The 65310-nt window shown below is 31.5% G+C and overlaps 5 protein-coding genes and 1 long non-coding RNA gene across 8 annotated transcripts; 3 read left to right on the forward strand and 3 right to left on the reverse strand.

The window, feature by feature from the left end:
• Positions 1-17812: 17812 nt before the first annotated feature.
• On the reverse strand, positions 17813-20568 carry LOC108463032 ((+)-delta-cadinene synthase isozyme A). Its single transcript, XM_053023978.1, is given in 8 exon segments — positions 17813-18236; positions 18238-18305; positions 18447-18695; positions 18799-18937; positions 19120-19338; positions 19431-19803; positions 19984-20254; positions 20334-20568. Coding segments are annotated over 8 exon segments (1665 nt in total). The 5' UTR covers positions 20457-20568; the 3' UTR covers positions 17813-18013.
• A 12967-nt stretch (positions 20569-33535) lies between these two features.
• LOC108462676 (organic cation/carnitine transporter 4) lies at positions 33536-36094 on the forward strand. Its single transcript, XM_017762594.2, has 2 exons — positions 33536-34052; positions 34536-36094. Exons 1-2 carry the CDS (start codon positions 33605-33607, stop codon positions 35696-35698), a joined length of 1611 nt encoding a protein of 536 aa, XP_017618083.2. The 5' UTR covers positions 33536-33604; the 3' UTR covers positions 35699-36094.
• A 6968-nt stretch (positions 36095-43062) lies between these two features.
• On the forward strand, positions 43063-46769 carry LOC108461737 (putative beta-glucosidase 41). Of its 3 annotated transcripts, XM_017761661.2 has the most exons (13): positions 43063-43455; positions 43543-43609; positions 43680-43738; positions 44315-44390; positions 44485-44556; positions 44723-44810; positions 44893-45148; positions 45212-45327; positions 45439-45662; positions 45868-45899; positions 45993-46095; positions 46181-46289; positions 46484-46769. In XM_017761661.2, the coding sequence occupies exons 1-13, from the start codon at positions 43309-43311 to the stop codon at positions 46674-46676; spliced, it is 1542 nt and encodes a 513-aa protein (XP_017617150.1). In that variant the 5' UTR covers positions 43063-43308; the 3' UTR covers positions 46677-46769. The 3 variants fall into 3 exon arrangements, 1 of the variants encoding a protein (XP_017617150.1); XR_001867838.2 differs by lacking the exon at positions 46484-46769 and having other exon boundaries at positions 45868-45925; XR_001867839.2 differs by lacking the exon at positions 46484-46769 and having other exon boundaries at positions 45997-46095.
• Positions 46770-48564: 1795 nt separating this feature from the next.
• On the reverse strand, positions 48565-51469 carry LOC108461974 (uncharacterized). Its single transcript, XR_001867901.2, has 3 exons — positions 51105-51469; positions 50696-50805; positions 48565-48988 (listed from the first exon to the last, which is right to left on the reverse strand). It is a non-coding gene; the product is annotated as an uncharacterized LOC108461974 (long non-coding RNA).
• A 444-nt stretch (positions 51470-51913) lies between these two features.
• LOC108464301 (mRNA cap guanine-N7 methyltransferase 1) lies at positions 51914-56289 on the forward strand. The gene is made up of 13 exons (XM_017764526.2): positions 51914-52281; positions 52835-52974; positions 53065-53133; positions 53230-53301; positions 53813-53914; positions 54107-54163; positions 54442-54580; positions 54875-54939; positions 55022-55072; positions 55203-55265; positions 55449-55572; positions 55661-55722; positions 55842-56289. The coding sequence occupies exons 1-13, from the start codon at positions 52206-52208 to the stop codon at positions 55938-55940; spliced, it is 1119 nt and encodes a 372-aa protein (XP_017620015.1). The 5' UTR covers positions 51914-52205; the 3' UTR covers positions 55941-56289.
• A 161-nt stretch (positions 56290-56450) lies between these two features.
• LOC108464302 (uncharacterized) lies at positions 56451-58648 on the reverse strand. The gene is made up of 4 exons (XM_017764528.2): positions 58090-58648; positions 57485-57650; positions 57112-57205; positions 56451-57026 (listed from the first exon to the last, which is right to left on the reverse strand). Exons 1-4 carry the CDS (start codon positions 58467-58469, stop codon positions 56716-56718), a joined length of 951 nt encoding a protein of 316 aa, XP_017620017.1. The 5' UTR covers positions 58470-58648; the 3' UTR covers positions 56451-56715.
• Between the last annotated feature and the right edge of the window lie 6662 nt (positions 58649-65310).

Genomic DNA, 65310 nt, shown 5'->3' on the forward strand with positions numbered 1-65310 from the left:
ATTTTAAGCAATTTAATGTTGTTTATATGATATGATGCTGATTATTATCATGAAATATTATGCTTTGTGGTTATTGTTGAATAATATGTAATTATGTGAATTACTTGATGAGTATGAACTATCACCGAAGTATCGATTTCGATATTCCGTGGAAGACGGCAAAGATGTGTGATCGAGGAAAACGCCCGTTTGAACCTTGGGAATAGATTAGAATACAAGTGACATGTCACTAGGATGGTTGAGTTCCGAACTCGTTGAGTTGAGTCCGAGTTCGTGAGATGTAACTAGGCATCCGAGCTTGTTGAGTTGAGTCCGAGTTCACTTATGGGCGGGTTACATGGTAGCTTGGCTACATAAGTTTCGCAGGCTATTGAGTTTGTCTAGCTGCGGGTATGGCTCTTATGTTCATGAGATCTGCGTATTCGAATTATATTCCGATGTGTTCAACGGGTAAATCTTATGTGAATAAGAAGAAGGCCTAAAACGAAGGTGACATGTTGGTAAGTGTGGTAAATGAGAAAATTTGACAGGTATGTGCTTAAACCCTCGGGTTGAAAACTTGGTATGATGAAATCATAGAAAGATATTAAATGTAAATGAAACATGAATGTCTTGGTGTTGTTTATGCAAATGATGTTTTATGTGAGATTGTGTGATTATGTTACTTGCTATTTGCATGTGAACTTACTAAGCATTTGTGCTTACTCCCTCCTTTTCTTTCATTGTAGTTTTGACAAGCCGGCTTGAGAATCGGGATAGGTCAAGACTCGCTCACACTATCCGAAGGCTTAAATTGGTAAAATGGCTTGTGTATTTTGAATGTGGCATGTATGGCAAAACACTCACTTTGTGTAATTGATCTTATGATATGGCTATGGTTTGGTAAGAAAAGGGTTTGTAAATGATTAGCCATTGGAATGGCCAATCTAAGTCATATTTGATGTTATGTATGTTTAAAATGCTATTTAGTCCATGAAAATCTTTAGTAAAGTGAAATTTGCCATAAAATGAATCGACAAAGAAGTGATGTAAATTTGAAAAATCACTAAAAATATTAGAAATTTAATTAAATGATGAGTAAGTTATGAAATTGAAGCTTAATTAGTCTATTTTCATATGGATTGAACAAAACAGGTATATGAATTATATTTTATGAGATATTTGAATTTTTGTGAAACAGGGCCAGAGTGATTTCTGGATCCCCTATTCTGACTTTAAAAATTCATCATAAATTGTAAAAAATAATTAGAAGTCATGCTTTATATGTAAAGATTCCTTATTGAGTATAGTTTTAATAGAAACAAACTTCATAGTCATTGAAATTCTTTACAGAGAGATATCTGATTCGTAATATACAGAGGTCAGAGCAGTCAAACCCTGAAACAGGGGAGATTTTAACTAATAAACTGTACTAATTGTCTTGACCAAAAATTCTAGAAAACAATTAGTAAATATATATATGAGTCTAGTTTCATGGAAATTTTACTGAATTGGATTTTGAGTTTCGGAACTCGAGATATGAATTTTTAAGCGACTGTGACGCAGATTGCTAGCTTGACTAGAAATTTTAAAAATAAATTGTTTTAGTTGTTTAAGTAATGAATTAAGTCTGTTAACACCTCGTGTTCGACTCCGGCGACGGTCTAGGGTACGGGGCATTACATGGTGTGTTGGTTGGATCTATGTATCTGCCAAGGTCCAAGTTTGTTAATAGGGTGAATAACTGAAGTGAGAAAATTAAATAAATTTGATTGATCGTACTATTAAAAGCATGAGAAAGAAATTGTGAGTTGAATTGTGAATTGAATTGAGACATGAGATTTGAAGCATGAACTTAAGGTTCATGAAATTGTTAAATATCGAATTATCGATATTGAAATCAGTTGAATAAATGATATGAGAAAAACGAATGAATTTGATCGATTGAACTATTGAAAGTATGAGAAAGTGAAATTATGAATTGAAATATGAATTGAAATTGAGATATCGAAATAAGAAGTGAAAATAGAATGAATAGGAAATAATGAAATTGTGTATGAGTTAACTGAATATAATCATATGAATTAATTATAATTATTTTTATTGAAAAATGTTGGTTTAAATAATTATTGAAAGACTAATGTTACTAAATAACTAATGATTATTGAATGATTATATTAAAATACTAAACAATTGATTGTTATTGATTGATTATGAATATAAATGAATATTTTCTTGAGAATAAGTTATTGAATTGAGATATAGAAATGAAATTTATGAAATAATGATTTATGAAATGGTTATTGATGAAACGCATGAAATAGATATTGATTTAGTAAGAAGATATATAAATTAAGATGAAGAAAAACTATTTAAAATACATATTATTAAATTAAAAATTAAAGTTTAAATGCATGAAAGATTTATTAAAGGTAAAATAGTGGTAATATTTAATGTATATATATATATATATATATATTGTTGTACATTAAGTATTTGAATTATAGTAATACCACTGGTTGTATACATAGCGTACGGTTTGTTTCCGTGCGCAGATTAGGTATAAGAATTTTTGAAGAGTTGAATTTTGAGATTGCAAGCTTTCATCTCATCACATCTTCAAGCAACAACAGGGTATGTTTTAAAATTTTGAATAGAATGGCATGTACTTAGGAAAAATATTAAGTATGTTTCAAGTGTTCGTTTTTATGTTCTAATATATTAGTGATTAGCCAAGAATTACTTTGGGACCAAATGTAATATTCATATATCAAGCTCCTTGAGTCGAACATGGTATAGGGGTGTTACAACCTCGTAATCCTGGAAATATGAGCGGTAACCGTGGTGTGATGAAAGATTCTACTGTAAGGTCTGAGGCACAAACACCAGCCAGGGCTTATGCTATTTGTGCTTGCAAAGATGCTTTTGCGCTAGATGTTATTACTGGTACTTTCTCTCTTATTGATACTGATGTAACTATTTTAATTGATCCTGGATTGACTCATTCATATGTTTGTATGAAATTAGTGTCTAGTAAAAATTTACCTATTGAGTCCACTGAATTCATGGTTAAAGTATCAAATCCTTTAAGCCAATACGTGTTAGTTGATAAGATTTGCAAGCACTGTCCATTAATGATTCAAGGTTATTGTTTTCCAACTGATTTGATGCTATTACCCATATTGAAATGTTAGAATGGTGAGATGCTTTGAATCAGATAAATTAAATGGGTTTCCTATTGTAATATCAGCTATGTCGGCATAGAAATATGTGAGAAAAGGTTGTAATGCTTACCTTGCTTATATATTGAATTCTAAAGTGTCTGAGTCGAAGTTGAATCAGTGCCAGCGGTTTACGAATATCCTGATGTGTTTCCAGAGGAATTACTTGGATTACCGCCAATTAGAGAAGTTGAATTTACTATAGAAATTGTACCAGGAACAACACCAACATCTATAGCACTATACAGAATAGCTCCTACTGAGGTAAAAGGGTTGAAAGCACAGGTACAAGATTTGACTGATAGGAGTTTTGTTCGACCTAGTTTTTCACCTTGGGGTGCACCGGTTCTGTTTGTTAAGAAAAAGGACGAATCGATGAGATTATGCATTGACTACCGTCAGCTCAACAAAGTTACAATCAAGAATAAATATCCATTGCCTCGCATTAATGATTTGTTTGATCAGTTGAAAGGTGCCATAGTGTTCTCGAAGATTGATCTTCGTTCTGGCTATTATCAGTTACGAGTGAAAGATTCTGATGTGCCAAAAACAGCATTCAGAATCAGGTACAAACATTATGAATTTCTTGTGATGCCGTTTGGTTTAACTAATGCACCCACAGTATTTATGGATTTGATGAATAGAATTTTCAAACCGTATTTGGATAGATTTTTTATAGCATTTATTGATGATATTTTGATATATTCTCGAAATGAGACTAAACATGCCGAGCATCTAAGAATTGTTTTGCAAACCTTGCGAGATAAAAAAATGTTTGCTAAATTTAGCAAATGTGAATTTTAGCTCCGGGAAGTTGGTTTTCTGGGACACATAGTATCGGCTAAAGGCATCAAAGTTGATTCGAATAAAATTTCAACGATTGTTAACTAGAAACCATCCAGAAAAGTATCTGAAGTCAAAAATTTTCTAGGATTAGCTGGTTATTACTGGAGATTTGTAAAAAGGTTTTCGATGATAGCTACACCGATGACACCAATGTGAAATTTGAATGGTCTGATAAATGTCAGCAAAGTTTTAATCAGTTGAAAGCCTTATTAACTGAAGCACCAATTCTAGTTCAGCCTAAATCAGGTAAAGAATTTGTTATTGTAACACCCCTAACCCGTATCCGTCGCTAGATTAAGGTTATGAGGCGATACCGATCATCACAGTTCAAACCAATATGCATTAAATTTTACAATTCAATATTATAACCACATCAATACTCATATCATTTTCAAATATCAAATCTTAAACTTCATATCATTCATTTGATAACATGATTAAAACATAATTCAATATATATATACCAAACAAACTAAAATTAAAATATATATATATAGAACATATAACAGATCAGCAATTTCATTAATTGAGTATCGAACCCATTTTTAATTATTATTATTATTTTCCTTATCTATTCGGCCAACTTAGTTCCTTTCCACCTATTAGTAAACTCACAAGTAACTAACACTTTTGTATAATCATACACATGTACATATCAACCACAATATAAGCAAACATAATTATATGTAATAACCAATAAGTACTCAACTAATATATCATGAACAAATACCAAGGTATACATCAAAAACACACCATGCATAAGTCTTGAATTTTTACCTAACAAACACATGATCTACTTTAGCTCAATTAACAACCATTAAATACCATATGGTCGAATCATATGACAAGCTTCATAAACATCATACAAATTGGATACACTTTCGATATAAACTCAGACCAAGATCAAACATATATAACATAACCAATTCATCCATACCACCTCTGAATACAAGCATATAACACAACTTATAATCAACCATGGCACACAACATGATAATCGAAATAAACTAACTCTACAATTTAACCAACACCGAAACTCAAGCATAGAAATTAAGCCATTTTCGCATGGCTCCCATTAAAACACAAACCAAAATACAATATTCCAAAACATAATCTAGTCTATACATGCCATAGGTTCGAAAGTTCGCTTATTAAAATACCGAAGTCAGTCGATAGTGTGATAGGCTTGACTGATGATCCCCGAGCTCGTAACTCGAAATCAAAATCTATAAAACAGAAACACACATATACACAGAGTAAGCTTTTATAGCGTAGTAAGTCGTAAGCAAATATCAACTCAATAATTTATTCAACTCCTTAAAATTTAAACTAAACTAATTTACTATATTAATCTCTCATTTAAATTCAACTTATTCAATCCATAACCACACATGTTCAACATAACTATCACTTTGGTCGAATACTTATAAGGTTAACATTTTACAAATTGTCATTCAACTTTCAAAGCCAAATATCATTATACGTTCAAATATACTTCCACACATTTACACAGGCTCACAAAACAAAATTTAACATCATATATCAACATTACTCATTTAGCCGAATACATAAAATCAAATATATAACATCACATATGTACATATCTATATGGCCGAATATACAAGATAAAATATAACATCACATATGTACATACCTATGTGGCCGAATATACATGGTCATTTAGCTTAGTTTACTTACTAAATTACCACCTCAATATGAAGTCTTATAGGCATAGGCTTAAAATAAATCACCGGCATAAACCTGATAAGCATAAGCCTGAATCGTACACCGGCACAAGGCCTGCTAGACTCAAAGTCTGATTTTATTCACCGGCATTAAGCCTGCTAGGCATAAAGCCCGATCAAATTCACCAGCACAAGGCTTGCTAGGCTCAAAGCCTGAATATCACTATTATAAAACTGTCTCATACACAATTCATATAAGAAAAACTCCAGATATTTCATATAGATCATACGGCCTTCAAATGATACAACTCAGTTGAATTAAACTCAATACAATATTTCTTTATTTAAACACATTCGGCTAGCTCTTTTATGAATCTATAGAATCCAAAACATCATAACATCATATTAAACTAACTTACATTCAAGATAAACAATGTTTAATTGCTTAAAGACTTACCTCGGATATCGACAAACGTTGTAAATCGGCTATTCGACTATTTTTATTTTTCCACGATCCAAGTCCGATTTCTTTTGTTCTTGATCTATATAATTTCAAATTAATCTCATTCAAACACAATTTTATTCAATTTAATCCAACTACACATAAATGGGAAATTTACCATTTTACCCCTAATATTTCATACTTTTACAAATTAGTCCTAATTGCACAAAACACAAAATACACAAAATCTCACCACATCATAGTTAGGCCGAATATTCCTTATACCCATACTAATCAATATATTTCATTTATTTCACATTTTAGTCCGTCAATTTATTATTTTTGCAATTTAGTTCTAATTACTCAAAATCATCAAAAACTCCAATACAAAACATATTAATCCAAAACATATCTTTCATAATTTATCATCAAACATCACAAAACACAAATATTCATCAATGGCATAACTCAAAATATTCACCAAAATTAGAAATTCGAGCATGGGTCGGATAGTATTCGAAGCAACGATATCAAAAACGTAAAAATTATCAAAAATCAAAACAAAAACATACCTTCATTTAGCTTCCAAATTTCCGAATATTCAAAGCTTTCTAAGCCTTATTTTTCTTTAAGTTTTGGTCATGCAAAATAAAAGTATGAACACTTTCTTTTATTTTATGTTTTATTAATCTATTAACATTTTAATAAGTTTACATTTTTAACCTTTAAAATAAAATTATGAAACCATTATACAAAAGGCCACTACCGTCCATAACATTTAAATATGGTCAAATTGCCACTTAAATGCTTCAACTTACAAAGCCATTAACAATGTGGCTCTTATGCTATTAACTATCAAGTTTTCAATTTACGCGATTAAGCCCTTTTTATTAAATTAAGCACACAAACAATCAAATTTTCGTGCAAAAATTTCACACATGCAAATTCACATATAATAAATAAAAATAATAATATTTAAGTATTTTTCTGACTCGAATTCGTGGTCCCGAAACCACCATTTCGATTAGGGTCAAAATCGGGTTTCAGTTATTTTTAATGATGCGTCATTAAATAGTTTAGGCTATGTTTTGATGCAAGAAGGTAAAGTAATAGCTTATGCTCCAGACAGTTAAAGCCACATGAAAAGAATTATCCAACACATTATTTAGAATTGGCAGCTATTGTGTTTGCGTTGAATATTTGGCGGAACCATTTGTTCGGTGAAAAATGTCACATATTTACCGATCATAAGAGTTTAAAGTATCTGATGTCGCAGAAAGATTTGAATTTGAGATAGCGTAGATGGCTTAATTGTTGAAAGATTATGAATTAGTTATTGATTATCATCTGGAAAAACAAACATAGTTGCTGATGCTTTAAGTAAAAAATCCTTGTTTGTTTTGAGAGCGATGAATATCCAATTGTCGATATCTGATGATGGCTTGATCTTAGTTGAGTTAAAAGAAAGACTGATCTTTTTACAATAGATCTGTGAAGCTCAGAAATGTGATAGTGAGATTTTAGCTAAACGGGTACAATGTGAGTCGAATTCTGATTCAGAATTTCAAATAGGACCCGATGATTGTATATTATTCAGAGGTAGAGTTTGTGTACCAAATAATCCAGAGCTTATACAGAAAATTTTGCACGAAGCTCATAGTGGTAGCTTGTCTGTTCATCTGGGGAGTAATAAAATGTACAAAGATTTGAGACAAATGTACTGGTGGCCAAGAATGAAACTGATATTTCTGATTTTTTATCAAAATGTTTGGAATGTTAGTAAGTTAAAGCTGAATATCAGGTACCTTCAAGACTGTTACAGCCAGTGATGATATCGGAATGGAAATGGGATAGAGTTACTATGGATTTTGTATCAGGGTACCCTATCCTCGAAAAAGAAAGATGTTATTTGGGTTATCTTCGATCGTTTGACGAAGTCTGCACATTTTATTCCGATACGCTCAAATTTCTCACTTGACAGATTAGCTGAGCTATATGTTTTGGAGATTGTCAGGTTACACGGAGTGCTAGTCTCCATTATTTCGAATAGAAATCCGCGATTTACATCGCAATTCTGGAAAAATTTACAGGAAGCACTAGGTACGCGATTGCATTTTAGCACCGCATTTCACCCTCAGACTGATGGTCAGTCCGAGCGTGTGATTTAGATTAACAGCTCGTTTTCAGTGAAATCGAAACAATGGTTTCGAGACCACAAATTCAAAATTGAAAAAAATTATTTTTATTATTATATGGTCTACGATATGATAGAAATACCGTATAAAAATTTCGTAAAGAAATTTTACCGTTTACATACCTAATTTGATGAAAATGACTAAATTGCATTAAGTGCAAGAGTTGAGTTCTAATAGCTAAATGTATTAAATAGCTATATAATTTTAAATTGGAGGTCCTTATATAGTAAATAGACTTAGTGGTTAAGCATGAATAGTCATCATTGGAAATTTCATGAAACATTAAGGTTAATTTTGGAAATTATCAATTAAAGTGATATTAAATAAAATAAAAATATCTATTATCATCATCTACTGCCAAATAAAAAAAGAGAGAAGAAAACCTAGCCATGGAAGCTTGAGATATTAGAAAGCCTATTTTGCTCAATTAGGTATGTATCTTTGTCCCGTTTTTAATGATTTCTATGTTTCTGATATCGTAGTAGCTTAATCTAGCTAGCTTGGGGATTAATTTGCAAACCGTTAAAGTATTAGGGTTTTTCCATTGATGAGCATGCTTAAATTTTGAAGTTTTATGATAGAAAATGAAATGTTAATGTTAGATAAACAACTTTTACAATGAGAATTTTGATGAAATTATCAATTAGGGATTAAATTGAAATGATGATAAATTTATGGTAAAAGTTGTAAAATTGTGAATTATGTGGGCTGCTATTAATATGTATAAAAATTGACTAGGCTTGAGTAAGGATTAAATTGTATGAATTTTATTTTTCGAGCCTAGGGACTAAATTATAATGAATTAAAAGTATAGGGGCAAAATAGTAATTTTTCCAACAATACGTGTTGGACTAAATTGAATATGAATTATATTGAATTGAGTTAAATTCATTCATATAGATCCTGTTCGACCTAGTATGGAGTTAGATCGAGGCAAAGGAAAAATATCGGATTAGTCACTTTCATAACTACGTAAACTCATTGAGGTAAGTTCGTGTAATTAAATTATACATTAATATGTGTTAAATTGAATTATTGTTTGTGAATTGTATAATTGCCATAAATAAATACCGATTGTATATTAGACAATTATATAGCCCTATGTGAACCTTATGAAATTCGTGGGAGACAAATGACATGTCATTAGGGTTATCGAATTGGTTAGGGTTCTGCATGTGTTGCAGACACACCATAGCTCGCATGAGCTTCTTGATACTCAACTCGCATGAGCTTCCCATTATTCAGCTCGGAGGAGCTTCCCATTTATAGCTCGTATGAGCATACATGTACATGAATTGACAAATTACAGCTCATTACACTTCGTAAGTACTACCTGTGTATCCAACGATATTCTAAATGGTTGAACGGGCACAATTCTGTTATGAAATCATATGAGTTTGATATGAATTATTACCAGTATATACATGAAATATGATTATTTAATGAATTCAACCATATGTATTGGATTTTATATGTGATTTTCATAGCTAATATGTTGGTGATCATGTATTTAGGCATTTGGCCAAGTTGATTGAGATATGTTATGTTTACTTACCTATTTTATGGAAATATGGTAAGTTAAATTCTGTATTATACGAACTTACTAAGCTTAAATACTTACTCTTTGTTATTTTTCACGTTTTATAGTAATTCAGAAGCTCATTTGGGTTGGAAGTTAGTCGAAGCTATTTCACACTATCCATCAGCTCTTTTGGTACTTTCAGTAAATTAATTTCGGTTATAATGGCACATATAAGATATTTTGGCCAATGTTGGTATATAACTTTTTTGTTGAGACAAGCTATTTGAATGGCTTGTGTTTGATATATTTTGATGTGTTTATATATATGGCCTTAACATATTTTTTATGTATTTGATATAGTAGAATGAAAGAAAGTAAAATATGGTTTGAATATGCATATATGAATTTGGTCATTTAGGTAAATTGAGATACTTGTTGACATGTCTTTAAATTGTCAATTGAGGTATTTAAGGGCATATTGGTTGTATGTGGTGATATTTTATGTTTAAGACTTGATTTTGGCTTGTTTTAAATGCCTTGTTATGGCTTGTTGACGTGCAACTTGTTATGTTTAGGTTGGTACCAAATTGGGTGAGAAACGTGGCTTGGAAAATGGCCTATTTTCGTCCATATTGTCAGAGACACGGGCGTGTGACTCAGCCGTGTGTGACACATGGCCAAGTGACACGGTCGTGTGTCCCCTATATCTTTTAAATTGCGCAAGTCAGTATGCTCGCATGGCCTAGCACACGAGCGTCTAGCCCAAGTCAGAGAGTTACACAGACATGGGAGGGGCTAGGACACAACTGTATGTCCCTATTTCGAATACCCACATGACCTTAGACACGGCCGTGTCTTTTGGCTGTGTGACCCCTGCAGTTTGAAAATTTTTAGTATTTTTCGAAAAATTCTTTGAAATCCGATTTAGTTCCAACTTGTTTCTAATATGTATTTTGAGCCTCGAGGGCTCATATAAAGGAAAATATGTTTGATTTTGATTATTTTATGATATGAATATTATATGATGTGGAGTGTTGAAATTTCTGTTTATTTGTTCTGTAAACTCCGGTAATGCTCCGTAATCCTATTCTGGCAATGGATACGAGTTAGGGGTGTTACAACTCTTCAACTGTTTAAGCCTGCATGGGATTTCTTCTAGCGTAATTAAACTTGGACATTTTTAAACATCGAACAATCTGATCAATGGTTTTAGGAAAATCTAGCCAGTCGTGATACCTGCAAACTAGAATCAAAATGGAACTTTGTTTCAAGGGATCCCAACATCGATAGATCTCAATCAACAGTTGCAAAATAGGCCCACCAACGGCTGTGGATAATTTAATCACGTTAATGATCCGAATTTTCAAGATGCCAGAGCGGCAGTTGGTGGCTCATGTAATACTCTACCTGTTTCCTCAGGCAACCCTTTGTTGTTAAAATCGAACACACAAAAAACGAAACAAAGTGGTGCATTTAGAAATCAATCATCCTTTAGTACCAACCTTTTTTATCTTTATTCTTTCAAGGCAAAGTCAAAAAATTTAGAGGACTTTAAAGGAGACATCTCCAATGTTGGTCTAAATAATTATACCATTGTGAATATGGGTTGCGTAACAAAGCAACAATGGGGAGATAGTAGACATGATTACAATGGAAAAAAAAAAGATTCATTTAGCCGAGTGGATGCCTCATGACTCGATCAATTAAGAAGTCCCTAATATGAATTATTAGTTATTTTCCAAGTGTCATCACACTGTTTCTAGAGTGGCATAACACAAATTGATGACTGTGATGTGTGCTTGTAATGTAATTGTTGGATGTAGAATATAATTATTTTACAAAAATAAAACATAATTATTAAATTATATATTTTATTAAATTATATTTAATAATAATTATATTAAAATATGATTAAATTATTTATTTTTATTTTTATTAAATTATATGTAATAATAATCCAATTAAAATTTAATAACAATAACAATAAACATCTCGCTTAAAAATTTTTGTTAAGGGTACTTTGGTCATTTCAACTTTCTTCATATACTATTACAATCTTTACTCCATTCAATCAAACACAAGAATACTATTATAGTTCTATTCCATTTCATTCAATCAAACAATTGAATTATTGATTACAACTCTATTCCATTACATCTCTATTACATTACAACCCTATTCCATTTCAGTGAACCAAACGTGGTGTTAGTATATGAAATGGCAATCAAGTTTATGGCATTTGGAAATGGTATGTTTTGGTCCATAACTTGAATAGCATGAATAATAGAAGTTTAATTGAACGATTTGTTGTGAATTAAGATCCTTGAATTGCGGTGGTGCCATTGAGACATATTGGTTAGATGAATAGGGCTTATTATATGCTATGTTTTGGTATGCTTTGTATAGGTTATAAAAGTTTATAGATGTTTTTGGTTTCCCTATTTAAAAGATTGATTTTGATAACTTGCACAAAAAGGTACATTTTTGCACCACATGAGTTGGCACACGACTATGTGTCACACACCGCTGGTGACACGACCGTGTGCTTGTTGAAAAATAGGAATATTTAGAAGCACACAATTTCAAAATGTCATACAGGCTGGACACACGCTTATGTGAGTACTGTAGATTTGGTCACTTAGTTTTTCCCATGGTATCTATTGGTTACACGACTGACTACCGCCAGACATGCGAACGTCTGGACTTGAAATACTACAGCAAATAAATATATAATTAAACAATGATGTCCGCAAGTATACTGGTCAAACTGTAATATAGTAAATAAAGTTACAACGAAATACTCAGAGTAGTATTTCAAGGATCGTACCCAAGGGAGGTTGAATTAAACTTAAATTAACTTTCTATACTAATAGGGCTAAATAGTACTTATTTAAAATTGTATTATGAAAACCAAATAACAGTAATTAATTAAATTAACCTAAAATTATCTAAAATAAAAATAAACCAATTAACAATCAATTTAAATCCAATAAAATAGTCGAGATCAATTCACTTTAGTGTCCCAAATTTACTTCAGAACTCAGGTTTTATCGAGTTAGCTATTAATTAACCAGCTATTACCTCTCGACCTCTAACTAATTAACTAATTGACCAATACATGCTTACCTCTCGGCCTCACTTTCTTGATCGGGATAAATTATGATTTACTCCGTAAATTTATCTCTTGATCTCGTTTATCCTAAATTACTTCCTAGAGGCATCATTTCCTCAGGTTTAATCGCACATAATTTAAACCAACTAACTCAGATTCAAACCCTAATTCATTCATTAATTAGTCACACATTCATTCGTTAATCTCCCTAAGGAAATTAGCTACTCATGGATATAGATGCAATAAACCCTAAACTCATATTTAACATACAAAACAATATATTAGATAAAAGAAATGAATAAGAAAATAAATCCATTTTGACGTCGATTTGTACTCGGAAGAGAAATTTCCTTTAACAGTCGCGAAGATCACTCCGATTGCAATTGGAATGCAAAAAGAAATAACTAAAAACTTATTAAATTAAAGGCTTGGATTGAAATCAAATTTAATATAAACAATAACAGAATTTATTTAAAGGAATAAATTTAAATAAAATAAAAAGTAAAATAAACCCTAAAACTAATTAAGTGGCTCACTTGGCCAAGCCTCCTAAAATGAGGTTAAACATGCCCAAAAATATGATACAAGTCATTGTGTGGACAAAAATACCCATGCTTAATTTTCGTAATTGTCGCCCGACGTCATGACACTGCCTTCAATTTTTGGATAGTTTGGCTTCAAAGTCCAGTGTTGCGACATCGCTTCTGAATGTCGCAATGTTGCAATCATCCCTCATCTTTTTAGACTGAAAATTGTGTCTTATACACTAGATAGAGCCGTTAGATCATCCTTAGGCCCATAGTGTTCCATTAGGTCATAACATAACTCAAAATTTCGTACAAACGCTTATTTTGTATAAATTAAACATAAAGTAATAAAAATTGAAAATGCATTAAAAATATATAAAAATCCTATAAAACAAGCTCGTTAATTAACGAAAAAACCTTAAATTGCCGCATCGAATTGTGGCAGATCAGCGACCCAGCTAGACCTGATCATGGGCTGGGCCACCTGCCCAGCCCGAAGGTTCGCCTAAAATGTGGGAGGGTTTAGGCAAAAATATAGTCCCGAAAAATGGGCTTGGACAAAAAAAAGGCCTGTTTAAAAAATGGGTCAGGCCTCGGGTAAGGCATTTTTGGTCCGAGCCCGGCCGACCCAAACCCACTAAAGGACAAAAAACTGCTTATTTTAATATTATTTTCTTGTTGTTTTCTCCCTACTTTGCTACTATTTTACTATTATGTTGCTACTATTTTGTTGTTATTGTTTGGATATTGTATAAAATTTATTTTATTGTTAATTTTGTTATTATTTTAAAGACATTTGTTAATTTTGTTATTATTTTAGAGACATTTGCTTGTTAAATTGCATCTACCTTAGCGTTATTTAAGTATAAATATTTTTTTAAAATTTATTTTCAATTTGTTGAGAAATATTTATTTTGATGTTTTTAGTATTTTTGATGTATTATATATTTTTAAAAATTATATAAAAATTAAGATAAAAATTAATATGGGCGGGCCGGGTTAGGCTAGGGTGTTAGCATTTTTATCCGGGTTGGGCTTGGATAAAATTTTAGGCCTATTTTTCGAGCTGGGTCAGGCCCGAGCCTAACAAACGGGCCTAAATTTTTAGTTAAGCCCGGCCCGACCCATGCTCACCTTTAGACCCAGCCACACGACAGTGTGACTTTTGGTGGAAATTTTATGTTTTTAACCCACATGACCTCAGTAAGTTGCACGGCCTGGATACACGATCGTGTGACTTTAGTTCCACACAGTCACCATTTGTAACACGACCGTGCGCCCCTAACTTTAAGGAATTATCTTACTTTTTGAAAAGTTTTCAATATGGTCCTTGTTTGTACTCGGGGCAACTTATGAGCTTTCGTAAGCTCAATTGTGACTAGAATTAGTTTGTAAATCCTGATTTGAGTGAATGTATTGGATATTTAAATATTTATATGAGTTTTTTATTTAAGAAATCATATGAATTGTTATGTTATTTGTTGTTGCATCCTATAGCTCGGGTATGGCAACCAAACCAGGTGAGGGGTGTTACATTTAGTAGTATTACAGGTACGGTTTAGTCTATTCTAGGACTAGACATAGTGTGTACTGAGTTTAGAAATTACATGCTGCATTAACTTGTGATACTGTGACGTTATTTAATCCAATCTAATATTTGTTTCTTATAGATATAATTATGTCGGTCGAATCAAACTGTGTCGTCATTGATGAAATTAATAGTAACGATCTGGCTTCTGATCAAAGAGCAAGTCGTAGCATTCTGCTTCCGCAAATGTCTCAAAATGAGGTGAAAATGCCTTCTTTGGTATGATAGGTCAATGGTTTGCTGAGCTTATGCGAGCCAATGCGGCTCCATAACATCTGCCCCCTAATGTGCCCCTAATGGCACCCTTTTTTCCTCAAAATACTTAAAGCTTACGTCATCCCTCAATTGATAAAATTAGAAAATGTGGGGCTGAAAAATTTCATGGAAAGATAAAAGATGATCCTACTAGGGCTAAGGATTGGTTAGAGAATACACAACAAGTCTTTGATGAGATGGCTTGTACACCTGACGACTACTTTAGATATGATGTATCTCAAATGAAAGATGAGTCTTATCAGTGGAGGTTTACGTTGTTAACCATTATACCGAAAGATAGAATTAAATGAGACTTTTTCCAAACTGAATTTTAGAAAAAGTATATCAACAAATTATATCTAGAGAAGAAAAAGAAAGACTTCCTTGAACTAAAACAGTGAAATAAATCCATAGCCAAGTATGAATGAAAGTTTGCATGGCTTAGCAAATATGTCCGTGAAATTGTACCGACTGAGTTTGAGATGTGTATTCATTTCGAAAGTGGTATGAATGACGAGATCCATATGTTAGCCGGAGCATTGGAATTGTGGGAATTTACAGTTATATCTGAACGAGCATAAAAAATGAATGATATCTACAATGAGAAGAAACATAATAAAATGAAACTTCGGGAATCTGAAAAGTAAAGTATGCCGAGATCGTTTCAGTCTCCTTCACCCAAGAAGTCGAAAGAATTCCATAGTCGTATCACCTCACAGCCAGGGTATTTTGAAAGATATAAGCCAAAATCGAGTAGCCTGAAGTCCCAGAGTATGCCAGCAACCAAGTTGGCAGTGTTCGTAATGTAGATCTACCTATTTCTGATCATTGCAGAAAACTTGACAAGGGTGTATATCGAGTTGAAGTTCAGGTTTGTTTCAGATTCAGATCCACTGAGCACTTCCTAAAAGATAGTCCAAAGAAACCGAATAATATTGATGATTAGGTTGATAGACTGATGTCTGCTTCTCAGAGGGGTAGACGATCGGGACAGAGTAATACCACTAGGGATACCCGAGGTGGGACCAAGAATACGACAGTTAGGTTTGAGGTCTGGATGCTTGCCAGAGCTTATGCTATTCAAGCACAGGAGGAAGCTTCTGCTCCTGATGTCATTACTAGTACTTTTTCTCTCTTTGATACTAATGTATATGCACTGATTAACCCTGAGTCAACGTTTTCTTACATTTAGACTACTTTAGTATCTAAAAAGATCATACCGATAGAATAGACTAAATTTGAGATTAGAGTTTCATATCCGTTGGGTCAAAGTGTCTTAGTCAATTTGATTTGTACAAAGTGTCCATTGAGAATTTAGGGTTATGGCTTTCCTGCTGGCTTGATGTTGCTACTGTTCCACAAGTTTGACATTATACTAGGTATGGACTGGTAAACTCTATATGTTGTTGTGGTAAACTGTAGAATGAAGCGGATTGATCTAAGATGTCAAAATGGTGAGTTATTTACTGTTGAGTCTAACAAGACCGAATGTGTTACTAGTTAATATGTGAATATCATAATAAAAAATTGATCAGCTACCGACAGTAAGTGAATTTATTGAAGCGTTTCCAGAAGAATTACCTGGATTAGCACCAGAACAAGAAGTTGAATTTGCTATTGAACTAATGCCTGGAACTACTCCAATTTCAATTGCCCCGTACTGAATGGCTCTTACAAAATTAAAAGAATTGAAAGCATAGTTACAATAGTTGATTGACAGAGGTTTTATACAATAGAGCGTGTCACCTTGAAGTGTACCAGTCTTATTTGTGAAAAGGAAAGATGGGTTGATGAGACTGTGTATCGACTACAGGCAACTAAACAAGGTCACACTATAAAGAAGAAGTATCCACTACCCCATATTTACGATCTGTTTGACCAATTGAAGGGAGCCACCGATCTGGTTACTATCACTTGCAAGTTAAAAAAAGTTGATGTATCGAAAACTGCATTCAAAACAAGTTCTAATGTCATTAAAATATTTAGAAAAATAATTTTATTTTATTAAAAATTTTATCACACATATAAATAAGAATTAAGGCTTGTTAAAATAGTTTCATTAAATAGATTTATAAAATAATAAACAAAATTGTTAAATTATATATTGAATTACATTAAAGTATTTTTTCCATTAACAAAAAAAAATTATATCACTATATTTTAAATATCAAAATTTAATTATTTATATAGTAACTCTATATTCCATATATGAAATTTTATAAATAATAATTTATATAATCCAATATAATTTATTATAATTACATTAATTATGTCAAATTATTAACTATTATGAAAAACTGAAAATGAAAAATTAAGAGCATGGAATATCAAATTTTGATATTGTATATGTATAAATGCTTTAAAAATCATTAGAAAATTTTCATTACTATAATATTTCAATTATCAAAATCATTTAGTACATTTTAATAAATCACATAACTTAAACATATAAAATCACGTATGATATATTTGATATTAGAAATTAATTGGATTAAAAGATACAAAGTACAAAGATTATCCGTTTGTTCATTCTTTTATATAGAGGAAACAAATCAAATAATGTAATGAAATTATACATTTCCTTCATTGTACAAACTTTATTAATTTTATCTCATAGTAAATCTTAAGCCAATGTTGAATTTCAAATTTGGATTGGATCAATCAATAATGAAGTGATCCCACCTTTAGCAGCTTTCCCAACATGTGTATAACCGTCACCTTCTCTGTAAAGTACATCCATAACCCTAGCAAGGTTGAGGCTACGACAAAGAACGGGTGTCGGCATTTCTGTCGGTTTCAAGAACTCTTCATTTACATCTTTCCATGAACTCTCAATGTGTTTGTTGAATTCATTGTATGCTTCTTATTGTCACCCCATATTGTTCCATGTAACATTCGATCGCTGAGCAATCGTCTTCTCTCCTATGGTTGAACTGCACCCATATGAACCATGTATATTAATTAACTTAGCAAATGCAAACCCTAGAAGCCTTACAATTCTATGATATAGATTTAAGTGCATATATATACCATAATCGATTTTTAGAATTCTTGAATATGAATATATAGTATACCTTATGTTCCGCAATATCATCCATGAACCTGCAAATAATGGTGGAAGCCTTAATGATCTTGGGGTCATTGGCGGCCCATTTGAAGGTCTCAGGGGTTATAACTTCGCCCATGCCGACAAACGCCGTTATAGCAAGCATGGCATAGCCAGAGGTTGGTAATGCATTATCTCTAAATTCCTCGAAGGTTGGTTTATAGTTTTGATGAGTCCATTTGGCCTCCAAAAGGTAAGCTTGAGCAAGGCGTATCATCTGATGATTAAAGGCATAAAAAAAATAAGCAAATTGTTAATGTAATTTTCAAATTTTATACATTTATGATTAAAGCATATCATACTATTCTATCATTACATACCGCCTTTTTCGCATACTCAACTCGATACTGTCTCCCTTGATTTGCCAACAGCTGTTCCATTTCTTCATAAACATCTAATAGTGCCTTGTAACTTATTTTCATGTAATCTGGAAGTTGGTTCATGCATTTAATATCCCACCTAAAACACAATTTGAGGGTTAATTTGAATCTGAAACTTAGCCTGGTTAATTCATACTATCACCATTAAAATATGATTAACTGCAAGTCTGGAGTGAATATCCTAACGTTTAAAATCATATATTCCCTTATTCTTTGTGATCTCAAAACTTTTTTTTGTAGAAAAGAGAAAAAAAATCTCACCTTTCAATTGCATTTGTATAAGGAATGAGTTCATCATATGTTGCATATGAATCATAAGTATCATCAACAATGGAAGCCATCGCTATGACTTTTGTCAACATCTTTCTACCAAGGGAGTATTGGGGTTCAAAGTAAACTCCCATTATCCAAAAATAGCCTTCAACCACTCTATCTCTTGCAAATGGTAGTTTTCTTGTGAAGTCTAAATCTTTCCACCACCTAAAAAAAGCATCATAAAATGTCAGCAACAGTCGTGTGATCAACTGATATAGTATTAGACTTCATAGCTTTAAAGATCTCCAAACACTTACCTGCAGATCTCACTTAGCTCTTTCCTATGCAAAAGCTGCAACAAGTTGAAATCAATCTTTGCAAATTGAAGCAACGATTTGTTGTGGGATTCTAAATCTTGGTATATCGAAATGAAATTCCGGGCCTCAACCCTTGGCAAGCCCCTTCGGATAGACTGCTTTAAGGCATGGCCGACCTGTTCCGATAAAGGATGATCTAAAGTTGGTAGAGCAAGTGTAAGTTGAGCAGTGGTGAAAGAAATGGCTTCATCAAGTATATCTTCCCCATGGACCCTCATATAGGAAGCTTCATAAAGTTCCAACAACCCTTGCACATCACTCGTCAATGATGGCTTGAAGTTCCCTGCCTCATCTTTGAACTTGTTGAATGCATCTGCTCAATCACCCAAAATCATCATCAAACATTAGTTTCATCAATAAATATATATATATATATATATATATATATATATATATATACTGAAGTATTGTACAGATGATTATTAATGTAAAGTTTGATAATATTAATTGATAAATGGATAAGAAGAGTTATGAGAGTTTAAGACTTAATTACCACATGAAATATCGAAGCCATGCTCTCTAAGTAACCGGAATCGAAGAGCTGTAGTGTAGAGATCGTTCTCAGCATCATTGTTGTTGGTGTCACGGTAAATATTCTCTAGTTCATCTTCAATCTCTTTCTCAAAATGATAACTCACACCTAATCTTTGAACAGCATCAATGAAGGGCAACTTTTGGTTTGAATCATCAACAGGTTCCATAATCATCTTCCTCACTTGAGCTTTAAATTCTTCATATTGTAATTCAGTTGCAGCATCGATATCCTGCTCAAGTACGTATAATGCTTTTCCATGAAATCTCCAAAAAACTTAAAAATATGTAAGAAAAAAAATTATAGATTACCGTATCAGGACAGTTGAGGAACATATCACCCCAAATACCGGGATGAAAATCAGCCTTGGGTCGATTTTCGGATGAAATGGCAGGATGGGGTGAAGCAAGAACTGGAGAAGCTTGTGAAGTCATTTTCAAGGATGTGTTGAAGGAAAAGTGTAGGGTTTTGGAAGCAAATAATTCAAAGATTAATTTGCTGCCTTTGCTTACTGTTGAGTGTTTAAAACACAGGGTTTGGATGAGACTATGTGTGCAATTGTTGCATGTATTTATAGGTATAAGATAGGAGTCAACAAAGTACAACGTAAATTGCACGTATTTTAACTATACTGGAAGGAGAAAATATGCAAATAGAGTGAGAAATTTCCTTGGTTTTTGAATATTCTTTTGTTTGTTTCCACTTTCTGTCCTTCAAAATTGGTGCCTCAAAACACATTCTATGTATTTGTTTGACTCGAATTGAGTGTTCCATTGTTTACTTGGCAGTCTTTCTGACTATTGCCGATGTAGTAAATGTGAGTGTTGAGCAATATATCTATTCCTGCAGAATATGACCAAATTAAGTGGAATTAATTTTCATTATTATTTGTTTAATTAGCTGAGACGGTCAATTTTGACTCCAACTTCAAATAATTTTATCTAAAATTAATAATAAAAAATATTTACAAACCAATCTCAATTAATTGTAATCCAAAATCAAAATATTATTCCAACTTTGATTAATATTTATTTATATAGTAAAAGAATAACTATTGCATAAAATATTATACTCCACCGCCAAGTAAAATGAATTTAGAAGAATATAACTCTCGTTCATAAATTTATTAATAGGAAATGGTTTAATATATAATATGTTAGCAGCCATGGACTCTGTTTTTAAGTGAATTTTCACACATAAATTAAAACTTAAAAAATTAAGCCGTTTGCATTTTGTTTTCTTTTTTAATTAAACTCAAATAATTGATATACTCACGAGGGTTCGATCGAATCCATTATTAGCGAGCGTTCAATCGAAACTATTATTATCTTTTATATTTTAAATCATATAAAAGAAATTAATGATATTTAAGTTCTGAACAAAAATTTTAATTATTTGTTGGATGTAAAAATAATAATCATTGTTATCAAATTACATAACAATAATCAAATGGGTTCAAAATTTATGAGCATAACTAATATAACTATATACTGCTACATTCAACATGAATATTTTTAAAAATCATGAAAAATTGTTAAAACAATTATTATATAAAATTAAATTGTTAAAATATTATCTCTGACGACCAAAGTTTCTTTGATAGTAAAGAATCATATTATTGTGTCACTTTCATTGTAAGCTTGCAGCGATCATTTATATAAAATTTCATCTTTCACTTTTGTTTTTTTTTTTGTTTTTTATAATAAGCCTATTATATTTACTTTTTAAAATAAAGTACTACATACAGGGTAAATTAGGGCTATACGGTCCCTTAAAATGAAAAATTTTATTTATATCCTTTAAAATTTTTTAAATTTTAAATTAATAAAAGTAAAATTACAATTTGTTTCCTTAAGAATGATAAAGATTTAATTTAATCTTTTAAAATTATAAAGATAAAGACTATTAAAATAATAAATTTTATTTTTACTACCATAAAAATTATAATTTAATTTTCATCCCTACTTTGAAAAAAGTATTGCATCATAGAGAAACCAATTTTACTTAATAAATTGACCCAAATCAATTATAATCACATGTAAAAAAAGAATGTGTGCTGTAAAATAATAATAATAAATTAATTAACTAATTGGATCACGTTTTTTTAAAACATCATCTTAATAAAGTGAAATAAAAATTAAAAAAGAGTAGAGGAGATGTTGACGCATAACATCATATTGGGTTAAGTTATCCTTCACACGAGCTCAAGACACTGAAAATACCAAAAAGTCTAATTAGAATTATTTTATAGATTTAAATATGACATATTTAAGACATGTATTATATTTTATACATTTAATTATATTTTATAACATATATTACAGTTGACAAATATTGGTAGCAGTGTTGATGTGCCTATTCATTTGACGTTTTGCGGAGATAAGAAAAGAGGAAGAAAAATAGATACATTTGTCGTTTACTGCTGCGTAAGTGATATAACGTTTTTGGAAGCCGAATGTGGGGCATTTTTGTTGGAATATTCGGTTTTGTTTCCCTAAAATCGTTACTGATTAAACGTGTCCAGGCCGTGTAACAATCGAAATCGAAAAAATTAAGCTTCAGGACACGCCCATATGTCCAAGTCGTGTGACTTATACGGCCATGTCTTCAAACCATGTAACTCTCTGTCATTTGCTCCACTATACACACGGCCTGGGACACGTTCGGCGTGTGGTTCAATATATATTTTTATTTTTATTATTTTTTTCCTCTTTTTTATTTGTTTATTTATTTATCATTAAAATTATCATGTAATAAAATTAAAAGAATTAATAAAATTTAAACACTTGGGTTGCCTCCCGAGAAGCACTTATTTAGAGTCTAAGCTCGACTTTACCTTGTACGTGCATGGTTACGGTGGTTCTCGGAGTATTGTTTTATCAATTTTCACAATTTTAACACCAAAATAAGGTTTGACTCGAGTATTGTTTACCTTAAATGTACCGAACTCAAAATGTATTACCTCAACTGTACCGTATAAAAAAACATTTAGTACTGTAAATGGGTTCGATCCGCTTGACTCAGGCTCTGAAGGGAAAATTCGTGGATCCAATTTGTCTAACAGCACTCTGTCCCCAACCTTTAATTGGTTCATTCTCATCATATGCACATCATGTCATTACTTTGTCTCTTCATCGTGTTTTTTCGGTCTCTCATCAACATTCATTTGCGATTCATCTAGTTCGTCAAGTTGCACCATTCATTCTTCACTTGCCGCTCAATTTCTGTCACCTTGACTGAAACATGGCTCCAACATGTTTTCATGAGAGATTTCCTACAAAGAACGTTGAGCCACATGGTTACTAACATAAACAGAACATTCAATACCATCTCACTTACTAGAGACTCTCACAGATCTACGTGTTTGAAGGGTAATCTTTTCGTCACCTATACGAAGCACAAGTTCACCCGTACCAACATCGATAATAGCTCTAGAAGTGGCTAAAAAGGGTCAACCTAAGATCATATGTACCTCACTATCCTCACCCATGTCTAATACAACAAAGTCTACAGGGAATATGATTTTATCAATTTTCACAAGCATATCCTCAATAATACCCCTAGGATACCTAATTGATCTATCCGCTAATAGAATACTCATCCTAGTGTGTTTGGATTTCCCAAGACCAAGTTGTTTAAACATTTTATAAGGCATGACATTAATACTAGCCCCTAAATCATCTAAAGCATTTTCAACATTTAAACTACCAATGAGATAACGAATAGTAAAACTCCCTGGATCTTTAAGTTTGTTTTGTAGAATGATCGAGCAAACTGCATTGAGCTCCACAGTTGACGAGTCGTCCAAATTCCTTTTGTTTATTAACAGATCCTTTAAGAATTGACATAATTTGGCATCTGCGAAAGGGCTTCAACAAATGGTAAGTTAATATGCAATTTTTTTAAGAGCTTAAGAAATTTACCAAATTGTTCTTTCGTGTGGTCTTTCTTCATCGCGTTTAGAGATAGAACCTGAGTTTTGTATTCTCTAACCATTGGTTTTTGCTTTTTCTTATCTTCCTCAACCTCATCATTTTTCACCACAACTTCTTGCATCGATTTCTGCTCAGGTTCAACTAACCCTTCCACGTCTCGAATAGTAATTACATGAAGTTGGTCTCTTGGGTTAGTTTCAGTATTGCTAGGCAAGCTACCTTGTGGTCTTTCTGAAACTAATTTAGCAAGTTGTCCTATTTAATTTTCAAGTCTTTAAATCGATGCTTACTGATTTTTCAATGCAACCTCGGTGTTTTGAAAATGAGCTTCTGACACTGAAATGAATTTTGCCAACATCTCTTCAAGGTTCGGCTTCTTCTCTTGGTGATAAAGTTGTTAAAAACCTGGAAAGGGTTGTGTTCTTTAATTTCCTTGACCACCCTAAGAAAAGTTGGGATAGTTCCTTCAACCTGTATTATAGCTATTACTATAAGAGTTATTTTGAGGTCTATAATTGTTACCAATATAATTAACTTGCTCATTCTCTGTGCTAGGACCAAAGGGTAAACATTTTGAATTATTCTCCACTTTATTTGCATCGCATTGCATCACTAGATTCATCTGCGTAGAAAAATATAAACTGTAAATTTTCTTATTTAATGCAAAATTATTTCAAAAATAAGGAAATATCCTAGTGGTTAATTGATAAATGGAAAAGCATGAAAAGTAGATTAAGGTCCCAAGTTCAAATCCTTTCCATTGCAAAATAATTAAATTTTACATAATCCCTTCTTTTTTTTTAGTATATGTCGCCAATGCCTAATTAAACCTAGGTATAAATAATTTTTTAACAACTTTGATCAGACTTTAATCTCATTTTCTTCACCCTAGTCGCCCTTCCCTTCTCCTCTTCAATTTTTCTTTTCTTTTCCCCTTGTTGCTGCCAACATTAGCAATCATCGGCTTCTGTCTAACGTAATCGGCAATCATTGCCTTTTGTAAGAAGCAATCGACACTCATCGACTTCTGTAGCACCTTGTATGCCACCAACAAGAGATTCCGAGGAGATTTCGCAATTTAATCGAATTTATTTAGTATTTGGCAGATTTTCTACAATTATATTCATTCGGTGGTTTTACCACATCGAGCTTTGCTCGCATTTGTTGGAGTTTGGCATATGGGATCTTGGAAACTCGTGGTGTGTAGTAGATGATTTAGGTAGAAACTTCTACATCGCATCATTTGTATCACCCCATACTCATACACCGTTTGACATTGAGTTGATAATGGCTATGTAATGATATGAAATTCCAATGATGGTTCTATGTTCCTCTGTTAATGCTAATATGTTTCACTATATTTGATATATATGTCCGTTTAAATAATTGTTCAACTCACACTGAGCTTTCATAAGCTTACCCCCGTTGTGTGTAACTTTTCATATAAACCACAAAACTAAAATCAGACTCGGCATATGAAGAATCACCTTGGACCTTAGACTATTTTTAATAAGTATTATTAAGTCTTTATTGGTTTTGATTTGTAGTTTTTAATTATTTTTGGTATGTGGCTTGGTAATTTTTTATTTGGAGAGTTTTGTATGCATGGATTACTCAAGCATAATATCTGGAAAATGCATGATATCTGGCTTAAGAAAAATTTGACATTGATCCCTAATTTCTGTTGCATTACAAAAAACCGTTTTTTGAAGAAAATAAATCGATAAGCTGACTAGATTTCCAAAGTGACATGAATAATGGTTTTTCTGCTACATTAGTTAACATCAATTTTTTACAAAGTAAAAAGACAAACAAACATTTTTTTTCCTAAAACAACACCATCGATAATAAAGTGAATTCTAAGTACACATGCCCTAATAAATGAATGTTTTTAAAATAACTCAAAGTGCAATTATAGTTTTTCTCTAAAATGAGTTTATTTAATGTCTTCAAAAGTATCGTAAGTTGGCTTAGCCATTTTGGTAACTAAAGTAGCATTCTCAATCTAACCCTAACGTCTAGGCCGAGTTTTGGGAGGTTTCAAAGTCTCTAGCTAACCGACTAGTGTTGAAATAGCGGCTTGATCGCCTCCGACCATACTAACGTCTAGAGTAAGAATACTGCACAAAAGATATAAAATAAACGATGTCCACAAGTATACAGGTCAAGTTGTAATATAGTTACAACGAAGTAGGTAAGTACTCCGAGGATCGTACCTAAGCGAGGCTAGTACTAAATTAATTTTAACCTAAAAACAAATAGATCTAATTAGTGCTTTAAATAAATCATATTACGATAAAATTTAAATAGAAGTTTTAGGGGTTTTATAAATAAAGGAACAAAATAACATAAATAAATAGAAAACTAAATTATAAACTTCACCAAATCTAGCTACAGGTGATTTGCTTGCTTTGGTGGTTATAACTAATTCTAATTTTGGGTTTTTATTCAACCAACTAGTCATTAACCTAGTAGAATCTCTCGATCTTCCACTAAACTAATGAGTTTGTAAGAACTACTTATGTAATATCCCTAAACCGGGTTTAGTAGTTTCGGGTTTTTGGGTTCTGAGCGTGAATTGAGGAATTTATTGAGTTAATAGCAATTTTAATTTAATTTAAGCGGTCAATTTCATCTAAAATCAATTAATCAATAATCTGGAAAAATAAAAATATTTTTTCAAAAAATTTAATTTTAAAGTAATTAAATAATTATTAGTGAAAATAATTAATTTTGGTTGAAAAATAATTTTAAAATAATTTTTATTGGGGTTAATTTGAGTTAAATTTAAATATTAATTAAATTAGATTTAATTGTAAAATAAGCAAATTTTTGGAGTATTTATTTGTCAAATAAACCTTTAAATTTAGAATTTTTAAAGGAAATGATCAATTGGTAAAGTAAGAGAAAGGTGGGAGTGACCATTTGGGCAAAATTCCCAATTTTTAAATTTCTGGTGGGTGGTTTCAATTTTAAACACGATGCATCTAGCCTACTTTTCACAATATTTACATCAGATTAGAGAGCTATAAAATTCATTTTCTTTGTATGGTTTTAAAGATCTATCATCAAAGAATCGGTTCTACAAATTTCCTTCTCAAAATACTCTCTTTTCACCCGAAATTATTCACAAAAGCAGCCAAAAATATTCTGAAATTTCTTAAGATTTTCAATCAAAGGATTTAGAACGAATGAAACGTAATTATTATTTCTAAACTTATTTTTATGATGATTAGAAGCATATTTACATGATTTGAGTGATAATTACATGATTTTTTTATCAATGTCATCTTCTTTAAAAGTTTAAGGTGCTTTAATGGTGGATCTTGAATTTTGATAGGAAATCCACAAATCAATGGATGTTCCAACTCAAAATGGATCTATTAAAAGGTTTTTGATCTTATTTATAAAGATTAAACATGTTTTATAAGGTAATTTAAAGAAATTCTTGTCTTCATGAATTGATTTTCTGGATTTTTGTGAAATTGATTTAAATGTGAAATTGATGCTTAGTATATGTTTATTTGGTCTAGTATTGATGTTTGGAAGTGATTAAGAGGGATGGAGTGATCGATTTTGTGAGGAATCAATTTTTCAACTTGATGATACAAATTCAGTAAGGTAACTTTGAGTGAGAATTCCGTGTAGCCTAGTTGATGAAAATTTGGGTTTATTATATCTTTTAAAAGGCGGTAATATGGTAATATTTATTTTATCTCTGCTAAAGCTCCGAATCTTTAAAATGATCAAGCTAATCGAAATTGAAGCTTAGATTTGCTTGGTTGATCACTTGGCTGTGGTTGAGTTAGTTGTATGTTGAGTGTTATTAAAGGGGGATTTGGTAAATTGACCATCACTTATGCTTAATTGGATGATTAATTAATGATTGCAAAATTTTAATTGAGTTTTGGTTGGTTAATTTTGCAAGATTATTTATATATGTTTAAGTGATGAATTTTTTTGTTAAATGTTGGTAAGTGAGCATCTAGTGATTTTATGTGCTTGATTTGATTGACTATAATGGTGAACTAAACAAGTTTGTTAGGGCTTTTGGTTTATGTTATGTTGACATTTCAATTGATAAATGAACATTAATAATAGGTAATTGGTATGCTAGATTTAATCTGATGTTAAAATGGTATGTTACATTATTCACATATGCATTTTGGCACTTTAAATTGAGCACATTATTGACTGAAATTATGTTATGAATGATTGATTATATTGGCATTATAGCATGGTGGATCCCTTGGATATACTTAGCATGCCATAGGATTTATGAGTATTCACCATATTATTATGTTATTTGTGAGCAATGAGGCTCTAGGTAGACTGATTTGGAGTAGATAAGGGAGTGTTGAGCTTGTGTCTCCACTCAACGAGACTGATTTGAGGCAATATAAGGAGTGTGTAGCCTCAGCCCGCTCAATCCGGGACTGATTCTAACCCTGATTGGGAGTAAGGAGATCCGTTTATCTGATGTATGATCAATGAAGCCATGATTGTATATGCCAATATAAATGTATGAAATGTTATATGATAAATTAATGATTATATCCATGGTTAATTATGATTTTTTTGATACATGGTTAAGCATATGACATTGAACTATTATGGATTGATATTTTGACTGAAAATTTGTATTTGATTGATTCCGATTTAAGCATGATTTGGGTGCTAATTTACTCGTCATTTTATTAACATTCACTGGGCTTTTTAATCTCACACACTTACATTCATGCAGTTAATCGATGGGATTGAGGAGCTGAGGAGCCGAGCAAGAGAGTTCCAAGAGATTAAGGCTCGGTAGAAATTTAGTTACACATTTTAGATATGTTAATTGGGCATTGTGGAACTTTCAAAACTTATTTTAATTTTGGTTGTAATTGGACTTGGACATTGGACATTTTTAATTTTGGATGGTTTTATAATATCAAATATGCATGTTTGAGTTTGATTATTGAATAATTTGCGATGTATTGTTGCTTGATAATACGGTGATTGATAACACGGTGTGTGAGGCATTATGTTTACACTAACCATTGTTTAAATGAAGCTTCCATGTAGTGGTTTACTAGCAACTAAGGTACGCCACTTGTTTGAATTAACCGGTGGGTGATACGCATGAAATTGAATGTTTGAATTAACCATTGTTAATAAATTTAATTGAAGGTGTATGAATAAGTATTATATTTAATTGAGCTAAATCGGGTTTAATTGGCAATTAAAATACTCAAAATGGGGTTTAAAATCGAATTTTTAGCACAAAAAAAACTGCAGTGGACTGTTAGGGGTTTGAATTCTGGTCTTTTTAAATTGGTTCTCTAGTCCGTTTAAATTACAAATTAGTCCTGTAACTTGATAAATCTAATTACAACATTAAATGATAAGGAAACTTGATAAAATTTTAGGATTAGACTTGTAATTGATAAAATTTGTTAGAAATGCACTAAATTTAATATTCGGGTATAGTACTGATAGTTTGAAATTGTTACGATTTAGTCCTTAATAATAAAACTTGAATTAGACATAGAAAATAAAATCGAATTAAGCTGAAAATTTTAGGGCTTACATAAATTGACTAAAAGAGGGTTGGTAAATGTATAGATCTAAATTTGGGTTAGTTTAACCATAGGTGGTAAAATGATAAGAATGCCCTTAGGTTAAATTACTTATAAAAAGTTTAAAATTGGTTCACAAATTACTTCCACATTAATAAATAACTAATAAATGGATAAGATTGAGGTGTTATAAGGCCAGGGTGTATATTGGGAAGTTGTTAGCCGGAGAGTCACTTAGGTGGCTAATATGACGCTTCGACTTAGGGCTGGTCCATCCCGGTCAGGTTTGGGTGTCACAACTTATCTTTTAACCTCATAGTCCAGACCGGTTTGGGGCTAAGGTGTTCATGGATAGGTCATACCAATTTTGGGTTAATTCCTACCTAAATGACTTCTTAGGGTCGTTAGGCCTAGGGTTTTTAAGTTCTTCCTCTCCCAAACAATTGATTCGTTAAGAAAACCCACAGAGTAATAAGTTAATCACACCTCCACTCGCTAATCCCCTATAAGAGGATTAGTTCCTCATAGATCTCATAAACATAATAAACTTGACAAAGAAGATATGCATAAAGAATAAATCAATAGTAAGGTTTAGAGAATCCTAAATTTTATTGATTGATGTAAGCGCAAAATCCACAAGATTTGGTTCGAATTTATAAATCAACTTCTCTGAATAACACAAAATAGAAAAGAACTTAAATAAACCTAAAGCCTAAATAAAAGAAGAATTAAAGATTAAATTTACAAAGAAAAACTTAGAATATCAAAATTTGTCCTTTAACAAGTGCTTAAAAGCCTATTTATAGAGTTAGGGTTGTCGTCGTCCTCAACCCTAGGTTAGTTGACGCTATCATGTTTAACTTCTGATTGTGAGGACTAAAACGTCCTTGGCTTGTAAATATTTCTGTATAAGGTTGATATTGTGACACCCTAGTGTCTATGTCGCGACAATGAAGGCAGTATGCTCAGGCCGATATTGCGACACCCTAGTGTCTGCGTCACTACATTGAAGACAGTATGCTTAGCTTCATGGTAGCTTCAAGGGTGTGTCGCGACATCCTATGGTTATGTCGCGACACCAAAGGCAATATTGCAATTCTTACATTCTACTACCTATGTTGCGACCCCGAATTCCCCATGCATGTTGCAACACAGCGACCAGTATTGAGTTCTTACGCCCTTGTATGGTCTCCTGCACACTAACTAAATATGTTAGCTCACCTTTAAGCCTTATTTGGCCCCTAGGGTCAATAAAAGACTCAAAATACACTTTTTCTTGAATGTAAACTAAACTATAAAAAATTCGACTAAAACATAATAAAAGTGCTTATATTCAAGGTCCTCAAGTGCAAAAACTAGTTTAATCTGCTACATCGTAATATGACAGATCATGGCTATACACGATTCGCATGGATGAAAGTGAGCACATTAGATGTCACATAAGTCAATTTATTACTTTTTTAAATTATTTAAAGAATGTTGAGGTTTATATTGACGATGAAGATCAAACTATGCTATTATTGTGCTATTTACCCCCTTCATACAAGTCTTTTAAGGAGACCCTAATTTATGACAGAGATAAACTCTCTTTCAAGGATGTGAAGGGTCATTTTTTGAGCAAAGAAAAACTCAACAATGAGTTTGGTTCGGATAGCAAGTAAATAGGCAAGCCTCGATTTTGGTAGCAATAAAGAATCGAGACAAGAGATGTTGCTAATATAAGAAGTTAGTTTACGTCAAGGCATATTGTTGCAAACTACGAAATAAGAGGGTTGTTGAGAGCAATGAGAAAGAATTAGCTTATGCTAATTTGGTGGACTATAAGGTGATGATTTCTTGTTGGTGTCGACAAGCGAAAGCTCCAAACTTACGTCCAAGTGGATCCTTGATTCGGGGTGTTCTTTCCATATGTGTCCCAACAAAGACTAGTTCTCTACATACTTGTGCTAGTACCGTTTAGATTAGGATGCACGACAAGAAAATCGGGACACTATGAGATGTCAGGCATGTACCTGATTTAAAGAGAAATCTCATCTCCTTGGGAAATTTGGACTTGATGGGTTGTAGAATTAACATTGAGCCAAGCAGCATTAAGGTATTACCTAGGACTCTCATTTTGATGAAAGATAGAAAGATTGGCAGTCTTTATGTTCTTCAAGAATCGAAGGTAATTGGTGAAATAAAATGTCCCTCGTTTGTTAAGGAGTCATAGTTAACTTGTTTGATGCAAAGGCAACTTGCTCATAGGAGGAAAAAAGGTATGACTGTTTTGCAAAATTCTTTTTTAGGTGCAGTTTTAAAAAAACAAAGCACTGCATTCATGGAAAGAAAACCCGAGTCAGGTTTGATTTGGCAAAGACTAGAAGTCTTTTTAGTTTCAAATTCCAAACATGACTTGGACTCAGTTAATATCCTGCAAATTTCAAGATAGGCCTATGGTGAGCTTTGGAAAAGAAGGCATTGTGGAAATACGCGTCAAGGTGAATATTTGTGGAATATGCCTCGCATTTCAGCATAAACAGTATGTGATGTCGCAACGAGGAGGAGCTCTTCATCCCGACGAGCGACCATTGTCACAACAAGAAAATAAGCTTCGTCCCGACGACACAACCATACTTTGTCACGAGAGAAGAAAGCCACGTAGCAACGAGGCAACGTGTTCCTCAATTTTCTCGGCTTTACTGCTTTCAGTTAAACATTATTTTAGTTTTCCACTTAAACTCTAATTAGTGTAGATTATTTTAATATTATTTGACCTACAAATTGAGGCTATAAATAGGCCTTCTACAACCCTAGAAAGATTAACCTATAACACATTTAGGTATTAACTTTTGCAAGCTTTTAGGGAATTTTGTGTTTAAGTTTTGAGGGTTCTTTTTCGGGTTTTCAAGGTTTAGTTTTTATCCCCATCTTTGTACTATTCGTTTTTTCCAAATTAGTGAAACTATCTTTGCCCGTGGTTTTTATCCTCTTCGGAAGGAGTTTTTCACGTAAATTTTTTATGTTCGATCTCTTCAATTTTTTCGTTATTTCTCTTATTCATTGTTTACATAAATTTATCCCCAACATATCCAATCCTACCAACATATCTCGAATACCACTAGTGTTCATTCTTAATTAGAAGCTTTTAAGGGATGGCCTCTAATTAGCCATAAGGAAAAATTGGAAGTCAAAATTTATTCCACCATGGTTATCACTCTTGATTGCAATTTAAGTTGCTAATTATCTAGTGTATTCTCATCTATGAATTCAAGTTTCTCTTAATTGGATTTGAGAACAAGATCCTGAAACTTGTTGTCAGGGAAGGGATTAAGTATGTGAATGTGATGGCCAGATTGGCAAACAACATTTCTCTGAGTGTCACTAGTATTTAGGATAGATTATGGGTTTTAAGGATGATATAGCTATAAACAATTTTGTATGAATTAAATTATAATAAGATCGATTGAATTGGAAATTAATTAGTATATTGATTCAAAATAATGTAAATTATTTGTTGACTTGTAAACAGTATCAAGCTGTAATTTATCAGCCAAATGAACCAATTAAAAGCTAATTAAACCAATTTTTCTTTGATTAAGATAAACTTTCATGGTCCGGCAAAAGAACACTATTTTTTTGACCGAATTTCATTTAAAATTAATGTAGCTGTCAGCTAATCCTTTTGATTATGTTTTTTATCTGCTTATGTCTGTAATGAGTAATCAACCTCTGGAATTGTTGGAGCTGATGCTATGTACCCAACTATTAGTTAGCTCTTGAATGCACTTTTTTCTGAAAAGGAAAATTTTCAGATTACTTTTGTTTTTCCTTCAAATCAAGCTCCTTTTTTCCTTCAAATGAGTATCGGACCGACGCTTTTATTAACAAGGATAAAAATATACGAAAATCTCAAATCAATGGTTAGATATCCATCCACGTATCGAGTTCACAAATCATCACACCAAGTCATAACCCAAAACATATGGAAATGGAACTTTCCCCTATATATACATACATCTGTGTAAATGGGATCCTAGTTCCTACGTTGAGTAAAAAACATTAATATACACCCAAAAAAAAAACTGCAAAAATAAAAACAGAGCTATGGCTACCGCGGGAGGATCAGAAACCTGTAGCCATGGCTCCTCCTTAGAGTCATCTTTACTCCTTCCGACCAAGCAACCCAATTGGGAGGCTATACCCGAATCCGAATCCGAGAAGCTTTGCATAGACGACATGCTAGATGTGTATTGCGGAGAATTCGGGTCGTGGCAATTGAGACACTTTGTTTTAACGAGCCTGGCATGGGCGTTGGAAGCTTTCCACACCATGGTTATGATATTTGCGGACCAGGAACCTGGTTGGCGGTGCGTGGAAGGGTCAGGATCACGGTGTGATGAGAAGGCTGAAAGTGTTTGTGGGCTTGAACCAGGGTCTTGGGAATGGGAGGGTGGTCCGGGAAGCTCCACCGTGGCTCAGTGGGGATTGGTTTGCGGGGAGAAGTATAAGGTTGGGCTTGTTCAAGCCTTGTTTTTCGCTGGCTGCATGATTGGTAACATGTTCTCACCTTATCTTTCTCTTTATTCCAAAACCCGTAATATTAAACACGATACGGAAAATAACAATATTAATACATAAATTGTTAGGTTATTAACGTTATGCTAATGTAGTTTTAGGAACATAACAAGTTAGTTTTTTCTGGCATGGAAACCATATCTACATGGCGCAATAAATGCATTTGTGGACCCGAAATTTCATGGGAAAAAATAAGGATTTCTTTTCAGAAAACTGTTATCTGATCGAGCAATTACAGATAACAGAAATATTTTCAAAGAAAAAAAAAGGAAGTTGATGATCAAGTTGAAAGCTAAAGTTCAGACATGAAGATCATATTCTTGATGTTGATAATGTGTCTGGGTTCTACCATACATTTTCAATCTTCCTTTTGAATGTAAAGAATCACTCGTTCATGAACATGGTGAATGCTTGAATTCATGACTAAAACTAATTTTTTCTACACAATTATTTTTTTTAGGCGCAGGAGTATTTGGTCATCTATCAGACTCAAGCCTTGGAAGAAAGGGTTCCTTGAAGACAGTTTGTATCTTAAATGCCATCTTTGGTTGCCTCACATCAATAGCGCCAGACTACTTCACATATTTGCTTCTCAGGTTCCTAACAGGGTTCAGCACCGGTGGGGTTGGCCTTTGCTCCTTTGTATTAGCCACCGAACCAGTTGGTCCAACCAAGCGTGGTGTGGCTGGAATGTCCACATTCTATTTCTTTTCAACCGGCATCGCCTTACTTGCAGGCATTGCTTACATTTTCCCTACATGGCGTGCTCTTTATGTCGCCTCCTCTGTCCCCTCTGTCCTTTTCCTTTTTCTAGTTATTCCATTCATCTCTGAGTCCCCGCGATGGTACCTTGTTCGAGGGAAAATAAATAAAGCAATGAAAATCATGCAAGCCATAGCCAAATCTAATGGAAATAATCTCCCTGAGGGGATTATCCTAGCACTGGATGATGAAGCTAATGATGCTTCAAATGATAACCAGAGTAGCTCCAAGGAAGCTGTCTCTGGTTCCATAGTAGATGTAATCCGATCACCGGTCACCTCTATTCGACTATTTCTTGCAGTCGGAATCAGCTTCACTTGCTCAGTTGTGTACTATGGGCTTAGCTTGAATGTTGTCAACCTTGAGACAAATATTCACTTAAGTGTCCTTCTTAATGCAGTGGCTGAAATGCCAGCATTCACGATAACAGCAGTTTTATTGGATAGATTTGGGAGGAAGCCGTTGGCAATTGGGACACAATGGTTCAGCGCAATATTTTGTTTAACGGGGAGTGTAGTGGGGAGTGTTAGGATGTGGGAAGTAATCAAAATGGGCTGTGGGGTTTTGGGGATATTTGGGATGGCTGGAACTTACAATCTGTTGTTCATTTATACAGCTGAGCTTTTTCCAACAGTGGTGAGAAATGCAGCCCTTGGAAGTGCAACTCAGGCGGCCCAGATGGGGGCTATTTTGGCACCATTTGTGGTGGTTTTGGGCGGTATTCTTCCGTTTTTGGTGTTCGGGATATGTGGATTGGTTGGTGGGATGCTTGCATATTGCTTGCCAGAGACACTGAACAAGCCATTGTATGACACCATGAGGGGGATTGAAGAAGGGGAGGCTGACTGGAGAATTACTTGAAGCCATATTACCATACCTTTGTACCATTGCCACGGATGGTCAACTTCATGACATTTTTTGGCATTGAACAACTGGTAACATATGCAACAGAAATAAGATGCAGAAATAGAGAAATTGAGGCCTAAACAGTTTTGAGTCATTTGTTAGTTGTTTGGGATTAGGGTTTGACCGGACCGAATGGAGTCCAAAAATTTATTTCTTGTCATCGTTCAAATAGCTATTCAAATTCTGAAATAATCAAATAATACAAATTCTCAATAGAGACCTGAATGCCCGAGAAAAGTAATTCAAAGGATTCAATTTTTAGTAGCTCATTAGTGAATACTCTATGTGTAAGAATTAAGCTAAGAAAGCATTGGATTTTGTCTTTTAATATAAACAAAGTTCCCATAAAAAGTAGATTTGATCTTCAAGGAGTTTGATGATAAGATCTCTACTGAATATATACTTTATTGAAGATTTTGTGTGGATTAAAAAGAATTACAGATTGCCATTACCTGTAATTGAATAAGTATTTTATTCTTATATATTGAAAACTGTTCGTAAATATTAGTTAATACGAGAAAAGAGAACACTTTATTAGACAATGTAAAAACTATTTTTAGTGCAACTATTGTAAACAAACTGAATTATGCTCATCAATTTATATCTAAGCTTTCATAGGGAAAATCTTAAAATAGAAAGATTTAATTTGAAATATAAGTGAGATTGTAAGTATATTGAGGAGTGAATAGGTAAGGCGGGTACAAGTAAACTTGTATGCGTGCATGCATTGTAAAGGTTTTAGGCAGTTAGATTTGAGGGCGTTTTTTGATACGTGCAAGCACAACCAAAATACAATATGATAAAGATGGACAATATATATTACATTTATTATCCATTTATAAATAATTAAGAAAGAAATTCTTGCAATGAGATGATAGAGATGATTTTAAGAGTGTATTATTTTTGTATCAGATTAAAAATTATATTATTAATGTAGAAGATAATGATATAAAGTTTGTAGTGTCATTTAAAACAATCCAGTATAAATAACGATGGAAAGCAAGAACATATTTTGACTAACACGTGTGCAAATCCCAAACAAAACTTCAACTCTTGATGATTCCAACACTCTACTCAACTCATCAACTTTAAATTGAAGTTAATATCTTAATCAAACAAATTAACAATGAGATTTTATATATTGTAATTTGCACAATTCTTTATCTTCTTTTATTATTTTAATATATTAATCCTATGTACACCTAGGCTAAAATAATATAAAAATATTATTAATTAGATTTTAATTATCTTCGCAAAGTTGGATTTTACATTTGTGTACTAAAAGTCAATCCTTTTTTTTAATAAATTAAATTACCAATATATCATTTTTGTTTTAAATGTAATTTTTAAAATAATTAATAATCAAAATTTTAAATAATAAACTTAAAAATACTTGAAAATCCTATTAATCTTAAATTTTCGAGGCAGATAAAAGTAGAAATTAATCAAACATTTAACGCAATTTTACTTTTCTTATCAACTTTAGCTTTGACGTGGAATCTTAAGTTTCCCAATCTTTTGAAATTCTTAATATTTTTTTTTTTTATCCAAATATTATCTACACCGCCAAACAATTTGTACCTCTTGGGAAAATTAGTTTAAAAAGTCCGTTTTAAAAAATAATTAACAAATTAGGTTTTTTTCATTTTTAGGAAAATAAGTCGATTTTTAATAGAGAAATAAAAAAGCACATCGATACTCATTCTTCTAAAAAAATATTTTTGGGTGACAAAAATTTGAAGAGAAAGATTTATATTTATTTGTGTTTGTATTTGTGCTTTAGGGAAAAATTGTGATAGTTTTAAGCTATGTTTTAGTCCACGGTGATGCGGTGGCGCTCGGAGAACCTCACATTTCATTTGACGTGTGGCGAGTGCACCATCACCTTAAAAGATGTCACATTGCAACTCGGGTTCTCAATTCACGGTAGTTATACAGTAACAGGTTGAAGTATAACTAGGGCTCCCAGTTAATAGTGGTTATGTAATCACAGATTAAAGTTTAATACCACCAAAAAAGGATGTTTTATAAACCTCATATATAAGTTTGAGATCATAATCGTAGGGAAAAAATGGGGCTCACCAGTATTATCAACTTATTCTTTTTCTCCATCAAAGTAGTATCATTAACCTCATTGTCCGAAACTTGTATCAAAGATGGGGGCAAGAAGACTTTCAGGAAAGAAATGACTATAACAGTGGAGAAAAATCTCGTAACAACCCCGTTTTTATTGGTATCGAAAATGGTGGTTTTAGAGTCCCATTTTTCCATGAAGGAGTCAATAAATTTTATTATTTAATATTTACGAGTTTATTGTAATAAACATATAATTTTGGTCTAGAATTTTTATTGATTGGTTAGTAGTTAAGGTACAAGTGTTTTAACCCTAAAATCAATGGTGTCGGAAATTGAGGTATTATGACCTCTGTAAATCGAATCCGTAAATATTTTTATTAAATACTTACAGGGTTACTATATAGATGAATTTAATTTTTGATAGGTAATTTTGTCAAAATAATAACTAATTAAGGTATAAAAATCTAAAAAGTTAATCGCGATTGAAATTTATTGATTAAATGGGGTAAATTCTATTATTGCAAGGGTTAATATGGGAATTAGGCCACTATGCATAATAGTGGACGGTTAAAGCTTGATAATTAACAAAATTATATGAAAAAAAAAACAATGTTAAATTAAGTTAAAAAGGTATTAAATTATAAAAACAAAAAGGGATAGCCATTTTTAATCATCCTTTCCACCCTCCGCCACCGTTTTCACCATTGAAGAGAAACCAACCTTTCGTCCAAACTTTATTGTTCAAATTGGTAAGTCAATTTTTGTCGCTTAGAAGAAAAATAAATTAATAGTGATTAATTTCTTTCTATAAAAAATTTGAGAGTCTTTTAAAAACAGCATCACTTTCATTTCCCTAATTTTTTTTCCAAATTGGGTTAAAAGAAACTTACCCAATATTTGGATTGAAATAATTTTTTTTTAATTTAAGCAACGGAATGTAAAAGGAGTTTAATATCTCTTATTTTCTCTTAAATTACTTAATATTTTTTATCCCAATTTAAAGTAAAAGATAAGAAAAGAAAAGCAATTTCTTTTAATGTGCTATAAATATCATTTTATAATTAAAAATATTATAATCAATAATTATTTTATAAAAGGATATAATTGGAAAAAATATTATAATTATTAATTTTTTACTTCCCAGATTTTAACCAAACAAAGATTGCAAAAGTGTTTTATTTTCCTTTCCTTAAATAATTTTAATTATCCAAATAAAATAAACATATATAATTAATTTCCTTTTACCTTAACCTTTCTTTATTTTCTTTCTTTTACTTTCTTTTGCTTTCCTTTCTTTTTATAATTTTGGTATAATGACAAAATTTACTCTTAATATTTACATTTTTTTTTGGTTTTTTGAATCACTTTTGCCTTTAACCTTCAAATTTTAGTTAACTTATTTTTTTTGTTAGATAGAAAAATTGACAAATTGTTCGAATTTTAATAGCATTGATGTGACAACCTGCGTGTTAGGGTCTTCAAACGGTTAACCGAATCGAACTAATATTAATCGAATTTTTTAATCCTTTAACCATTAATTGAACCAAATTTATATGTTTTATTTTTTTTGTTAAAACAAGTATAAAATATACCAAACTAAATAAATTGATAATGTTCATTTTACCGAATTAACCGAATTAGTAATAGCCTAATACATATAATATATAATATTATTTATTAAGCTCGGTTAATTACCCGATTTCGAACTGAATCAACTGTTAATTGAAATTCCAGAAAACTTTAACCGACCTCCAATCAAACTAGATCGATTAACCGGCCAATTAACTGGCCGATTAATCGAATTAGATTAGTTCGGTTGATTAATTCAATTTTTACCGAAGTTTGAACACCCCTACCTGCATGACAATCCACATTTACTTCATTGTTGATGTGGATAATTTTTAAAATATATATATGAGCTTTTTTGAAAAAAAAAATTCTTTTGAATTTTTATGAAGTACGCACAAACTGTCACTTAGGTTACCATGTCATTGTTGTTAAATTTTTAACAGTTTAGTCAATTTTCCAAAAAAAAAACTAACTACATTTTCAAGGTCAAGGCCCAAAGTGATAAAAAAATAAATTATGACCAAAATGACAAACAAAAGTCAACATTAGGAGTTAAAGGTGACATTGATAGCAAAATAAATTCGTATTTTTCATGTATTTATTTTTGGTTAATTATTGGATAAAATGCTATTAAATTTGATTTTTTCTTATTGGGAATGAAGTTGATGTGTTGAATTCAAACTCTTACAAAAAGGGGGCTAAATTGAAACAAAAAGTAAAGAAAAGGGCTTGATTGAGAGATTGAAAATTCAAAGATATTGAAGGCCGTTGAAGATTTTTTAAAAAAGTGGCTGGATAAAAATTGAAAGATTTTTTATATTGTTACAATTTTGTAATTAGTTTAAATTTGAATTTTAAAATTAGAATTATTTAGTAATAATATTTAGGATTATTTAGTGACAATATTTAGGAAAAATCTAGCTAAATTTTAACACTAAATGTGTGTATAAATATGGCTACAGCCAATTGAATACACTTGTGCATTTAATAAATTCTTTATTTTTTTTCCTTAACTGCGCCAGTGCTATATTCTGCCATTTCAATTTTTTCTTTTACTTTCAACCTTTTGGTGCCATTCCCTTTTCCATCACCCACAATTCCACAAATCTATTTTCAAAACATGATTTTTTTCATGATTAACTAAACCCTTTTTAGTTTTAGTCTAGAAATTGCTCTAATAAAACAATTGTGAGATACGAGCTTGCTCAAAAAACCTCTCAACGTATTTTCTATCTCTCCAGTCTATGGGATAGTACAAATTCGTCTTGTAAAGTTGATTCAACTTTGATTCAAGAAGCACACGTTGGGTTGAAGTTGTTTGGTGTACAGTTGGGAAGACGAATCAACTGTGTTGTGTTCGAATTCCCGAGAACAAATTGGTATGTCTAGGTGAGAAAAGCCAATTGGATTTCGTCAAGAGAAATAGAGATTGGATTTAAACGACCCACGCAGTTGAGGCCGTTGATTCGAGTTGAGCTTTTCAGATCGCAAGGTTGTCGAAGTCTTAAATCGTGAACACGTGTATCGTAGTTAGAAATTTGGCAAGAGTCAATTTGCAGGTCGTACCGAGATTGACTACATAAAGAAAAGTTGACAATCGAGATGTTCATGGTCACTATAACCAGCTTATTGCTTGGAAGAAAAAATCTATTTCAAGGATTGATTCAATATTGGAGTACACCAAGGCTAAGCTAAGCTTAAAAAAATATTTTATTTATCCATTTATTTTATTTTCTTAAATTTAATTTTGCATTTTCGAATCTATTTTTATTTTATTTTAATACACTTCATATTTCTTTATTTTATTATCTTAATTAATTTAAACCCCCCATTTTTTTATTTTTTCAGCACTACTACGCACAAGTCATGGGCACGACTGTGGCCACGACAACGAATCTGGTCACAAGAAAAGGCGAAATTAGATAACTAGTCCCTGTGGATTCAACCCTACTACTTTATATTTCAATTTATTGTTATATTTATTGTAGGGATTTATATTTGGTGGTTTCGACGCCCATCGGACATTATGCCTAAAATTATTTACTCAAATATAGGGTTAAGTAATTTAAGAGAAAATAAATTGTAAAAAAAATATTAAACTCATTTCACTTTTTTTTAATAAAAAATTATCAAAGAAAATATGTTACTTTTCACTTTTTATTTTATATGATAAAAGAAAGTTAGTTGTCAACATTATCTAAACTAAAAAAGTTTACGAGGTGTTTGGTAAACAAAGTTTTGGGATTTTTTTAATTGATTTTGGCACAAATGTTTGATTGGATAGTCAAACCCTTTAATTATAATGTTTGGTGAATGAAAGTTTGCAAGTACTTCTTGAGCTAAAACCTCCAAAAGGAAAAACATAGGAATGAACAACTTTTTTCATCAGTTGATTGGGAATGAGATACGTGGAATGACATATCTGATTATACTTGCTAAAAAATTACTCCATTTACCACATGCTTTCAAACCTAATATGGTTGTCAAGATGTCAATAGCATCCATTCTCCCATTTTCACTTTCAACTCTAAAGTCCAAAGCAAATCTAAAAAAAAAAAAAAAAACTCCACCGTGAATCTACAAAAATCAACATTGTTGTGAAAATTTTTAATCGAGCCCATTCATCATTGAATATTTATGTACTTTTAATTTATTTTCGATTTACTTGTGTAAAATAATTTCTTATGCAACTTTATGTTAATTGAAATATGCTACTTGACAAATTTATCTAGAGTGTGATATAATTATCACTAGTTTACATACTAAGAACATGACATAATTATCACTAAGAATATGGTTTATAATGATATTGATACACTATTAATATTTATCAATTTCCACAAGGTTAATATTTGCAAATAAAGAACTTAAGAAATTTGTTTATTTAAATTTTCAGAAATATTCACTAATTAAATTTCATAATGGATCTTTTAATTCCTTCGTAATAGTGTTTTATTTCAATAATTTTATCCAATAAACACTAAAGTATTATAAACAAATAAATATTTAACAATAAAATATAACGCGCACTTATTTGTCATTTTACAAGTACCAATTTTAACTATCAACTAAGTTTTACTACATACTTTTGAATAAACAATTAATAGAATTAGTTCTTAAAATCAATTAATCAAATTAGTTAATCAAACCAACCATTGCAATTCAATCAATTAATCAATTACCATATATCTAACTTATAACATCAAATTATTTAAATATAATATCTTTTGAGAATTAAATATGATGTGCGTTTTATATGTGTGATGTTGATAATCCATGGTTATAGGGTTTAGGATTATTTATGAAGATATATAACACATGTCCAAATATCTACATATATTGTTATCAAAACAATTTTTAGTTTTTATTTTTTTAATAATTTCATTATAAGTTTTTATCGTATCTATTTTTTTACACAATATTTAAAATTATTCATAATCTCTCTCTAACTCATAATTAAGAGGATTATGCTTTTTAACACACTCAAATCTACATCTTCGTGCGTTCGCAACCATAATCATATTAATCAAAGTAAGACTCAATTAATATTTTTAATATTATTTTATTTGGCGGGTGTATTAAGTTCCCATATTTCATGCACTTTGTTCTCATAGGTGGGTCCTAAAAGCCTTGTGTTCATTACCTTTCTCTATAATAACGTGTTCGTAGAAGGCAAAGATAACTTCAACTAACAACCTCATTAACCCATCCTTTCCTTTCAAACACACCTTCATCTCCATGACAACACAACACAACCAAACCAAAAACCCCCACACTCGCTTTTGCCTTAATATTTCTTCTTCTTCTTCAATTATCGACTCTAATATTCTTAAACTTTACATTTAAGATAACCATAAAACACTACTCCTATATATATAGCAGTTTAAAAAGCTTCTCAATAGCTAATAACATACATAACAATGGCTTCATTTATATGGGTTATGTCCCTTCTGGTTTTGTTATTTATAACCAGAGAGGTCTTGCTTGTTAGCTCATCAGCTCAAACAGTTGATAGAGATGATTTTCCTGATGGTTTCATCTTTGGAACTGCTTCTTCTGCTTACCAGGTGAATTCCCTAATTTCTGTTCTAATTTGCACATTTTAGAAAGAATATATATATAGCTTGCTTATTGGGTTTTGGTATGATACATAGTATGAAGGAGCTGTGAATGAAGGAAACAAGGGAGATAGTATTTGGGATACCTTCACAAGAAAACCAGGTAAACATTTCATTCAATATTTGTCTAACTAAAAATGTGTAGTTTTCTTTTTAATTATGTGTTCAAACAGGGAAGATAATGGACTTCAGCAATGCAGATACGACAGTTGATCAATATCATCGATTCGAGGTGAATATCATAGAATTACGCAAATATATTATGATTAATTGGAGTTCCTGAGGAAAGAGATACAGTAGCCGTTTCCTTCATATTCCTATTGTAAGAAAAAGCATTTGGAAAGAAACTTTCTACCCCACCAACCACAAAAGAAAACAAAACCTACACAAAATTTTAAGTTTAATGAAAGCTTAGTGCACCGCCCAATAGATGAGATGCACAACCCATTTGGATAACAATCTTTAATATTATTAATTATCAATAATAAAATAGGGGTAAAAGAATCTTGATGTCTCATATTTAAGTTATTTATGTATAACACTTATTATTGAAGTTGATAGGATTTCAACCTTAAAATTTTAGATTAACCAAATATTTAATATTATTTCATGTATCTCCTTTTATTCATTGATGATAAGAATAATGATCATAGGATTAGATAATGAAGATGTGTCATGAATATAATAATAAACTAAAAACACATGCAGAATTCATGCATAAAGTCAACACAAAATACATATCAATAACTCAATCCATAGCTCTTTCTTTTTTTTTTTTTTGTAATAAAAAAGTTTTTTAATTTTTCAGAGTGATATAGAGTTGATGAAAGATCTGGGAATGGATGCTTATAGATTTTCAATATCTTGGCCAAGAATATTTCCATGTGAGCTTTTTCTTTTCTCTCATAAATTCTTAAATTTAAGTTCAATTTCTCTAATTTTGTTTTATCATTTGCTTTGGAATTTACTTTCCAACAGATGGAACAGGGGAACCTAATATTGAAGGAATAAACTACTACAATTGTCTCATTGATGCTTTAATTAAAAAAGGTTGCTAATTAAAACATTATTATCTTTATATTAAATATTTATTGGGGTGTCAAGTCACCTCGAATATTGCTTATTAGAACATTTATCTGGATCATTAATATGTTTTATCTAAACTTAATCGAATATGTGTAAAATTTTTGAACATTTAGTTGTTTTTGTTAATCAGGAATCCAGCCATTAGTAACTCTATATCACTGGGATCTGCCCCAGATTCTTGAAGATAAATACCAAGGATGGTTGAGTAAACAGATCGTGTAAGTATTCCAGATTTCATACATATGATGATAAATGTCCTCAAAAACCCAGACTTCACAAGGAGATTGCAATTAATTACAGAGATGATTTCGAGCATTACGCCATTACTTGCTTTCAAGCTTTTGGAGACAGAGTGAAACACTGGGTCACCTTCAACGAGCCCCATGGTTTCTCAATCCAAGGTTACGATAATGGCATACAAGCCCCTGGAAGGTGCTCCATTCTCGGTGGTCTACTTTGCAATTCTGGAAATTCTTCCACTGAACCATACATTGTTGCTCACAACATCCTTCTTTCCCATGCTGCTGCTTATCACAGTTACCGCCGATACTTCAAGGTACGTTCCCCGCCTGATCTCACGCATAATCCACTGTGATGACATTCGTTATATTGTTTCCAGGAAAAACAAGGTGGTCAAATTGGAATAGCATTGGATGCCAAATGGTATGAGCCCATTTCTGATAAAGACGAAGATAAAGATGCAGCAAACCGGGCATTGGATTTTGGGATTGGATGGTAATATCTGATGCTGATTTTTATGTTTACAAACTGTTTGATTTAATGTGAACCAGAATCAGATTCCTTAATTTGTTTTTTCTCTTCCCCCCTCTTGATTTGTTGAATCAGGTTCCTTGATCCACTTTTCTTTGGTGACTATCCTGGTTCTATGAGAAAACTTGTGGGAGAAAGGTTGCCTCAAATCTCACCAGAGACGTCCAAATTGCTAGTGGGAGCTTTTGACTTCATTGGTGTAAACCACTATACCACATATTATGCTCGAAATGATCGAACTCAAATCCGCAAACTAATATTGCAGGATGCTTCATCGGATGCAGCTGTTATTACTACATGTAAGAAGCCATAGTTTGAATACGAAAAAGGCTCTAGACGTTGGGATTCGAATCCCGAATCTGTTTCGTGTCACCTCTTAAAAGATGTTCATTTCAAACCAATCGAGCTATGCTCTAAGTTCACGAAACATAATCTTTTCACAAATCTTTACAATGGGAATATAAAATTCATATGTAATTCTTACATACATCTACTTTATTGTAGCTTTCCGAGAAGGAGCTGCCATTGGAGAAAAAGTATGTCATCTAGAATTTAGTTATCGGTATGAAGGATTTAAATTGCGATCGGAGATGTATTTGGTCATTTCTGATAAGTATTTGCTGCTGTAGGCAGCTTCTAGATGGTTAAGGATTGTGCCATGGGGTATTAGGAAGTTGGCAAGGTATCTGAAAGATAAATATGGCAATCCACCTGTTATGATAACAGAGAACGGTAAAGTGGAACTTTCAGGCTTCAATATTTTGCTTAAAAACTTTCAAAATACCATGAAATGATTGACAATATTACATTTCTGTAGGTATGGATGATCTGAATAGCCCGTTCATATCTATAAAAAGGGCTTTGAAAGATGTCAAAAGGATTGAATATCACAGGGACTATCTCTCAAACCTATCAGCTGCTATAAGGTAATCCAAACTACTGCTTAAGTTTGTATCAGATTGAAGGATAGCAACAGGTCTAGATTGATGAATTTTTGCTTGTCCATTCAAATATTCGTGTTCAAATCCCAACTTAACTAACCCGAACTCGAAATAAAGAAATCCCAACAAAAATAGAAAGGCCTTTAGAAGAAAGCTGACAGGAAAATGATTGGAAACAGGGAAGACAAGTGTGATGTGCGAGGGTATTTTGTGTGGTCATTGCTGGACAATTGGGAATGGAACAGTGGCTACACCGTTCGATTTGGACTGTATTATGTGGACTACAAAAACAACCTTACAAGGATCCCCAAGGCTTCGGTTCAATGGTTTAAAAGTTTTCTTAGACCAAGAACTCATGTTTCAACAATTTGATGAAACTTTTTTGTTGAATCTGAAACTTGTAAATGTCAACACCATTCATGTTTCAAAAATGAAATATACAGAATGAAAAAATTATTTTACCCATTTCTTTTTCCTTCTTCTCCTCATTCCTTTGCTCTATATTTCCCACTGATTTTATGGCATTATAATTAAATTTATATCAAACTATCACCTCATGTTAGCAAATCAAACCCTAACACATCACATGTTCCAATTAAGTTATAATTGACTTTTTCTTTTAAGTTTGATTACTTGTTTCGGGGCATTAACAAAAAAAATATATATGCATAAAGAAATACCATTTGGCGCACGTAAGTTTAATTCACAAATTCCACTTTAAATTTTCTTTCTTTTATTTTGATATAATGCTACTTAAACTATTTTATTTTTAAGTTGATATCTCCATTAATCCAATCGTTAAATCTATTTTGAAAAGGACTTAACTCATAAATTAATACCTAAATGATACCCTTTTCCTTAAGTTGGTACCTAAATTATATTTTATTACTTACTTTACACCAAAGTGTTATATCTATTACAAAATTTCTAACCAATAATATAAAGCTACATCATATGAATTTTAAAAATATTTTCTAAATCCTTTATTTTATTTTACCTTGTTTCTCTCTCTTTATGTTTTTTCTTTTTCTTTTATAATGTTCGGCAATGACAATAATGCTTAAAATTTGACCTCTTAAGGTTGGGACGCTAGCGATTAATTTTGTTTTCGAACTTCGTCACATACTTGCTCGACCTAATAGGATCTAAAAAGTTCTTCCATCAATCAAAACCAATGTTTTCAAAACTAGACCTACAGGTCAAACCAGTTAGATCGAGAACTTATCGAGGTATTGGTCTAGAGATAGGGATTGAATTGATTAACCCACAAATAGATGCAAACCAATTGAACCAAGCTAAAGAAAATCAGTTGAACCAATTTTCTCTATTTTAAAAATATTTTTATTTTATCATTTTTAATAATTTATTTGATCGAACCAGATAAACTAATCAAACTGAAAACCAACCTAATTAGTTCCACTATCGATTTGATTTTGAAAAAGAAAATATATATATATATATATATATATATATATATATATAAGAGAAAATAATACATTTTGTCTTTTTTACTACATGTCAATTTTATTTGATCACATTTTAAATAAATTTTAGGCCATGTTTGATTTAGTGTAATGAAATAGAGTTGTAATACAATAGAACTGTAATAGAATAGAGTTGTAATAGAATAGAACTGTAATAGCAAGTCAATTGTTTGGTTGAATAGAATAGAATAGAACTGTAATAGTATTTTGTGTTTGGTTGAATGGAATAGAGTTGTAATAGCATAAGAAAAACTGAAATGACTAGAGTACCCTTAGTAAAAATTTTGTTAAAAGAATGATTATTGTTATTAAATTTTAATAGGATCATTATTAAATATAATTTAATAAAAACAATAATACATAATTTAATTCTATTTTAATAAATTTATTAGTAAATATAATTTAACAATAATAATATATAATTTAATAATATTCTTAATATAACAATTATTAAAATATGAATTAATAAAAATAATATATAATATTACAAAAATAATATACAACCTACTTTATTATTTTTAAAATATAATGCATATTTAATGTGTTAGAATATTATTAGTAAAACAAATAATTTAGCATATATATCATAATCTCTATGTTACTTAAAGAATAATTTAAAAGAGTAATTTAAAAATAGCTTGTCTCAAATATTTTTACTCATAGACAGATGTTGAAATACAGCAAAAGAATTAATGAAATTGTTATGTTGTACATATATATATATTTTAACATGTTTTTATTAATTTATTTTTGCTGCTAAACGTGTATAATATAGATTTAATATTTGTAATCACAAAATCTCATGCAACTTCATTTTTACATGTGCCAAACTTTACAAAGAACATTGATTGAAAGTATCTATTCACAAAGAATAGCATTAAGGTTCCTTTAAAATACTGACCGAGAGTATTCTATAAAATCAAATATGATAATACAAGGCTATTTTAATATAATATATATTAATGGAAAATTATTGAACATATAAAGCTTCCCTGCATCAATGACTGAATGTATTTTAGAAGCTGGAAAATACAAAGCAAGAATACCAATAGATTGAATATACTTGAATAACATGCAACCATTGGCTCCTCTTTTTGCAGTTGCAATCAATGGAAACTCCCAAGCTACCCATTTGTTAAATCCAATAAATTAGTTACAACAATAGGAAAAGGACCAACGATGGATACTGCATACACTTCCCTGTAAAAGAAAATAGTAATAATAAAAATTCAAGGTCAAGGTCAATACAAGCCAACAGAATAACATACAATAGTGAATCAAGGCAGAAAATTAGTCTCTTTAATATCTTTCAAATAGCCTCTAAAATGAGATAAGATACAAATCGAAAAAAAAAACACATAGAGTGAGAAACCAAAAAGTGTTTGAATTCAATCATGGCAAAACAATATTCACCTTGGCATCTTTCCCCCAATTCGTAATGTAAGATATAACATAAATGTGAATGAAACATAGAATGTTGAATCAATGGAGAAATGCATTTGCATTGTTCATTAGATAAACAAAGGCATTAAAATTCAATCATGGCAAAGCGGTATTCATTTCGGCATCTTCCGCCCAAACCGTAACATAAGATATAGATACAAGTTGGAATGAAATATAGAACAAGAATCAATAGCAAAAGGCATTTGCATTGTTCATTAGATGGCGTTTGTGAAGTAAAGACACATCCCTCTTTCACTAATAAGCATATTAAGCAGAAACAGAATGCATAGCAGATCTGATACATACAGTTTAGAAACAACTCTATAGTCTCCTTGAGTCGAACATGTTACACCAAACCAAGGCGGTAAATTACCATCACTACAAGGATCGTTCCCAATCCATGCATATACAACTCTCTATGCAAGTGACGTTTTTATCTCATTTAAGGTTTTTACTGCAATAAAACTAACCAAATATCAACCCATTGCATCAAAACATATTTATGCTCTATTTTAATTTTCTTAATGATGATAGCTTCAATTCTCACAAAATCTGCAGTAACAACAAACATCACATATCTCCAAAAACCAATTTTAAATTTCTAATTGATCAATTTAAGCTGCTCCACAAGAATTCAAGCTAAATGAGTAGTTTGTTAAAAGTAGGCTAAAAAAGATGAAAACACAAGTGAAGAACCAAGCAGAGCACAAAAGCAGAGCACAAGAATTAATCTCAGTTAAAGAACCAAAAATACAAACACTACTGGTAATTCGTTCAACCAGAAGCTAAGTCATAAAATGACAACGAAGTAAATGTGCAAATTGTACAAGTTCCAAAACTGTAGAAATGCTTTGATGGGATAGTTTTATTATGATCTGCAAAAGAGAAGCACTTACCATTTTGTCTTGAAATGTTCTAATCATGGACTGCTATTTTATCAATGATTCTCATCTGATTTCATTTTATAGGAATAACATACTATGGGAATAATGTGTATACACATAAAACCAAATATTAATTTTGGATAAAGCTCTTTAAAACTTTTTTTTTTGGTGAGAAAAGAAGCTTTAGTTTCATCTGTTAATACATAAAGGACATTCCATATGAATGCAGGTAAAAAAATGAGAGAGATCTTCAACTTTGGAAGAGAACAACATGGTTAATAATAGCAAAAGGACCAAATAACAATTGAGTAAAAAAAAGAACAACCTATCTTTTGATTGCATATATTTTCCTATCAAATTTTAAAAATAACATCAATGAATAGTAAGATATAAAAAGGGAACATGTTTGGAATTTACATTATGTAATATCTACCTGCATATCTGCTCATATAGTTCACAATTGATACAAGACTTGAGTTTAGAAATTCAATTGAGAGAACTTTACTCATTCAAATTGCATCTCTACATGCATGCATTTCCTCATGAGTCGAATAATAGATGAGGTGAATTTGGCCAATACCTGGCATTCCTTGTGTAGGTTGGCTTTTGAAATAACCTTAAAAATAATAATTTTCTTAAGATTTGGGCATCGTTTTAGCAGCTCCTTAACCCTCCTCCCTTTTCCTTCTCCTGAAAAATACGAAACGATTTACATATACAAACAAATATTCGGTAGGGGAAAACGTATGAACATATGCATAATCGATTAGCTTCAGGTACTGTACTTGAAGGAAAATAAAATTAGATGAATTGATTCAATTTGTCTATGATTTTAGCGGAATCTTTGAGAGGAGAACTTGACTCGAAGAATGAATCGATCTCCTCGTGAACAGTTGCAGAATCCATTTCAATTCCCATTGGGCAAATCATCAGAAACAAAAAAAAAATCAATCAAAATGCAAAACAAACCCTAGTTGAATTGAACTTACAATAAAATCTAGTTGATTTGGCATTCAAGTTGATTTGCTTCCTTTTAGATTGATTTGAGCTTGAGATTGTCGAATGACCAAAAGAAAAAAAAAGTTGAAACTGTTGAGAAATTTCAGTCTAAGAAAGGGTATTTTCGGAGGGGAAAAGAAGGGTCATTCGATGGAGAGGTTGGAATAGCCATTCTACACCTCCTCCCACCTGAAATCCCCATTCGATGTTTTGAGCATTCAACAAACCAAACGACTGTTTTATCGTGGAGTTTTGAACCGTGTCATTTGGAATAGCCATTCCATTGAACCAAACATAGTGTTAAGGTTTAAGTAACAATTGGATGATCAAAGGTAGCAACTAGGGAAGAAAAAATAGTTTAGATATCATTTGTTATAAAAAAATGTTTTAAGTATCAAAATAAAGAAAAAAAACATAGTCTAGATATCAATTTATGGGTTAAGTTTTTTTTATTATATATTTTTATGTTTGTTTTATGGTTAATGTTCAAGGTTATTCATTTTAACAATATCGTTTCTAATGTTTAAATTTATCTTACTATTGAAAGTGTAATATGTCTTATCATTGCACCCAACCACTTGTTGATTAATTTTATTGTTTTTGAGAAAAAAATATAATTTAAGTATAACTATTAAATTAAAATTTATAATTTAAATACTAAAATCAGAGAAAAGATTAATTAAGAGGAAAATTGAAAGGTGTATAATTTTTTTTGGACAAAGAAAGAAAAAAGGCTGGTCAATTAAGAGCCACCTTAAATGAATCCTAATAAATTTCAAAACAAAGCCTTCTCTCTTATTAATTAAAGTTAAAACCCAAAACTCTCTCTTTTTCTACTCCCCTTTTTTTTTTCTACCTATCTATCTCTCACTTATTTAATCCAATGCCAAGCCCATAGCGAAAATCAAACCCTCCAAAAAGAAGCACCCCACTTTAGTTTAGCCCTGGTTTTTCTACTTTTTCTAATCAAATCACACCCAAACAAACACAAAATAGAACCTGTCTTTCCAAATCGCACATTTGATCCTTTTCTTGCAGAGACCTCAGAATAATACAAGTTATTTTTTGTTTTTTTTTAAATAATTTTGGCCATGAAACGTGGATACCCAGGTTCTCCATCTTCCTCTTTTGGTCCACCTCAATCCAGGTCCAAACATAACCCTGAAGGTAAAATTCTTGTTGGGATTTGTTTATTTTCAGGGTTTTTGATTGGTTTTCTTATCCAATCACTCAATATAGTTATGAGCACCAAGACCTGGTCTTTATCTTAATTGAATTATAATTTTGTTTTGTTAAAAGAAAGTAATAAAATAGTTGTTTGGTTTAGTTTAGTTTAGTTTATGGTTACTTGGTTTTCAATGTTCATTCTTGGTAATGAGTTTTGCATTAAAAAAAGAAAAATCCTAATTTGATAGTTAAGTGAAACACTGAGTAGTTAAGAATATAGTATTAAAATGATATGCAGTGAAGCTGCCATATTTGTTTTTCTAACTAAATGAAGGAAATAAAAAATTTCAATCTTTCCAGTATTAGGCTAATTTTTAGATGCAATTCAGTTGTGTATTAATATTTTCTCCTACTTTTTTTGGTTAATGAGTTGATTTTTGAACTTGGGTTTTGAAGTTCCTAAGTTTTAATTTGAGAGTTTAGGAAAAGAATCCAAATTCTGATTGCTATAAAATTCTGTTGAAGAAGCTGAAATTGTGTGTTGTGATATTAGGTGATTCACAATTTTTAGAGGATGAGAGCACCAAGATATTCGCTCGGAAAGTAGCCGATCATTATAGTGCAAGAACAAATCAAACTTTGGAAGAACGAGAAGCAAGTCCGATCATTCACTTAAAGAAGTTAAATAACTGGGTATGTTGTTGAATCTTACTAGCTGCATTGTGAACTAATGATTTTCCCTTTTTTTTTTTTTTTTGTCATTCATGTTCTTTCAATGGACAGATAAAAAGTGTCTTGATTCAGCTTTATGCTCGTCGGGGTGATGCTGTTCTTGATCTTGCTTGTGGCAAGGTATTGTAGGACCAAAGTTTATTTGTTTTCAACTTTCCTTTTATTCTTCAAATTCAATGTATTGTACCTTCTGTTATTGTTCTTTATGCCGTTTAGGGTGGTGATCTCATCAAATGGGATAAAGCAAAAGTTGGATATTATGTTGGCATTGACATAGCAGAAGGCTCGGTAAAGTGCTAAACACTCAGTTTCCTTTTTTCCCCCACTTTTTTGTGCATCTGATTTAGTAGCCTAGTTTAGTTGTGGTCAACCTCTAATATCTAGGGGACCTCTTTCAATTCTCATATCATAATTATTCTGAGCTTTAATTTCTTTAAGCAGTGCCATTGGTAAAGCTGATGCCATGATTTAATTGGCACACTTGAATTAATCCTTAGATTTGTTACACAGTGTCTTCTACTTATGATCTCAAATTGCAGCTTTCTGAAACATGAATCGTAAGCGATAGTGGTTGGCACAACTTGGCAGTTTACATAGTTTATAGCTTAAAATAAAAAATAAATTGTGTGCTCCAAAAATCCATTAACAGCTTGCAGTTTTTTTGTCTTGCTATATGCTTTTGATCTGCACCCTATTCTACAACTGAAAGAAGAAAAGAGAGATGGAAAGAAAATCTTCTTTCGACAGCTATTTATGTACCAGCTGCCATTTTCACTTTGCTTCCTCCACTTATGCACAGATAGAAGATTGCCGTACGCGATATAATGGTGATGCAGACCATCATCAACGTCGCAAAAAGTTCACGTTTCCTGTCCGTCTCATATGTGGGGATTGTTTTGAGGTACACTAATGTGTTGGTGTTCAATTTTGAAATACATTTTCTGTTGTCAGCTTAATTACTTTGGTTCTGTTGGTTAATTATCAAAATAAATAGCATGCTTAGTCATGTTCAATATCAACTATAGTGCTATATAAAAACCGATATCTAGTGTTAAGAGGATATGTCTTGATATTTATATTTGATGATTTTTAGGTGCGCTTGGATAGAGTTTTGGCAGATGATGCTCCTTTCGATATCTGCAGTTGCCAGGTGAATAGTTGGAAATTTGGCTATTATTTGTCTATTTCTGCTGCCTGATGATAAAATTACCACAAAGGTTTAGGATTTACTCATTTGTTTCCTTGCCACTAAATTGCTTACCATTCAAAGACTTGGGTTCAAATTCTTTAATATTCTTGAAAATATTCTTAATAAAATGCTACATATGTAGCAAAACAGATATGCCCATGCTACAAACTAATATTGCTTTTTCGTTCTAGCTCGATAATTTACTGAAACCATAAATGTGGTTATTCTTAATCATGCAGTTTGCCATGCATTATTCCTGGTCTACAGAGGCACGTGCGCGTCGGGCGCTGGCCAATGTTTCAGCTTTACTTCGTCCAGGAGGCACCTTCATTGGGACAATGCCAGATGCCAATGTCATAGTCAAAAAACTTAGAGAAGGTTTAGTATTGCAACTTGCTTTTGTTTTTCCTGTCTTGAAACAATGCTCTAAAAAATCAATATTTAAGGTGAAGCTAATAACTGAAATTTAGAGCTAAGAAACATCCAATATGTAACTAAAACACATAATATGTTTAAATAGGAAATTCTGTTTATATTTGAAATTTGAAAATAGATCTTGACGTAAATTGACCGAAGCTAGCCTTGGTAAACAAACGTTGAATATTTGTGGGGCATGGCAGACTACTTTTGTCATTCTTGATTGGAGATGCTATTGTCACTGTGAATATGCAGCTGAAGGATTGGCCTTTGGCAACAGCGTCTACTGGATACGATTTGATGAAGAATTTACCGACAAGGTGAATCCAGTCCCCTTTCTCTTGCAAACTATATTTTCCTAAATGATATTGAAATCTGACAAACTTTTATGACATGGTTCAGAAATTTAAATCTTCTAGCCCCTTTGGTATCAAGTACAAGTTTCATTTAGAGGTACTCTTCTTGAAAATTCCTATTTTAGAAACTGGCCTTTCGTGTTAAATATGAGGATTCTATTGTTTTTATTATGGTAATTTGAGCAAAAAAAAACAATTCAAGGGTTTGCGGATATGTCTTGTTGCAGGATGCTGTTGACTGCCCTGAATGGATCGTTCCGTTTCATGTCTTCAAATCATTAGCAGAAGAGGTATAATTCTGATCATAGCAAACTCCTTTCAGTAAAAAAATGAAGGTTTCTAACCACCGTACAAATTTTATTGTTATTGTAATTCTTTTCACTGCCTTTTAATTATAAGTTGACTCTTGGTGTTTTCAGAACTTCTTATTATAAATTTGTTAAACTTGTAATTTCTTTTGTTTGTCTTTGCAGTATGATCTAGAACTTGTTTTCGTCAAAAACTCTCATGAATTTGTTCACGAGTACATGAAAAAACCGGAATATATAGAGCTTATGAGGAGGCTCGGTGCACTAGGTGATGGTAACCAAGACCAGAGTAAGTTCTTCACTTCCCAGATGGTTCTAAAAATTCATCTTGCCGATCATTCTTAGTGAAGGCACTAATTAACTATCGTTGTATCCAGGCACATTATCTCCGGATGAATGGGAGGCAGCTTATTTATACCTTGCATTTGTTTTAAAGAAGGTTGGTTCGGAACCTTGTATCATATATTCAGGCATTTCTAGGCTTTTATCTGTCATTAAAATTCTTAAATTCCTTTTACGATTGGACATTACTAACCCGTTGGAAAATCTTCCTTCCAGCGTGGACAACCAGATCGGACACAAGCAAATAGCAGAAAAGATAGAGGACAGATGCAAATAGCAAAGGAGGACATCCTGTATATTAATAGTGATGATTAACAGGAAAACACCACGAATTCCATAGATTTATTCGTAAGTCGAGCGAGACAAAATAACGGAGGGTGGCTAAGTGGCTGAAGCAATGCCTATGAACCAGATATTTTCGGGGCTCTTTCGGTTTTGTAGGTTAACAAATTGTTTTTGTAAGCCATTGCTTTCAGCATGAAGTTTCTAAGAAATTGCCACTTCATTTGTAATTTTGGGTCGGAAAGATTAAAGAAAGAATGAGAATCTCACAGGTTGATGGGTTAACTTCGGTAAGGAAAGCCGATATTGCCTGTTTAGATGTGTGTCACATAAGTTTCTATATATGAAATTGACAATAAAAGTTTCATTTTTCACTGTCAAATTGGTAGCAATTTCCCATTTTCATTGTTTCAGATATTGTCCATTCACTACAAGTTTTAGGGTGTAATATTTGAATCCGACTTTGTTTATAATTGACATGGTATCCAATCTAAATTAATATCTATAAAATATAAAATTATATATCTATATTCATGACACCAATTTATATTATTTTTATTTTATTTAAAATATATATGAAGAACTCTTCCCCAACCCTTCAAAGATGTGCTGATACCAATCAAGTATCAACCTTATATGACTGATAGAATTTTAAGACTTTTATTACAAGGAAAAAGTTGCAAAAGCCATCCAATTAACTATTAACCACCCATTTATACAAGCCAATATACGATAGCACTATCACCCCCATCAAATGAAAATGTTTTGTTTTGTTTTTTTTGATCCAACAGATTCACATACTTTTATTCTAGACCCGTTTCAAAAGCACAACCATAATAACCATCACCGCCAATCCCATTAGGCTTGCTCCGATCGTCTTCTCCAGATAGTTCAATCCACCATTTTCTTTCTCCATTCCTGCAGTGGGTATAGTAAAGAGACACTGGAGGAAATCAGTTGCTTTATTAGCCACCTCAACCACACTACTCTTCAAGTTCTCCAGAAATTCCGAAAATGGATTTCCAACTTCTTTGCCTTCATTTGCTTCGAAATATTCTTCGATCTTTACCAACGTAGATTCACAACCCTGACGGGATCTATTCCCTTCAAATATATAATCTGCAATACATTCATTTTTTTTGAGTTCATTAAAGAAAGAGTATGAGAAGCATCAAATAGTGAAACCAATAAGCAAAATTCTCACTCGTCTTATGCGACCCTATGAAGTCCATGTAAGCCGGATTGTGCAGTACAGCATTCCATACATTCGGATCCGCAGCAATTGACGCAACCATAGACTGGGAGCAAAACCAAAACCATCAACAAACAGAGTTATATGTTCACAAACTAATCGAAAGATAAAAGGTTCTGGAAAATTGACAACCAACTACTATAAGCATCATGTAATCTCTATCAAAGTTTCATATTCAAATGTCTCGAAAACCAACTCGAAGACAAGATATGATCATGAAGACACGTCAAAAAGTGCTCAAGTCACAAAAACCTGATGGAAACTCCTCTACCAGTTTTAACGTATCAAAGCAAACATAATGAAAAATAAAAGAGTTAACCACAACCTGAACTGCAGGACTCTCATTGAGTAATTTGAATGCCTGAACTGCAGGCTTTGGTAGTAAAGTGGCTTTGGCATCATATGCAACGCAATCTTTAGTCTCCTCCGAAAGCAATGAGGCGCGAGATGACCGGGTATCATCGGTCGAATTCAGAGATGATAGATAAGCCCTGGAAACAAAACAAATAACCACGAAATCATTCTCTTAAGTGATCATAAAAAGCACCATGTTTTTCATATGCTTAACCAAGGAAAGCAATGATCTAATTAGGGCATCAATGATCGATGTCACCCTTAAAGTGATAAAATCCAGTTCATAACTTAAAAATTCAAGATTTTCGATTTGGGGTTCATGGAATCAATTTTTATAAACTAACAGTAACCCAAAATGGTGTAAGAACTTTTCACACTTTTGATGACGTTTCCCATATCATAATTTCAAAAATTTTAATGAAATTCAACATCTTAATTCAAGGAAAGCAGTGATCATCAATATATCAGATTAATACATTTATTTTGTTAAAATTTAATAAAAATAGATCCTACAATGAATGAATGAATCCAATGAAAGGAAATTAGAATAGAATTTTCTCAAGGAATTAAACTTACTTATCCAATGCATCTTTCAAATCACTAGCGGCTTCCTTAGCCTCCTCCAGGGTTGGAGCACCTCCAAACAACACCCGAGGCATCGGCTCTCCTCCGCCGGAAATGGCGGTGGGCACCTCCTCTTCAATACCACCAGCAAACTCCCAATCATCCACCATCTCCCATGACATCATCTGATTGGGCGACGCCGTCATGTCAGAGACGGAAGACACCCCACCGCCGGAAACAGAAATCCCGGAAGAAGCAGAACGAGAAGCGGCAACGCGCATGACGGAGTATTCCGCAGACGACGGAGCCACCTGAACACCGCCACGAAGGCCAGTGTTAACAGTTCCCGCTCCGGCAACTTTCGCCGCCGGTCTCATAGCTCCTCCGCCCATTTTGGTGATTCAAAGAAAATAAAAATAAAAGAAAATTTTCGTAGAAATCAAGGGAACTAAGGATATTATTCAATTATTGATATTAAGAGATATGGCTATTTATAAATTAATTAATTAATTAATTAATAACCTTTTAAAATTTTATTTTAAAAAAAATACAGTTTGTGTGTGTTTTAAAAAGTTTGTGATTATTGTCATAGGAGATGTTAAAAATAGATTCAAATTTCAAAGCAATGGTTTTTTCTTCTTTTAAATACTTTTTGAAATATATATAATATTAAAATGAAAATTATTTGATATATTATTAGAGTTTACATTTAGACTTGCTCGTTAGCAGAGCCACACAACCCGACCTGAAGGCCCATCCGAAAAATAGAGTGTTTGAATAAAATTATAGGCCCCAAAATTGAGTTTGGGTAAAAAAAAAAGGTCGAGTCTCAAGTAAGACATTTTTTGCCCAAGCCTAGCTCGACCTGAATTCACTAAATGCCAAAAAAAAACTATTTTTTTGTTATTTAAATGATATTTTTTTATTATTTTCTCCCTATTTTGCTACTATTTCACTATTACATTGCTATTATTTTAGAGACATTTTCTTCTTAAGTTGCATCTATCTTAGTATTATTTAATAATATATATTTTTTAAAATTTATTTTCAAATTGTTTAGAAATATTTATTTTAATTTTTTAGTATTTTTATGTATTATATACATTTAAAAATTATGTAAAAATAAAATAATATAAAAATTAATATAAATGGGACGAATTGAGTCCGAATTTTAATATTTTTATCCAGACTGGACCCAAACCTAATAAATGGGCATAAATTTTTGCTTAGACCCGTATCACCTCTATTTACAACTCCATAAAAAATGTTTGAGAGGTTAGGGTTGTGGGCATAATAAAAAAATGAAATATATAAGGAATGGTAATTTTTAAATTTATGTGTTGATGATATAATTTTAAAAAGTTATGAAATGATTATTGAACTATGTGAAAATTTTTATTTAAGTCATTAGATTTTTAAAATCGTTGTTATATGATATTCTCTATTTGCAACGTCTACACCAACCGAAAGCTCTTCTTCTTATTCTTTTATGCATGTCAAATTTTTTTATAAAATAACTTGGAATATTATGAATCTGTGAACCAAAATCTAAACGGTTTTCTTTTTCGATTTTCGACTGTAAGTGTCAATTCTATTTGAATCTTAGGTGTATTCTTCTACTTATCAATAGATAATGATTCACGTACCAATTGTCAAATCGTTGCTTAAAGCTCACGAGTTGGACTTTTTTTTAAAAAAAAATAACAGCATAGTGACTTGAATAAATACTTTTGAATAATTCAATAACTATTTTATAACTTTTTAAAATTGAGTGACCAAAACGTAAACTTATTAATAATTTAATGACTTTGAATATAGTTTACCCTATATAAAAAAAGACATTTTAGTTTTTTTAACTCCAATTGTAAAATTTAAAAAGAAATTATTATTACTTGTGTACCAAATAGACTTGTCCATGAGTTACCCAGCCTGATCGAAAAATGAGAAGATTTTGGCAAAAATATATGTTAGAAAAATGGGCTTGAACAAACAATAATGTTCGTTTCTTAAACAGGCCAAGCCTTGAGTAAGCTTTTTTTTTTGCCCAGACCCGACCCGAATTTGCAAAAAACAATACTACTGCTATTTTTTTACTCTTTTTTCATTGTTTTACTATCATTTTGCTATTATATTGCTAGTATTTTATTGTTATTGTTTAAATATTGTATAACTTTCGTTTTATTAGTAATTTTGTTACTATTTTAGAGGTATTCACTTTTCTTAGTGTTATTTACTTATATTTTTTTAATTTTTCATTTGTTAGGAAATATTTATTTTAATATTTTAGTGAATTTGATGTAATATATTTTTAAAATTTTTTATATAAAAATAATATAAAACTTTTAATATGAGTGGGTCGGATTGGGCTTAGATTTTAACATTTTTATTTGAGTCGGGTTGAGTCCAAACCTAAAAAATAGTCTTAAATTTTTTACTTAGCCCGGCCCAACCCATGAACAATTCTAATAGCAAATATCAACTTATATTAAAAATAATAATTGTTCTTATTTTATATTTTGATTTTATATTAAATTTTTGTTTCACTTCAATGGATGTTGTTAGAGAGTTAATGGAAATTAAATTAAATAAATGACTTCATAAATACCAGTATATACTCATTATATCAAGATATAAAAATATAAATGATTTTGTTATTGAGATTTTAATTGTGTTGGTAAGGTTAGTGGCCTCTGGAGCATCCAAGTTAAAGTAAGTGGTTTTTTTTTTTAAATTAAAATTACCTATATAAATTTATTAATATATTATTTTTAGTGTATAAAGTTGAGAAATTTGTATTTTTTTTTTCAAAAATAACTTGTAACGCTCACAATAGATTATACACAACAACCCATTACATGGTAGCTGCAAGACTATTTTGCATGGGAGCTTTGACACGTTACGACTTTACATTGTTGTTGACGGCTATGGCCTTTACCAAAATGAGGATGATCTCACTATTTCTACAATTATTTGGAACAGTAACCTTATGGTCAGCTGCTGGTTTTGTATAGTTAAAATGTTGACTCTGGTATGGGCAGCCAGGCAGGTGTGGAACGATGACGGGTTAGGAGCTGTTTTGAGAGATGAACATGCCTCCTTTATGCCTCCCACATCTTGGCTCAACGTGTTGGACCGGACTTGCTTTTTATGAAAATTATTGTTGGACTTATGGGTATCAAATGCTTAATTCAACTTAAGGCAATTAAAGTTTGAAGTCGATAATGATTTGTTGTTAGTCTGTTACATACTATTGAACTTGAGGCGGATCAATTTTTTCGGAATAATTTTTTCAAATATTGTCCGTCTCATAGTCAATCGATTGAAGACTCCTCCCAATAATTTTTTTTCGAAAGAATCGACCTCTTTTAACAAATATCAAGTTTGGAACATAAAATAGACGAAAAAATATTCCTTTGTATTTATTTTGAGTCTGTTGTGTTTAAACTATTTTGAGTATAGGAAATCAACTTACTCATTATTTAAGGTTGCTAATATAACTGTTTTTTACATAAATAAATTTTAAAAAAATTAAATGCCTAAATAGGTTGTCAGCTGAATTATTTACCAAAATGATACGTTTTTTTAGTCGCGCCTATCTGACAGGCGCGACTCTTTTTTTTCATATTAAAATATTATTTTTTAAATAAAATATTATTTTTATTTTTATTAAAAATATTTAATTTTTTATACAGATCAAAATACGGTCAACGGGTCAAAACGAGCTCGAAAATAGGTCGCGTTTGTTAGATAGGCACAACCTTGAATGCCGTGTCCCCTGCACAGTGCACACCCCCCTCCGAATTTAAGTCCGGATTTGTAATTGGATTAAAACATAATTAGTCCGGGTTAAGTATGTATGAACACAAATAGTCATACTTCATCCGAAGTAAGTATGTGAAAGGTATTTATGTTGGCACATTAATTTTGGTTATTAATTCTTCAAAACATGATTAAACATTTCTAAAACATGCCAAAATGATAGACTTAATAACCAAATCAATGTGCCAACATAAATACCTTTCACATACTTACTTCGGATGAAGTATGACTATTTGTGTTCATACATACTTAACTCGGACTAATTATGTTTCAATCCAATTACAAACCCGGACTTAACTTCGGAGGGGGGTGTGCACTGTGCGGGGGACAGGGCATTCGCCCCTACTTGTCAGGCATGACTAGTCGCGCCTATCTGACAGGCACGACCTATTTTTGAGCTCATATTTTGACCCATTGACCGTATTTTGACCTGTATAAAAAATTAAATATTTTTAATAAAAATAAAAAATATTTTATTTCAAAATATATATTTTTTAATATAAAAAAAGAATCGTGCCTGTCAAATAGGCGCGACTAAAAAAAACGTATCATTTTAGTAAATAATCCAATTGACAACCTATTTGGGTATTTAAAATTTTTTTAATTTATTTATGTAAAAACCCTAATATAAGCACTTGGTCATCAATTTCTTCATTGTATTAGTCGGTCGTTATGTACTAATAAATTTTTTATTAGTGAATAATAGTATCAGTGTATTCTTTTTATTTTTATTGTGAAAAGTGATTTTTAAGAGAAATTTTCTTTAAAAAAAAACTAGAGGATGTTATTAAGGGGCTGAATGTTGATTTATCTTTTACTCAAAATCCATTAACTTATTTTCTGCTTCAAAAATTCTTTTGTGGACTTAAATTTGTTGTCCTCTTTTAGATTTTGCTTGGTAAAGTGAAAATAAAATTGGAAATATGAAAAATTCAAGAGATGGAAAATAGAAAAAAAATATAATTTTTTTTCATAAATGTGTTTGGCAAGAAAAACGAAAAAATATTTTTTTCTTCATTGTATTAGTCGGTCGTTATGTACTAATAAATTTTTTATTAGTGAATAATAGTATCAGTGTATTCTTTTTATTTTTATTGTGAAAAGTGATTTTTAAGAGAAATTTTTCTTTAAAAAAAAACTAGAGGATGTTATTAAGGGGCTGAATGTTGATTTATCTTTTACTCAAAATCCATTAACTTATTTTCTGCTTCAAAATTCTTTTGTGGACTTAAATTTGTTGTCCTCTTTTAGATTTTGCTTGGTAAAGTGAAAATAAAATTGGAAATATGAAAAATTCAAGAGATGGAAAATAGAAAAAAATATAATTTTTTTCATAAATGTGTTTGGCAAGAAAAACGAAAAAATATTTTTTTTCTTCATTGTATTAGTCGGTCGTTATGTACTAATAAATTTTTTATTAGTGAATAATAGTATCAGTGTATTCTTTTTATTTTTATTGTGAAAAGTGATTTTTAAGAGAAATTTTTCTTTAAAAAAAAAAACTAGAGGATGTTATTAAGGGGCTGAATGTTGATTTATCTTTTACTCAAAATCCATTAACTTATTTTCTGCTTCAAAAATTCTTTTGTGGACTTAAATTTGTTGTCCTCTTTTAGATTTTGCTTGGTAAAGTGAAAATAAAATTGGAAATATGAAAAATTCAAGAGATGGAAAATAGAAAAAAAATATAATTTTTTTTCATAAATGTGTTTGGCAAGAAAAACGAAAAAATATTTTTTTCCCCTTTATTGCTTAGTAGAATAGAAACTTGAAAAAAAATGGAAAAAAAAAAAGCAGCTGAAAAATGCATAAGTTGAACTAGTATACTTTTTTTGCTTTTCCAATTTTCTCTCCTCTGTCAATCAAAATTTGAAAGATTAATTTTTATGTATTAAGATGAAAAAATATCACCACCCTTATTTTCTTCTATCTCTTTTTTATTCCCTCTTTCCATCCAACCAAACATAATCGGAGCAATTGAGATTCTTAGGCTTCCTTTGGATTCATATTGTACACAGTGCGTTGAAAATTTTGTGTTGAAAAATCAATCTCACTATACCACAGTGCGTTGGGATGCTGTTTAGAACAAATTGCAGTGCACAAACGTGCTGCATTGGATATGGAAATTTTGACTGGTGCTAAAAGCTCCAGTCAACCCACTGAGGGCAATAGGTAATTTTAAAAGACAAAAATACCTATGCTTTTATTTATTATTTTTAAATTGATTAAAATATTTATAATATAATATTTTATCAAATATTTATTATTTTACTATTTTATCATTTTATTTAATAAATAATTTAAATTGATTATATAATTTATTAAAATATTTATAATAAAATATTGGAAGATAAATTTTAATATTTTATTAAATGAATTTATAAATTCCCATATTTTAATAATTTTAAAAAGTAAAATAATTTAAAAACTTCTATTATATATCAATTCTAACCTGATGTCCTTAATAGTCATTTTTTATTTTCACCTCACCGCTATAGTTGCGTTTGAATCCAAACATACACTCCACCATTGTTTCTAATCTCACTGCTACAGTATTTAATCTCACCGCTACAGTAACTAATCTCACCGCCACCACTGTTTTTAACCTCACCGGAGATAAACACACCGCCCATCCAAACTAAGCCTTAGTCATGTAGACATGAGTTATACTACGGAATGCTATTCAATATCGAAGAGGATGAGCAGTATTGAGTAATAGGGAGAATAAGCAAATATTTTAGCAATGGTGATTGGTGAAGACGAAAATACCTAAGTTCGGCCTTTTGGGCTGCCCAACGTCTGCAGGTATATTAAATTTTAGGCCTTCAAATCAACATTACGTAATTATCAACAACAGTACGTATTTAGTGGAAACTTTTCATCATCTAATAGAAAATTGAGGAAGGGATGCATCAAACAGTGATGCTGCTGCATTAGCATATTACTCCGATACGTAATCATTTTTTGATGAAATAATTTTTATAACTTAATTATTAAATTTGAGTACATTTGTTAAAAATTTAATTACATTTGAAATGAGAAATTGATATATGTTAATATAGCCATATCATTTTATACAATCATTTTCACAAAAATAAAAATAAAAATTAGGGATTGTAGCTTAATGTAATAGGTTATATCTATTTTTTATTATTTAAATTCGATTTTAATCGTGTCCAAGTTAATTGGTGAGATTAATTCATTGGTCACAAAATATTACAATAAAAGGTAATTCTTTCATACGTCATTAATGGAGTTTTTAAGACTTTACAAGTGGATTGAGTTTGTGACAAGTGTCATATTAATTTATATAATTAATTTTTCTTTAAAATTTTTATTACACCTTATTAAGTTTTAATATTTAGTACACTGACAGTGTACTTTTTTTATTCTACAAATAGCCTTAAAAATTTG

Source organism: Gossypium arboreum, chromosome 13 (assembly GCF_025698485.1).
Source record: "Gossypium arboreum isolate Shixiya-1 chromosome 13, ASM2569848v2, whole genome shotgun sequence".
NCBI classification, from domain to species: Eukaryota; Viridiplantae; Streptophyta; class Magnoliopsida; order Malvales; family Malvaceae; genus Gossypium; species Gossypium arboreum.

What these genes read in the sequence shown, in the direction of transcription:
- LOC108462676 (XM_017762594.2), top strand. Translation starts at nt 33,605, where the DNA reads ATGGCTACCGCGGGAGGATCAGAAACCTGTAGCCATGGCTCCTCCTTA. An exon ending in TTTCGCTGGCTGCATGATTG is followed by an intron (nt 34,053 to 34,535) that starts GTAACATGTTCT and finishes TATTTTTTTTAG; the next exon opens with GCGCAGGAGTATTTGGTCAT.
- LOC108461737 (XM_017761661.2), top strand. Translation starts at nt 43,309, where the DNA reads ATGGCTTCATTTATATGGGTTATGTCCCTTCTGGTTTTGTTATTTATA. An exon ending in TACCTTCACAAGAAAACCAG is followed by an intron (nt 43,610 to 43,679) that starts GTAAACATTTCA and finishes GTGTTCAAACAG; the next exon opens with GGAAGATAATGGACTTCAGC. An exon ending in TGATGCTTTAATTAAAAAAG is followed by an intron (nt 44,557 to 44,722) that starts GTTGCTAATTAA and finishes TTTGTTAATCAG; the next exon opens with GAATCCAGCCATTAGTAACT.
- LOC108464301 (XM_017764526.2), top strand. Translation starts at nt 52,206, where the DNA reads ATGAAACGTGGATACCCAGGTTCTCCATCTTCCTCTTTTGGTCCACCT. An exon ending in GTCCAAACATAACCCTGAAG is followed by an intron (nt 52,282 to 52,834) that starts GTAAAATTCTTG and finishes TTGTGATATTAG; the next exon opens with GTGATTCACAATTTTTAGAG. An exon ending in TATGTGGGGATTGTTTTGAG is followed by an intron (nt 53,915 to 54,106) that starts GTACACTAATGT and finishes GATGATTTTTAG; the next exon opens with GTGCGCTTGGATAGAGTTTT.
- LOC108464302 (XM_017764528.2), bottom strand. Translation starts at nt 58,469, where the DNA reads ATGGGCGGAGGAGCTATGAGACCGGCGGCGAAAGTTGCCGGAGCGGGA. An exon ending in TTGAAAGATGCATTGGATAA is followed by an intron (nt 57,651 to 58,089) that starts GTAAGTTTAATT and finishes TTTTGTTTCCAG; the next exon opens with GGCTTATCTATCATCTCTGA. An exon ending in ATGAGAGTCCTGCAGTTCAG is followed by an intron (nt 57,206 to 57,484) that starts GTTGTGGTTAAC and finishes TTTTGCTCCCAG; the next exon opens with TCTATGGTTGCGTCAATTGC.